The following is a 61348-nucleotide window of genomic DNA, read 5'->3' as shown; positions in this document are numbered from 1 at the left end:
CAGCAGCCGTGATAACTCCACTGCTGAATACAAAGGATCAGCAATGAGATGAACGGATTCACAATGTGATTTCATTATCCGCGAAAGTCTCGACGAAGTCTCAAGATTATTGTTTTTTTTCTTTCCACGGGAGTACTGCCGCATTGGGTCGTTTGACCGAATCGAATTTAAAGGAGACTTTTGCTGAAGGTGGCGAGAAACAGGATTCCACTTGAAGGTCTCCACTGCCGAATGTCACGAACCCACTTGCTGAACTGCCATGCAATGGCCACCCATGCAGCCCATCGAGTTTGGAGGTTTCGCACATCTTTGCATCATCCACCAACCCTCGCCTCCAAAGTTCTGGATCACAGGCGTGCGCCACCACAATCTTGATGCTATGTTCTGGATATAGATGAGGAAATACCCGTCTTCATTCCGCTAAGGCATCCTTACTGTGGTTACAGTTGATCAGAGACGCGTCTTTAAACTTGGACTGGTGTGAGACACGTGGTGTGAGACACGTGGTCTGGGAGGCGCGACACGTGGTCTGGGAGACACGACACGTGGTCTGGGAGAGACGACACGTGGTCTGGGGAGAGACGACACGTGGTCTGGGGAGAGACGACACGTGGTCTGGGAGACACGACACGTGGTGATTGTCGCAGGAGCCCTCTGGCTGCCTTGGAGGAGGCGCGGGCACCATGCCTCAGGTGGGGGACGCGTCCCGGCTGCTGAGCCTGGCGAGCAGGTCGGAGTGGCCTGCCGTGGAGAACCTCCTCAGTGCGGTGGAGCGGCCAGACGCGAGTCTCTTCATCCCCGAACAGGTGAGGAGGATGATCATCATCATCATCACTTTACACAGCGTTGCACATCGTCCCCTTTATCACAGAGCATTTGATATCGATCGTCGTCGACAGCGTTGTCATCCATCGTGATTGGCACATCATTGCCAAATCGTTATCGTTGACACTGCATTGTCCATCACTGCCATCGACACTGCCTTGTCTACATTACAATTTGACGCAGTATTGACATCAATCATCACAATTATCGACACATCACAGCATTGCTTGTTTGCCTGCATCCCAACAGAAGTAAGCCTCGGCTATCATCGAGATACATTTTTAGTGTGGGGGTAGAGTGAATGTGTGTGTGTAGAGTGTGTGTGTGTAGAGTGTGTAGAGTGAGTGTGTGTGTGTCGAGTGTGTGTGTAGAGTGTGTGTGTGTAGAGTGTGTTTGTAGAGTGAGTGTGTGTGTAGAGTGAGTATGTGTGTAGAGTGTGTGTGTAGAGTGAGTGTGGGGGTAGAGTGAGTGTGTGTGTAGAGTGTTTGTGTAGAGTGTGTGTGTGTAGAGTGTGTAGAGTGAGTGTGTGTAGAGTGTGTGTGTGTAGAGTGTGTGTGTAGAGTGAGTGTGTGTGTAGAGTGAGTGTGTAGAGTGAGTGTGTGTGTAGAGTGAGTGTGTAGAGTGAGTGTGTGAGTAGAGTGACTGTGTGCGTAGAGTGTGTGTGTAGAGAGAGTGTGTGTAGAGTGTGTGTGTGTAGAGAGAGTGTGTGTGTGTGTGTGTAAAGTGAGTGTGTGTGTAGAGTGAGTGTGTGTAGAGTGTGTGTGTAGAGTGAGTGTGTGTAGAGTGAGTGTGTGTGTAGAGTGAGTGTTGATGTTATCCACAGGGGATCCCCGTGTGTAGGTGCATGAGCTTGTGTGAAGCCTCAGAGCTGTGTCTATGTTGTGTCTATGTTGTGTCTGTGTCGTGTCTGTGTTGTGTCTGTGTTGTGTCTGTGTTGTGTCTGTGTGGTGGCTGCAGGAGTCCGGGCTCACCCTGCTCATGATGGCCGTGAGAGACAACCGCCTGGCGGTGGTTGAACGCCTCTTGGAGCTCGGGGCGAATTTGGGCGACCGTGCACATGTGAGATCACCACCCCAACTCAATAACCCAACAACCTAACAACCTCACACAACAACCCGACAACCTCACTCAACAACCCAACAACCTCACTCAACAACCCAACGTCACACCACAAACCAAACTCAACAACTCAACCTTACTCAACAACTCAAACTCACACAACAACTTTTACATGCAATCATCGACTTACATCTCACCTCACCTCAACACATTTTGAAGGTCACCCCGTCCCCCCCCACCACTCAGTGGCAGCTGTCTCTGTGCGGCAAAAGGTCACTCAGCACCTGGCCTTTAAACGGGCATTAGTCTGCCAGTAGGGGGGCGATGATTGCCTTTATGTGCAAATCATTTTCGAGTAATTTGTAGGGAAATTTGGCAAATTTTGGACCACGACGCTGCTGGCACACGATGGCCTCGTCATTTCGAATTACGTATGGGGGTTGGGTATTTAACATCCACTGTGAGCTCCGCAAGTGGCGTCTGGTATTTTATTGTTGGCGCCCACCGCAGTATTAAGCAGGGCGGCCAAAGTGAACCTCGAACCTCGGCAAACAAGCAGCGGACGCGATGTGCTGCCGCTGGGTCGAGTCACGGACCCAGTGTTCGCAATCGCAGCGAGGACACCACGTGGGCCACTCTAAACTAAAACTACTAGACAAAACTATTCTTGTTGTTTTACCAGGTAAAGGCCCACTGAGATGTACAGTTCTTTTTCAGAAGTGGCTTATCGCGTGGAAATGTATAGCAGCCAAATAATCGAAACGCACGAATCTAAATGCGGAGGGAAAAACCGGAGGACCCGGAGACAAATCCACACGGCCACATGGGAGAGAGATTTAATTTATTTATTTTCATTAATTATTATTTCATTTTATTATAATTGTTTTTACCTACGTGACTTTACCGAAGGAACCCAAGAGTATGAATCCTTGCAGTCACGAAAGCTTCAAATCTAGAAAGAACATGAGAACTCCAATTATACAGCAGGCGTCAGGGTTGGGATCGAACCCGCGACCTCCTGCACACCAGGCGAGGTAATTAACATCTCCTAGCCACCGTGGCACCGCACGTGTTCCTCCCCTGACCTCTCCTGGGGCGCCCGCGTGCCGTTCCCCGTTCCCCGAGCAGGACGGGCGCACGGCGCTGCACGTCGCAGCCGCACAGTCCAGGGACGAGATGGTGAAGTGTCTGCTGCTCAAGAAAGCCGACCCCAATCTCACTGGAGGGGTAATCACTCAACCGCGATGCGTCCCTTCATCGATGATGGGGGGGAGGGGACACACACCCATGCAGTATTGGGGGCCCTTAGCGAAAACCATTTTTGGGTGCGTCGCATGAAAACATGATTGTGGATAAGCTACGTAACTTACTCGTCTTCACAGGTAGTAGGTGTTCGCGGCCACTGTTTGATTCGTAATAGATTTTTGGGTTCGGCATCTTTGTGTTCTCAACGTTGGCGATCATGGTCTTCCATAATAGAGGTTTTTTTGGGTCAGATCGCGTAAATATGAATGTGTCGTTAAACCCGCCACCACCAGACACCGCCAATTAGTAAACAGAACAGCCAGATTTAAATCTGGCTGTCGCCTGATGATGCTAGTTGTAATTACTGGCGAAACGTCGTACTGTGATTGGAAATTGCGTGGATTTACTCTCCAAGACACCGGTGCACTGTACTAGTAACGAATTGGCACGTTCTTTTATTTTGGATGATATTGGTTTTCGAAAGCCTACGTGTTGACCTGATCATGGTTTTCCTTCCATTCATCTCTGTCCGTGATATTACTCAAGAACATTGCATTGGACACTCCCAGTTGCATTCAAATTGTTCAAATCCCGTATGTGCTTCACTCGCTGTCTTCCCCGGCTTATTGTGGTACCCCTAATTTCGAAACAATTATATTGGATGAGGCCACGCCATGCCATTAAGTTACCGATTGCCACGTGGCCCTTTTGTCTTGTTTGCTCTTGGAACCTGCTGACCCGCCCCATACTGGGCATCTGTAAAACAAAGAGCTTCATAGCTTATCGGATTCCTCTTCCAGTCTAAATAAAGATTCTCATTGTTTCGATTTAAAGCTTTCGTGACTGCAGGGATTCATCTTCTTGGTTCTTTCGGTAAAGTCACGTAGAAGGGAAATAATGAAAGAATAAAAAATAAACATAATAAAATACAATTCTCACGACGTTTCGGCCACAACGCAGTCATTCGGACGCTGTCTTTCCGACAGCCCTGTTCTTCACCTGAGGACGGCTGCTTGCGTTGTGGCCGAAACGTCGTGAGAATTGTATTTTATTATGTTCAAATTTTATTATTTTATTATTTCCCTTCTACGTGACTTTACCCAAAGAACCAAGAAGATTCTCATTGTTGTTGTTGTTGTGAATACCCCCACCCCCACCAGCCCAGCGAGCAGCTGCCCCTGCACATGGCGGCCTCCAGACCCTCGGGTGCCATCGCCATCGTGCAGATGCTGCTCAAGTCGATGGGCAGGGACGCGCGCCTCGCTCACGACGAGGTGACGCCAGCTACCAGTCGCCCCCCGGTGCTGGCCGAGGCTGCACCACTGCATGCACCCCCCCTCCCACCACCATCCCATCTTGGAGGGGCGCGTGCAGTAGTGCAGCGCTCCTCCCGACGTGTTTTCAATGCGTTCGCTCGCGCCTTGCGCTACTACTTTTTGTATTCCTGCTGCTGCTCGAGTTGGGAGCGGAGCGTCAAGTCGGGTGCTGCGGCAGTGACGCGGCCCAGCGGGAGAGAGACTCGCGGTTCGGCACCGGGCAGGCCGCCCCGGTTAATACCGCGGCGTGTATTTATTGTTAAAATGCTACGCACAGGGGTGAGCGTTCAACACCCAGTGGACTTCATTCGGAAACGAGGCAGGCCATCGTGCGCCGGCGTCACGGTGCCAAACTTTGCCAAATTTTGACCGACGAGGGCCAGGTGTCGCGTGAGCGTCACATCACCACGTGCGCTGGTGATGTGACGCTCACGAGTGAATGAAGAGGCGAATCGTGTTCTACTGATAAGGGAACGATGCCACAGTGGTGTGACGGTGCGAGCGTGCCGGACTTGCAATTCAGAGGTTCGCTGGCTGCATTCGATCTGCAGCAGTTGAAACGACGGTCCAAGTCTTTTAAATACCTCACCCCTCTCACACGACAGCATCGATGGATTCGCAGCAGTTCGTCGATGGGCAGGTCAGTGTGGTGGGGTAAATTGTGGGCTGTCTCCCACCTCTTCCAAGACGTCTGGCCAGCGTTGATGGAATAAACCCCAAAATATCTTCTCGTAAGGCTCTCTTGAGATTTCTGTCACGGAGGCCCTTCCGTCAGCAGTGGTGTGAGTAAGCAATTGCGGGGCTGCGCCGTTGCCTATTATCTTAATAATTGGCGAAACGTCACGCGAATTGCGGTCATCCTCGTAGCAGCGGCTCTTGGCTGGCCATCGAACAAAGACGGTCACCGCATCGCGTGCTTTCTGCGGCCGTCTGGAACGCTCTTCCTTCTGATATCAGGAAGCCACTGCAGCTCTGCACTTTTAAATCATCACCTCGATTGAAAACTAATTTATTTCGAACTGCTTTGTGTATCTTAGTTTCGTTGTCTTTCGCCCGCACCTACGATTAGCACCGCGGGCTACGTACGACGCGAAAGAAGTTCAACACACGTTGAGTTAGAGTGATCCGGTACGGTCCCGTGCGGGGTGTGGGGTGTGGGGTGCGTGCGCTCAGGAGGGGCGACTGCCGCTGCTGCTCGCGGTGGAGGTCGGCAACCTGGCCGTGTGCAGGGAGCTGCTCGCCCTGGCGCCCGACGTGCAGGTCACAGCCTGCTGGAAGGTACACGGCGTCAGCGGCGCTGCTGGTGACGACGACGACGACGACGATGATGATTATGACGGCAATGGTGATTATGGAGATGATGATGATGAGGGCAATGATGATGTTGATGACGACCTTGATGATGATTATTATGATCACGGCAATGGTGATTATGGAGATGATGACGATGACAATGAGGGCAATGATGACGATGATGACGACCTTGACGATGATTATTATCACCACAGCAATGGTGATTATGGAGATGATGATGATGACAATGAGGGCAATAATGATGTTGATGACGACCTTGACGATGATTAATATTCACATCACAGCAATGGTGATTATGGAGATGATGACGATGACAATGAGGGCAATGATGACGATGATGACGACCTTGACGATGATTATTATCACCACGGCAATGGTGATTATGGAGATGATGACGATGAGGACAATGATGACGATGATGTTTATTTGCAATGATGATGATAACAAGGTACAATGCACTCATCATCATCATCCTCAGCAATGAGCAATCTACTGCTGGATGAAGACCTTCCCAAGCCATCGACATTTCTTATGATCCTGCGGCCTGCACATCCCAAACCCCCCAATGTGGTTTTAATGTATACTTTATCTGTTTTGTCTTATCCTTCATATATTTTGTTTTATCCTTCATATATTTTGTTTTATCTTTTATATATTTGGTTTTATCCTTTATATATTAACACTGCCCTTGAGTGGTGGCGCAGTGGTTCGGGCACTGCCCTACGAACGCAGTAAGGGACCGTCCATAAATGATGTCACGCACCTCGGGGGAGGGGGTCAGACATTTGTGACGATGTGTGACGAGGGGGGGGTGGGGTTTGAGAAATGTGACGTCACATCAAAATGCGCAACTTTAAATATATATAGACAACACGTTCTACTTAATAAGATATACTTTTAAATAAATAACAACACTCCTACAACATCAGAGTGCAGCGCCACATTAAATACGCACTACAATGACAATAGTTTAAAGCGATGTGAAGCATGTTTTATTTTCAAAATGGAAATATGGTTTTGGGGGGGGGGGCAGAGCTTTGTGACGTCATATTTGAGGGGGGGGGGGTCTGACTTTTTGTGACGCCGTGTGACGAGGGGGGGGGGGTCAAAAATCGTCCAAAATCGCGTGACGTCATTTATGGACGGCCCCTAACTTTAGTTCGATTCCCAGTGACGGCTATGACCAGTGACACGTGATATCCGACAACCAGACCCCAGGCCGATGCAGCCTTCACCCAACAGTGGACGTTGCCAGGGCGCTGTAAATCAATTCACAACGACGTTGAACATTGCAAATGGGAAACAAACCCGTGCATCGCCAACCGTGAGAATGTCTCCCGCGCAGGCGAGCGGAGACACTGCCCTGCACGTCGCGTGCAAGAGGAGGGATCACGAGGTGGCGCGGCTCCTCGTCGAAGCAGGCGCCCAGACCGACGTCCAGAACGTACGGGAGCCCCGTGGCACCGCCGTAACCCCTGAACCGAATCCGTACACAAACCATGGCGTCAGCAGCAGACGCGGTGATAATTGACGACGATGATGTTGACGATGTTGACGATGATGACGATGATGATGCGGCAAATGGAAAACTAAACTCCCTGGCAGTGTGCGGCGACTCTGGTCGCCACCCAGAATAGAACCATGGAACGTAGGACGACTCGCTGTCCGATTCGCATACACGAAGAAGGAGGCATCATCACAACGATGCACCACCCAGCCACTCCTGACGCAATCGCTCGGCTCAATCACCGCGGTGTAAAATCATAGCTGTTGCTCGACATCAACATCAGCCGTACGAAGGAGAGTGATGTCATTGATGGCAAACACGTGGCCAGATGAGAATCGTTATCTCGTTGTTTCTTGGCAGGACGAGGGCTTCACTCCCTTGCACGTCTCTGCCTGGGAGGGCGATGAGGCAATGCTCAAGTTGTTCTACAACATCACCAGCGCTGACCCCAACATCACCGACAAGGTTGGGGACACGTTGCGCCGGTGCAGGAATCTCACAGAGTGAAACGCGGGGGGGCGGGGGGGGTGGAGCGTTACGTCTCAGGCATCGCACACGTGTCGGGCACGTTTCATTGGTGTCATTGGCCTGCAGATGTTGTCGAATTCATGTGTTCCTCCGTCTCTCAACGTAATTCCATTAACGTTGGTGACGTCCAGTCGAAATAATCACTGTAAATAATATGCCGACTTCCCACAATGCTCCCTGCCTACATACACATCCCATCAGCCTCACAGGGCCTTCCGGCACGTGCATCATTTCAGCAGCGTTGGACAAACACGAGACAGTGCACTGGTTTTCGACATGCGGTGCCTCATCAGCAGAGTCATGACCACGTCCTGACGCTGAGTGCGGGTCCCTGCCCCGTGTGGTGGTGCTCAGCTGGACCGCTCACCGCTGCACATCGCCGCCGAGCGTGGCCACACAAGCGTGGTGGAGGTGCTGACTGACAAATTCAAATCGGACGTCATGGCCAGGACCAAGGTATCTTTTGATTTAAAGCTTTCGTGACTGCAGGGATTCATCTTCTTGGTTCTTTCGGTAAAGTCACGTAGAAGGGAAATAATAAAATAATAAAAATTTACGTCGTGAGAATTATTTTATTATGTTGTATTTTTATTATTGTATTATTTCCCTTCTACATTACTTTACCGAAATAACCAAGAAGAGGACCAAGGTACTGGCAGGGACTGGGCAGACTCGGTCGAAGCCGGACGAAGCCGATCGAATCGGGAGAAGGGTCTCTCCGGCTGTTGGAGATGTCCAGCATGCCATCAATAATGAGATGATTGAGAAAAGATTAAACAAATAATGACACGTGTATGTCCTTAACATCTGAGATATGTGATCAATGGTTAACAGCAATTGTTATTGCTGTTAGATAAGCGACTGATTTCCATAAGGGCAACAGACGGTATGAACTGATGTCTGGGGAGTTCTTTAGCCGTTCAGCCTCCATGGTTGTTCGCTGATGAATAACAATTAGCGAAGTATTTACGATTTAATATTTACAATCTAATGACAAAAGATCATGGCCGTAAGTTGTGCCCGTCCCGCTAAACAGCATTCCATTCAGAGTTTGGTTTTATCCGTAAGAAGATGTATAGAAATTTCGATTTAAAGCTTTCATGACTGCAGGGATTCATCTTCTTGGTTCTTTCGGTAAAGTCACGTAGAAGGGAAGTAATACAATAATAAAAATTATTTTATTACTTCCCTTAATAATAAAAAAAATGTTATTACTTCCCTTCTATGTGACTTTACCGAAAGAACCAAGAAGATGTATAGAAATATATATTTTTTAATTTTCTTTGGGAAGCATCCTGGCTTACCCCACAAAATTCCTGCTTACTCGCGTCCGGCTTCGAGAGGTTTCGACGGCGACGTTTAACACGAGACGCGTGCGGCACCTCCACAACAAAACCGCGCGTCGCATCGTCTGCCGCAGGACGGCAGCACCCTGATGCACATCGCCTCGCAGTGCGGCCACCCCGACACGGCGCTCGCCTTCCTCAAGAAGGGGGTCCCCCTGCAGATGCCCAACAAGGTGAGGCAGGCGGCAGTCCCGACGGTTAGAGAAGGGGCTGCTCCGGCTGTCCCCCGTGAAGCGTTTGCCAACGATCGGGAACGTGGTCCGGTGGTCATCGTCTTTCTGGCCTCGTGCTCAACCTCGTGCTGCGGGAAAAGGGCTGCGCTACCTGAGTAGTGGGCGGGGCTACCTGAGCAGTGGGCGGGGCTACCTGAGTAGTGGGCGGGGCTACCTGAGCAGTGGGCGGGGTTACCTGAGTAGTGGGCGGGGCTACCTGAGTAGTGGGCGGGGCTACTTGAGTAGTGGGCTGTGCTACCCGAGCAGTGGGTGGGGCTACCCGAGTAGCGGGCGGGGCTACCCGAGTAGTGGGCGGGGCTAACTGAGTAGTGGGCGGGGCTACCCGAGTAGTGGGCGGGGCTACCTGCACAGTGGGAGGGGCTACTTGAGCAGTAGGCAGGGCTAACTGGGTAGTGGTCCCGGCTCAGGCGTGCAGTGGAAAAGGGGTGGCAGCGAGCACGTGCTGAGGCGTGCCTCCAGGCCAAAGGGAGCCAAGCATCTTCCATCTCTGTCACGTTTCCCAGAATCAGCATCAGTATTTATACTGGAGGAGGAATCCGATGAGCTATAAAGCTCTTCTCCACAGAGAACGTTACGACAACAAACGATGTTAAGACACGATTGTAGTGCAAAGTACAAGAAAAACAAATCACCCAAAACGTACAAATAAAACTAAGCCATATTCTATGGGTCTTTCGGTAAAGTCACGTAGATAGGTTCAAAGTAACCTATCTCCGTGACTTTACCGAAAGACCCATAGAATATGAATTCCTGCGGTCAGGAAAACTAAACCATCCCCATCCTAGCAGGCAAATCCCTCTGACGTATCAACTTCCTTTTCAGAAGCGACCTGGCCACCACGAATGACAGCTCAACAAAGTGGCTTGTCGCTTGGACATTTATAGCGGACGTGTCGCTGGGCTCAAGTGTCCCCCACGTGTGTCCCCCGCATGTGTCTCCCCCGAGGCCGGTGCTCTGTGCCTGCACGTGGCGGCGCGGAGAGGCCACGCGGCCGTGGTGCGGGCCCTCCTGCAGAAGGGCGCCCCGCCGGACGCTCGTGCCAAGGACGGCCACACGGCGCTGCACGCCGCCACGCTCCACTGCCGCCCCCTCGCCGTGCAGGCGCTGCTCGGGTTCGGGGCACAGGTGCAGCTCACGGGGGGGCCGGTGAGTCCCACGCGGCCCGCAGAAACGGGCACTGCATCGCTCGCGCTCTCGGATGCGCTTCTGCGGCCGTCTGGAACGCTCTTTCTTACGATACGAGGAAGCCACTCGAGTCGTGCACTTTTAAATCGTGTAGATCTGTAACTTTCTTTAGAACTTATTCTTAGGTTTTTTCGGTAAAGTCACGTAGGTAAAAAATTGTAATTAATAAAAGTAAAAAAAAAATCACGACGTTTCGGAGGCAACACAAGCTTCCGTCTTCAGGTGGAACCGTCACAGCACGATAGCTGTATCAAGTGAGAGAAATTCCTATAAACAGTCTTTGTATATATACTGTTTGAGGGTGGGAGGAGCCAAGGTAGGCCCTGAATATTATTTTTGTGAGGTTCGGTGCGGCTGAAGCACGCTGTTAGGAATGAGCCTTTGTTGTGTAAACTAGGCGCGGATGATGTAAAGGTGCGTGTAAATGGGACTGAGCCTTTTTGTTATGTAGAGATGATGTGGCTGAAATCACTGCCAGGAAATGAGTCTTTGTTGTGTAGAATGGTTGACTGAGCCTATTATTATGTAGAGGTGGTGCGGCTTAAATCGTGACTTTACCGAAAAAACCAAAGAATATGAATCCTTGCAGTCACGAAAGCTTCAAATCTAGAATTTCTTTAGAACTGCTTTTTTTTCAGTTGTCCCCCTCCAGCACCTCCGATTAGCACGGTTGGCTTCGTACGGCTGCGTGAGAAGTTCAACGTAGGCACGCGTGGGTCCGCGCAGGCGCAGGAGACGCCGCTGCACATCGCCGCCCGGGTGCCCGAGGGGGAGAAGGTGGCCGAGATGCTGCTCAAGAGCGGCGCCAACGTCAACGCCGTTCAGAAGGTGTGGGGGAGCCACAGGCGAATGGGAATAAACGCGAGTCGGCATTTTGTTTAGAAGCGCATTCATAGATGACCGTGGTTCTGCATGAGAAGGTGAGAGACTGAACCACAAGAAGCAGGGGGAGACAGCGAGTGAAGTTACGTGAGCAATGCGAACGATTTGGATGCAACTGGGAATGTTCAACGCAAGGTTCGTGAGTGAATTTATAGCAGTCAAATACTCTAAAGCGCGTGTTGTTCTAAATGTGGAGGGGACACCCGGAGGACCCGGAGAAAAATCAACGCGACCACGTGGAGAGAGAGACACGCAAACTCCAAATATGCAGCAGCAGGCGTCAGAGTTGGGATGGAACCTACAACCTCCTGCATACCAGGCGAGGTAGCTAACGTCTCGTCACCGTGTCACCCCGGGGCAGGACGGGCAGACGGCTTTGCACGTGTCCGCCCGGCACGGACACCTCAAGATGCTGCAGGCTCTGCTGGAGGAGGGAGGAGACCTCACCTGCCTCTCGGAGGTGCTCGCCGGTGGTATCATCACGCCGCGATTAATGCCCAATCAGTTCTTTAACGCTTCCTTCCCACTCACGGCTGGTGAAGGCCACCGGGCATCCGGGAAATTGCACTTCGGTCATTACGATTAGCCAGTAAACGTGCAACATTGCTTCGACGTTGGCCCAACGTTTACCCTTCGGTGGCCCAACCTGTCACGTGTATAAGGATACTTGCTGCGTATATCTTGTAAAGCTCATGGCAGTCCTTTAAAACCACGACGTGACGGAAAAGGCCCAAGCAAGCGTGGACCTGGTGACAGCTCGATCAACGATCTCTGTCGACCGATCGTGGTGTTTAGTCTAGCGTCTTACACAAGCTAAACAGATGTTTATGTTAACGTAAAAAAGTCAAGTCAAAGTGATTTCCTGTTGAAGTGAGCGTTAAGGTGGTGCTCATTGCCAGATTACAGCTGTGGGCAAGTGGTGGAAATTCCACCGTTCTATGGCAGGGGCGAGGATTTCTAGCGGACAGCCACTGTTGACTTCTCCACAAAATGATGCTCATTTTATTGACCTCTGAGGAATGATGAGCGGTTTAATCAACCCCCGAACGAGAATGAGAATTTGCATCCCTCCGCTTGTAAGGCGCTCGCCTTAATTTCTACACCATAAGTAATGCCAACATTTTACAAAATATTAAACTCGTCTTTTTTAAAAAGCACTTTTTATTTCAAAAAATGTGTACTAACATATTTTTTTACTAAAATATTTTTTTCACATATAGAGTAAAACCTTGGATTGCGAGTAACTTGGTCTGCGAGTGTTTTACAAGACGAGCAAACATTTTAAATAAATATAAATTTGATGACTGTCTTTCAAAATCGGTACGCAAGTTTTATTGACTCGGGCTTGAAGTCTTATCGGAGGCTATCCGGGGGATCTTTGTCTTTGTCCGTGGCGAGGCCGGTGAGGGGGTGCTCCACGTGGCGGTGCGTCACGGCCACGTGTCCCTGGTGCGCGAGATCCTGCGAGTCTTCTCCGCCGATCCGCGCCGATTCCAAGCCACGGCGCTCGTCAACCAGGCCAACGAGGTGGGCCTGCCTCGCGATTTAAGAAGCCCTCGCCGTCGTTTCAACAGCCGCATCGTGACATCGACTGCCAACCGTTATACTCCTTTTTAACTGTCCACGCGTGCTCCAATTTCACCTTTTATGCCATCGGAACAGCAAACACAAACACACACGCGCTTGATATTGGCCGTTTGAAGTGGAGCGAGAATTGAGTCGCCAATAAATCGAGGTTGTTGCTGACCCGGCTGTTGACTTATGAGAGCAAACTCGGCAATAGCCGCCTCTCACTCGAGCACACACACACATGCGTTGGTGGGAGCCACCCGCGACGGACGAGTGATGGCGGTGGTCACGCTCTCGCTGTCCACGCAGGAAATTGGATGTTTGTCCACCTGGGCAGCACACCAAGTTTGTGACTTTTATTCGGCAGTAAAGAGTAATACAAAAAATCAATACACGGTTTAGGTCTCTCTCTAGATGTGTTTTCGGGTTGCGCCACAAAGCGTGTGTTGTTCGGCCTGGTGTCCGACGTTCCGCACCCTATGCTGGGAACTCCAAATCAATCTTCCATTTAAAATTCGGCACAAAATCCACACCCTGCTAGTGGTATCAGGTGAATTTAAGGTTATCATTTGACCTTAACTTTATGTTATTGTAATTACAGGGTGCTTAAAAAGAATGTCAGCACTTACATGGGAGTATCGTTTTTAATGGAAAAAGAACGGATAACACACCGTAACATAATAGCTCCGAAGAGTCTCCACTTGTTCGCCATTATTATCAACACACGCCTGGAATCTTCTCCAGTTGGTCTCCAGAGCCTGGAGGCACATTTCTTGTGGTTTTGTTGCAAATTGTCAAAAAAAATTAAGCACCCTGTATCATGCAGCCGGGCCAGTGGTGGCACGCCCGTAATTCAGCGGTGGAGGCAGTGAGAGATGGTGGATCGCACAAATCCCGCGAAGCTCCCTTCCCATGGGCGTAGAGGAGGAGCCATAACCTGGCTCACCAGGAGAACAACGAGGGGACTAATCTCCATCTGTTTCCCATCTGTACGGGGACACAGCGTGGGCCCCTTTCGCGCGTGTGCGTTTGCTCAGTAACTGGCTGAAGGCATCTTCGTCAAGTAAATATCCCGTGTAGCAGGACCCTCCTGAAAAGAGAGACATTCGAATCATTATGGCTTTCCCGAATAAATAAGTATACATTATGTATTTTATACACTAGGAATGTGCGTAATTACGCGATCTAACCCCCCAAAAAAAACCTCTATTATGGATGATATTGGTCGCGAACGCCTCCGTGTTAAACTAGAAATGTACATATTCTTGGTTCTTTTGGTAAAGTCACGTAGACGGGAAATAATAAAGTAATATAAATATATTTATATTATAATATAAATATATTTATATTATTTTATTATTATTATTTCCCTTCTACGTGACTTGACCAAAAGAACCAAGAATATGAATCCCTGCAGTCACGAAAGCTTTAAATACAAATTTAGAAATGTACAATTATCCAATAAAAATCAGGATGCGTACTGAAAGCGCTGTGGGATGTCCTGGCGTGAAAGGCAACTCTATCAGCCACGAATGACCGTATTTGTATCACTATTATATCACTAGGCATGGAATGATGCACGGGATTCATTGATTTAAACCGATCCCGACGCTTGCGACACCACGCGCCGAACCCCGCGCACGATCTCGCAGAGCCGCTGTTGCGTTTCGTCAAACGCAACGAGACGCAAACCGTGCAGACAAACAACCAGAAAACTCATTTGAGAAAACGACACCGATGAGAGGGAAAAAACGCGAGGCGACAAATCACAAATCGACGTCTTTAAATCGTCGCCGGTGCCCGCCAGGAGGGAGAGACGCCGCTGCACTTCGCCGTTGAGCTGCCGGGGCCGGCGGGTGGCGGGGAGGTCGCGGAGGTCGTGGAGGTCACACGCCTCCTCCTGCAGCACGGCGCAGACCCCGCCGCACACACGTACCTGGTACGCGCTTACTCACTCACTCACTCGTTCGCTCGCTCACCCGCTCGCTCGCTCACCCGCTCGCTCGCTCACCCGCTCGCTCGCTCACCCGCTCGCTCGCTCACCCGCTCGCTCGCTCACTCGCCCACTCGCTCGCTCACTCGCTCGCTCACTCACTCACTCACTCGCTCACTCACCTGCTCACTTACTCACCCGCTCGTTCACTCTCTTGCTCACCCGCTCACTCACTCGCTCACTCGCCCACTCGCTCGCTCACTCACTCGCTCGCTCGCTCACTCACTCACTCGCTCGCCCGCTCACTCACTCACCCCCTCACTTACTCGCCCACTCGCTCGCTCACTCACTCGCTCGCTCACTCGCTCTCTCACTCACTCACTCACTCACTCGCTCACTCACCTGCTCACTTACTCACCTGCTCGCTCACTCTCTTGCTCACCCGCTCACTCACTCGCTCACTCGCCCACTCGCTCGCTCACTCACTCGCTCACTCGCCCACTCACTCGCTCACTCGCTCGCTCGCTCACTCACTCACTCGCTCGCTCACTCGCCCACTCGCTCACTCACTCGCGGTGGAGCGCTCGCAGGCCGTGACTTTGGCTGGTCGCTCCGAGCGACCTCCTCCTCCTCGGTGTCTCCCCCCTCCAGACTGGAGAGACGCCGACGCACTACAGCGCTCGAGCCGGCGGCGTGGCCGCTCTGACGGAGATCCTGAACCACGTCGGTCCAAACGGCGCCCAGAGGGCCCTCAACCGGCAGGCCAAGGTGACCGTGGCCGAACGGGAATCCGCAGGAAGTTGAGGGAATCGATCCCGGTTCGCGACTGCGGTCCGAATGATCGCTTCAGTTGAATTTTGGGTTGGGCCACGGAATTATCCGGCCAACTTTGCGTCATCATCAGTCCCTCCACCACCCGACGCAGCCAAACAAATGGGATTGCCACTTGTGCACGCGTTTAACGACGCACCGCCAATTTTTGTTGCAGCTCACCGAGCAAGTTGGAGAACGGATCTCGCAGCAACATTTTTGCGATGCTTAACGACACAGATTTGTCCAGATCTAATGGCTGATTCAATTGTGAACCATAATATTGGTTGTAAAAGCCCACACTTTGTGCTGCCTGAATGTTGAGAAGTCCTAACATTATTTCCCTCATTGAGACTCGCGAACCGTGCGTTGGTTTTCGCGGTCGTGCTGTTGCGTGTCGGTGCTGGGAGCTTCTTCAGGAACTGATTCCTAGCCACCGTCTTGCAGCCTGGTGGGATTGACAGCTCAGTTCCTGAAGAAGCTCCCAACACGTGGAGCGGAACGTCGGACGTCATGCCGAACAACACGCGGTACAGCCCGAAAACACCATCGGAAGCTATACTCTGCACTTGTCCGAGTTTATAGATGCTTAATTGCTCTCCTTGTTCTAGATAAGGCAATGCCTTATCTAGTGAATATTTAGTTTTTGAAAGCTATGCAGCATGCTGGGGCATTGGTGAAATAAACCAATACCGATACACGCCGTTTCCCACGAAGTGAGGGTGACGTCACCACGGCTCCGGTGCCAGGCCAGGTGCACTTTGAAATTAAACACACGCGTGACCGCAACCCTGCAGAACGGATGGACACCTCTCATGGTGGCGGTCGAGGAGGGGCGCCTGGAGGTCGTGAATCTTCTGCTGGAGAACCACGCGAGAGTGGACGTCTTCGACGAGGTCTGGACTCCAGGGAGGAGCCGCCACCGGCTGCTCCGGTCTCCCGGCCATCGCTTTTCTCGGGGAGGGGTGGGGGGGGGGTCGGGGAGGGGTCTTTATTTTTTTCTTCAGGAGGTCGCTGGGTTCACGAAACTCCAGTGGTGGCAGTAACAGTGTCCTCCCATCATCATTCATCATCGTCGTCGTCATCATAATTTCCCATCTGCTGTGTCAGTCCCCTCTCCTCTCCAGCGCCTCTTCCTGCACTCCATCATCAGTCCGTCGTGTTGCCACTCGCGCTGACACTCATTTTTCTGGATTCCTGTTTGGTGGCATTTTTATGACGTGACCACGGCAAAGTTTGCGTTCGTTCATTCATTCTTTCCGCTACGGTTCATCAAGATGAGACGCTCTGGAAATTAAGACGTACTCCAAAGTTGTGCCTGGTGTTGCTTCACTTATTTGATAGGCTTTTTTATTTGTCCAGGAAAGTCACACTGAGTCGTAGGACTCCGTTTCAGGAGGGTCCTGCTACAGTGGGTTTTTATTTCAAGAGATGTTTTCAGCCGATTCATTATTTTACAAGTGGGAGGAAACCGGAGCACCCGGAGGAAACGTGAGGGGGAAACACTCCATCCCCGTACAGATGGAAACATATGGCGATTAGTCCCCTTGCTGTACCGCCTTCTCCTGGTGAGCCAGGGCATGACCCCTCAACAGCGCCGGATTACGGCCCACGTGGCATCGTAGCCACCAGCGCCCAGCTAAAGTTATTCAACTGTGGCCACACACACACACACATCCGCTGGATTAAAACACAGTATGCACCCTTACCATGTGCTTTTAAGTACAGTCTGTGCCCCTATAACGCTGTAGTTGCCTTCCTGAAGAACACCGCGTTACAGACAAATCGCGTTTAAAGAAATAATATATCATGTAGGGTAGAGCACAGTCCGCGATATCACGTGAGATGCGTACGCAGGCTGAACAAACGCCGAGGCGTGTGGGTAGCATCTAGAAGCATCCAGCAGCATCCCAGTGCCTTGCGTGACGATGCTGCGCCGAGGCAGCCGTACAACCGCTCATTCCTACTCGCGCTGCGACGTGGTTTTGTTCGCTCAATCGCCGTTACATCATGAAAATAACAACAACAACACGCGGCGTTACAGGAGTAGAGGCTGTCTGGGGGGAAACAAAACGACACGCGTCTTGATCCAGCGTACGCAGCGTCGCCCGTTGTCACGGCGTGCACAGCGGCGCTATGCCGGATCTGAACCCCCCCCCCCCTCCCCCGCTGCCACCCCTGAGCGCCGAGGAGCGTCCCCGCGTTTGTCTTTCTGCCGCAGCACGGCAAGGCGGCGCTGCACCTGGCGGCGGAGTCGGGCCGCGCCGGCGTGGCGGGCGAGCTGCTGCGGCGCGGCGCCTTCGCCAACGCCAAGAGCAAGCTGGGCCACACGCCGCTGCACGCGGCCGCGGGAGCGGGCCACGCGGCCCTCGTGCTGCTGCTCGCGCGGACGCACGGCGCCGCCGTGGACGCGCTCACGCTGGTGAGGAGGTGGACGTGGTGACGGAGCCGACTGTCCACGGGTCCAGAACCAAATGTTCGAAATTGCAGAGTTGGCGGAGCTTTTAGCGGTTAGTTTTTTTTTTCACGTGGGCATTGTCGGTGACTTTTGGCGTAACCGCTTGAGGTGAGTGGGTTATCAAATCATTAATGAAAAATATGATTAAAATGAAAAATATAGCCTTGCAAAGTAAATTGGTTCTGTGAATGTTTTGCGACTGTAGGCGGTACCGTTTTCTGCTCTGCCTCACGGGCGACCAGAAGAGCACTAGAAGCAACCCTCTGTAGAGCGACGTCATCGATGGGCCGTGTGAACTGAAGTCAACGGCCAAATGTTCCGCACGCCCTGATCCACGTGACACACCATCCCAGAATCCGAATCTCCGTGTCACAGGCGATAGTAGTCGTGCCCGGCTAACATTGTTGAATCTCGTCGCGCGCTCGTTTCCATCCCCGTGCCGTTGCCTTGGCATCTCCTCTCGGCGCAGCGGAGGAGGACGCCGCTGCACCTGGCCGCGACGGGTGGGCAGCTGGACGTGTGCAGGACCCTGCTGCAGCTGAAGGCCGACGTGAACGCCGCCGACGACGTAGGTCCCTCCGGTTGCGCACGAGGTAGAGAGAAGGGCAGGAGGGGCATAGGGCTTTTTAATGTAGAACTTTAATATCTCTTGTTTAACACGTAGGCTTTCGCGACCAATATTATTCATAATCAACGTTTTTGGGTTTAGATGGCGTTATTTATAAATGTGTCGTAACCCTCCACCACCCGACACGGCCAATCAGTAAAAAAGTGTCACGTTGACAAAAGACAAATAGTTCATTGCTTTAACCCACCGGTGTGTTGAAGCATGAAACCACAACATTTACAATTTTTGAGTACGACGTTTTGCTGGTTATTGCATCCAGCATCATTGGGCAATTCGCCAGAATGGTGAGGCTCTGCTCTGTCTCCCGTTCTTATATAGAGCATATCTCTATTTAAGAATGTATTTTTCTATTTTAAAAAGCAGGTTTTTCGGTGGGGTACTGTCCGTGAACTATCCGGCACTTCGCCAGTGAATGAAGTGACCACAAAATGACTGTGCCAAAAATCGTCACCTTAATCGTGGTTAATTCAAGATGATGACGACGACGACGACGATGGCACACAATGTTCCTCCAGGGTGGGCAGACAGCACTGCACCTTGCCGCTGACAGCGGCCACCCGTCGGTGGTGGCGCTGTTCGTGGAGCGGCACCCCGCGCTGGTGGCCGTGGCCGACGGGCGAGGCCGCACGTGCGCGCACATCGCGGCCGCCAGGGGCAGCGCCCCCGTGCTGCGCCAGCTGCTGCGGCACCACCGCCCCGGAGTGACGGCCGTGCGGAGCCAGGTCAGGGGGTCGCGCCGGGCCGCCCCCTCCCCCACCCCCTTTCCAGTGACTCCTCGTTTATTGAAATTGGTGGAGCGGTCGATCAGAAATCCTCCGGACAAAGAAATGTATATACAGTCAACAGATTTGCAAGTTATTGTATAGATACCTGGCTGGATGGGACTGTGGAAATAAAAAAAAGGTCACGCATCCAACGTCTGGTCAGCAGACTGATTGAGCCGAACATAATTATCATAATGCCCTCGTATTTCTCCCAGAATGTCACGGAGGCTCAAGGGTCCTGCATTGAGACATTTAGCCACTGCTAGCGGAAGGGCCTCAACTGCAGAGAGGGTTTTTTGGCCTACTCTTCCACACTGGCCAGACGTCTTGCAAGAGGCGAGAAACACCCACACTTGACCCCAGCTCGTACGAGCTGCTGATCGACGGGTGCACACTTTTATACTGCCGGGTGGACATGGACACGGAGATTTAACAAACACCTGCGTTCATTGTGTAGTCCTCACGTTACAGCGTAATACAGAGTGCATGTGGATATGCGTACTCACAGATTAGCGGCTGATCAGTACTTCTGTCGGGAGGTCAAACCGTACCGGAGACCTCAAAGATGCCATCGCGGAGTCACGAAGTTGACAAAGTTGGCCGTACCTTTATATTTAAACTAAGCTATATATATATTTTTTTTATCTTACCAGGTAAGGCCCACTGAGCTGTGTAGACCTTTTTTTTCAGAAGCGACCTGGCCACAATGATGGCTCAACGAAGCGGCTCATGACGTGTACATTTATATCAGCCACATACTCTGAATGCAAGTTGATTCTAGATGTGTAGGGAGGACCCAGAGCGAAATTCACGCAACCACGGCGAGAGAGAGAGAGAGAACATGCAAAGTCCAAATATACAACAGGAGTCAGGGTCAGGATCGAACCCACAACCTGCTGTATACCAGGAGATGTAGGTAACATCTTGCCATCGAACCCCGGCGGGTGCTTAAAGTGTCTGTGTGCGTTGTGCTTGAAGTGTCTGTGTGTAAGTTGTGCGTGCAGGCGCTTGAAGTGTCTGTGTGCGTTGTGCGTGCAGGTGCTTGCAGTGTCTGTGTGTGTTGTGCTTGAAGTGTCTGTGTGTGTTGTGCGTGCAGGTGCTTGAAGTGTCTGTGTGCGTTGTGCGTGCAGGTGCTTGAAGTGTCTGTGTGCGTCAAGGCGCTTGAAGTGTCTGTGTGCGTGCAGGTGTTTAAAGTGTCTGTGTGCGTCGTGCGTGCAGGTGCTTGAAGTGTCTGTGTGCGTCGTGCGTGCAGGTGCTTGAAGTGTCTGTGTGCGTCGTGCGTGCAGGCGCTTGAAGTGTCTGTGTGCGTTGTGCTTGAAGTGTCTGTGTGCGTCGTGCGTGCAGGCGAGCGGGTCGACCCCCCTCCAGCTGGCCGCCGCCGGGGGCCACGCCGAGGCCGTGAGAATCCTCCTGGAGGCCGGAGCCTCCCCCGCTGCTGAAGACTCCGTGAGCCGGCGCCCTCCAACCCCCCCCCGCTCCGCACCAACACAAACCCCTCTACCCCTCACACATCACCGTCATGGCAGCGCCAAATCGGATCGCAGCGTTCACCGAGTCAAGTTTTTGTCTCGGGATACCATTTAATCAAATTTCTGGTTGTAAAGTGTGGGTGCTTCCTCGTCATTATCATCATCCTCGCCATCGTCGCCATCCTCATCATCACCATCCTCGCCATCGTCACCATCCTCGTCATCGTCACCATCCTCATCATCATCACCGCCATGAAGACAGGCAGGCTATGCTCGTCTGTGAAACGTGGAGTCTTTGTGGCAGCATCGGGCCGTACGAATGTCACGGACACCAAACCTATTCGGTGACGACGACAGCGACGATGGACGTGCTGCTGCTGCGTACGCTTCTGCAGTGGTATCTGCGACGTCTCTCGTCTGTGCAGGAGGGCATGGCGGCCATTCACCTCGCAGCAAAGCACGGGCACACCGGCGTGCTGGAAGCTCTGAAGCAAAGATTTCCGTTCAATGTGACCAGCACCAAGGTTCCACCGAGACGTTGATTCATTCTTCTTGGGGTTGTCAACCCTTTCAGCAACACACCGCAATTCAGGGCGTGTCTCGCACTAAGTTGATCGATTACTTCATTGGGAAAACGACAAATGAACATGCTGCATGAAGGTGCTGCATTCACGTTGTGCCGCACAGGGACAGCTGCCATAAGGGGGCTAAATAAAAAATAAACCTTCACCCTGGAATTAGTATAATAGAGATGAGATCTGATGAAAGATTGTTTTGAGTTGCTGTGGCATTTAGGAGCCCCATAAATTTAAATCCTTTATACTGTGTGCGCTATGGATCTCTGTGGAAGTCTATGGAGCTGTATGTGAGTCTATGGGTCTCACTATGGGTCTTTACCCATTTAAATTCCGGCGCTCTGTCCACTTCGTGCCACGTACGAGATGGCTAGCACTGGAAGATACCCCTCGACTGGACTGCTTGCAGTGCATTGGGATGTTTGGGATGAGATGCGATATAAGCCACTTGGAGTTGCCGAGGCATTTAAGCAAGCACCACCGCGCCTGCAAATCCTCGCCATCGCCCAGCTTGCACGCCGCTTGCGTCGGTAAAGAAATCCTCGCTCGTTTGCCCCCAGACCGGCTTCACGGCGCTCCACGTCGCCGCGCGCTTTGGGCAGGTCGACTTTGCTCGGGAGATGCTGGCGAGCGTCCCGGCCGCCGCTGAGAGCGCGCGCCCGAACCCCGTCAACGTCGCCGCCGGCAGAGACGCAGCTCAGGAGGTGCGGGCAGGGGCAGCCGGAGCGTCGGTCATTTGTGTCTCAACCAAGTCGCGGAACTAGCGTCGGGGGCAGGGAGCGCCTTGCCTCCCCCCACCCCTGGTGGCCAAAGCTACGAGTTGGGGCCCCTCTTGACAACCACCACGTGATATGTTCTCAGCGGCATTGGGACCCCCACCTGACCGATTGCCGCACCCCCTTGCTCCGTGACCGGCTCTGCCTATGGCCTGGGTCCCATGTCGCAATGGCAGTGATATGTGAAAGAGAGAAATTTCGTCTCGCAGTTCACAGCCCTTTGTGAGTTTACTGCCAGATGAAGGCCTCGCCACGCCGTGTCGGGAGTGGTGGGGGGGGGGTTGTTTGACTATACTTCACCATGCCGGTCAGTGCAGGTTTTTGTTCTGCTAAACACAGTCGTCGAGCAAAGGCCTAAACGCCCTTTGGCCAGCAATAAAATCCCAGCACCATTGAAGGTGTACAAGATAAGGGTTCGCGTTTCTTGCGTTGTGCAAGGTAGCAATAACTTGGGAATCGAGACGATGTGGAGGCAATTCCAAAGTTGGACAGTGTAAGGGAAGAGGCACAGTCATTGTTGTGACTTGCAGTGTGGTGTGGTTGGACAGTGCGGATGAGACGGAACAGCCTGGCAGACAAGTGTCCTAAATTAGCACGGTTGCCTACGTACAGTGCTAAACAAGTTCCACATTCATGAATAAATGTTGGTGGAGGAATGAACGAGTGAAGTTCACGGAAACAGTAACCACGGTAGGAGAGACTGAAGAGTGATAAGGAGGCAACTGACTGGTCAAGATGAGGAGGATAGCTATACGGGAGCAGGACAGCAGTGGATTTTTCTGCAGTGCACTCTGCTGCCCGCGACGTAACCCCACAACAGCTTGTAACGACCTGTGCGGGTCATGTGGGCTGTTTGACCATACTTCACTCTGTGGGCGGGTAACCAGCTCCAAGGGGTGGGGTTTGTTATCAGTGCCCGTGAGCTAGCGGATGACGTTCAGCCGGTGCTGCGTGCCCTGTCCTCCGTGTGTCTGTGGTGAGCTAAACGTAAAAACTAGAGCCGGGATGAGATGTGACGAGGCATTAAGTGCCCCATAAATGCTTATCTTTAGCTCTGAGTGTAAGTCTACGCGTCTCGATACGAGTGTATGGGTCACCATACACTTGCTCTCAATGTGAGTTTACGTGTCTCCGCATGGGGCTTTCCCCAATTGCAAGCCGGCGCTGCGTGCAGGTTGCGCCACATAGGGGCGGCTGCCACTGGGAGTCCCCTTGGCAAGACTGCCACAGGACATTGGAATGGCCGAGACGAGATGTGATGAGGGTTTCGCTTTGGGTTTCCGAGGCGTGCGAGGGAGGCTGCCAACGTTCTTACGCTCTCTTCCTGTGCGACAGAGCGGCCTCACTCCGCTTCACCTGGCGGCTCAGGCCGGCCACGAGGGCCTCGTGCGGCTCCTCCTCAACCACCCGAGCACGCCGGAGGACTTGCAGGTCGGCCCGCAGGCAGGTCCCGCCGCAACAGCGCTCACGACAACGACGAAGGCAACAGCGGTTCCCTCTGGCCAGCTCTCCGTGTTGTCGACTACCTGCTGCTGTCCAGGCTTGGGGCGTTTCTCTTTTACTCTGCCTGTGACCACCGACTGCCCCTCTCTGTAAAATAACCTTGCCCACTGTTGAGATCCGGTCGCGTTAAGATGCTATATGAATCCAAATTGTATCATATCGTACATAGGTCTATATACATTTATCGGGTTTCTATGTAATTCTGTGGGCCTCTGTGTGAGTCTTATGATCTCTCCATAAATCTTTAGATATCTATATCGATGTAAGTGTATGGATTTCCAATTATATCGGTCTTTATGTGAGTCTACGTACGTCTTTGTATGTAAGTCCAGGCTTAATAACCTCAAACTTGCCCACCGGTTCTGTACAGCATCTTGTGATGCAGCCCCGTTCAATCCCCCCGCATGCGTGCGTCTTCTCCGGGCGCTCTACTTGCCTCCCACATGTAAACACTCATACTGGTAGGAACCTCCTGGTTACACCAGCCCACAGGGGATTATTGTGTCCGTCCGTCGTGCATCAAAAAATGGGAGGGGTGGGGCTGGGTGGAGAGGGGAGGGTGGGGAGGGGCTGGGTGGGGAGGGGCTGGGTGGGGAGGGGAGGGTGGGGAGGGGCTGGGTGGGGAGGGTGGGGAGGGGCTGGGTGGGGAGGGTGGGGCTGGGTGGGGGGTGGGAGGAGTGGGGCGGGGTGGGGAGGGGCTGGTCACCCCGTGGTGCCCTTAAACGTTTAACCTACTCACGCCGGCTTGTGCCCGCCCTCACAGTCGGCCATATTTGCGGAATACACCACGCCACCGTTGACCCTGGCCATTGACCAAGCAACCCAACATTCCTATCAGCTCCCTCTGCAGGAATGTGTTTAATCGGCTGAAAAGATCTTAATATATAGAGGACCGGAGAGCTTGGGAAATTGTTGATTGTTTCGGTTCAGTGCCCAGCTGCTGCCTTCCTGGTTGTCTGTGGTTCCTTGTGCCTTTGAGTTGTTCTCTCTCTCTTTGAGTGCGAGTGAAAACTGTGCACGTTACAAGTTGGCACCCTGATGCAATACACTCATGTGCACGAATTGCTTTGTTAAAAAATATTGGCATACAAATATTTCGGAATTTGAAACCAAGGTTCCTAAATATTCGTTCTTGGGAAATCATGCAAGGTGAGCGTGTACGTTCCATATTCTCTTTCACTGGCTCAGCGCTGTGACCCTTTAGTCACCCAACCACCTCATATCTCCCGGGTTTCAACGGCAAGCCGGCGATTTCGTTAATCAGATGGTAAGGCCCCATTGTGCTTAGCAGCGCTGTTACGAGGATGACCACTGCCCAGGACCGCCGGCAGTGATGACAGCTACAAGACATTGAAAACGTATTTCTTTAGAACTGCTTTTTGTGTTTAGTCCTTCCCCCGCAACTCTGATTAGTACGGTTAGCTATTGATCGTGTGAAAGAAGTTCAACGCACACATCGCAGGGTATAAATGTGCCAACTAACCAGAGCCAAAAAAAAAAATAATTGACGCAAACTCGCCACGCCAGAATTCTAACGCGTAGCGTGTGCCGGTCGTGCTTCCCGATGGGGCCACGCGTGCCACGTCGCAGGCCACGACGCCGCTGCACCTCGCCTGCCAGGGCGGCCACGCGGCCGTTGCGGGGCTGCTGCTGAGCCGCGCCGCGTTGCCGCTGTTGCGCACGCCCGACCAGCGCGGACACTCGTGCCTGCACCTCGCCGCCACCGCCGGCCACGTGGAGACGCTGAGGCTCCTGCTGGGCCAGGGCGCCGACATCAATGCCACCGACAAGGTGCGCCCGAATGACGGTGCGGTGGTCGTCTACGTTGAACTATCGGACTTGTTTCGCACCGTACGTAGTCAACCGCGCTAATTGGTACACATATATTGAAGGAAATAGGCGTGGTGTTGCCGCCCGTGCGGCCGTGTCTTTGCCCACGCACTTCGCCACAGTAGCGAGATGTTATCTACCTCTCCTGGTATACAGCTCGTGGGTTTGATCCTGACGTGACCAGTCTCCTAGCGATTGAGAGCTTAGTTCGTGGGAAGACGACTGCCACTTCTGTTTGGACACGTCGCCCCTTCTTGACGAGCAAACTCCTGCAGCAAATTGGGCTCAGTTCAGTTGGCGGTCGACGTTCGAAGTGGACTGCGACCCTCAAAGGAATGGCGCCGCCCCCGTGGTCGCCCCCCTACGCGATCCGTGGATCAAACAAATCACTCGAGACGCCGGCGTATGGCAGCAAGAGCGGTTTAAGCGAATGCTGTCGCAACACGTCACGCGCAATGCTCCTTCGCTGACTCCGCGTGATGAACGAATGAATCTCCGTCTCTCGCTCTCCCCCGCCGGTGTCGGCAGAGCGGCTGCACCCCGCTGCACGTGGCCGCCCGAGCCGGCCGCCTCCCCGCGGTGCGCGCGCTGCTGGAGAGCGGCGCGGCCGGCTCGGCCGAGTGTCGTGACGGCCGCACGGCCCTCGAGCACGCGGCCGGCGGGGGCCACCGCCATGTGCTGGCGTTTCTGCTGCGCCACTCGACCCCCGCCACCCAGCGCCTCATCCACAACCGCAGGGTGAGCGCCGTGTCCGGTCGCTGTTCGCCGAGCTGCGTTGGCTTCCGGTTGACGAACGAATACGTTTTGAGGTCGTGCTCCTCCACAAATGAGCCACAATACCTTGCTGATCTCATATTCTTAGGTTTTTTCGGTAAAGTCACGTAGGTAAAAAATTTAAATTTATAAAAGTAAAATTAAATAAAAGTAAAATAAAAATCACGACGTTTCGGAGGCAACACAAGCTTCCGTCTTCAGGTGGAACCGTCACAGCACGCTTGCGTTTTTTTTACTTGATACAGCTATCGTGCTGTGACGGTTCCACCTGAAGACGGAAGCTTGTGTTGCCTCCGAAACGTCGTGATTTTTATTTTATTTTACTTTTATAAAAACAAATTTTTACCTACGTGACTTTACCGAAAAAACCTAAGAATATGAATCCTTGCAGTCACGAAAGCTTCAAATCTAGAAATACTTGCTGATCTCGTCAAGGAGCATAAACCATCATCGCGTGAACTCCGGTCATCCTCGCAGCGGCGACTTTTAGTTGACCATCGAACGCTTTCATATGTGCTTCTGCAGCCGTGTGGAACTCTCCTCCATCCGATATTAGGAAGCCACTCAAGCTATGCACTTTTAAATCTCGATTGAAAACTAATTTCTTTATAACTACTTTTTGTGTTTAGTTTGTTGTCCTTCCCCCGTACCTCCGATTAGCACAGTCGGCTACGTACGGTGCAAAAGAAGTTCAGCACACATCGTCTATAACACAATCAGTGACGGGAAATATCTGTCGACAAAGAATTTCTTATTTTAGTCGACGGTGACCGTGAATGGCCACGCCGCTCCCCCGCGTGCCTTGCCAGCCTTAGTCGGTGCCCGCTAACAGCACTCGACCTGAACAACCCGTGTGGGCAATACGGAGGACGTTTGTCTTCATCCGTGTGCGCGTGTGTGCGTGTGTGCGTGTGTGCGCGAGGCTCCTGCAGTTCGTGTACGACCTGGTAGTGTGCGGGCAGCAGTGCGAGTTCCGCGTGATCGACGACTTCGTGCTGCTGGCGCCCGCGCCCCTGGAGGCGGCGGTGAAGCTGACGCGGGCGCTCGGCGCGGCCGCCCTGCGCGAGAAGGAGCGCTCCGTCGACCTCGAGCTGGCAGCGCGCCACTGCCAGGTGGGCACCCCGAAGTGGACACTGCCAGGTGGTGCGAGCCAAGGGCATCGTAGCGCAGTGGAACAGCCAATGTACTATCGCTCCAGCAGAAGTTAAACACTGGTGATCATCATTACCCTTGTCACCATTGATGATGATAAGGATCGTGGTGACTGCAGGATATTGGACCTAACGTTCCTTATTCACACTGGCCAGACTTTGTGGAAGAGGCGCGAGTAGCCACGCTGTCCGACGACACTAAGACTCGCGACTAAACGAAATCCACCGCCTTAGTTGAAACGACAAAAATAGTTATCGGCTAGATCAAGACTAAGACTAAAACAAATAGATGAACGCCGGCTGCCACCCCGTGCCCGTGCGCTCCCCGCTCTCCGTCCAGGCACTGGCCACGGACCTGCTGTCTCTTGCCGTGGGCTCGCAAAGCGCCGGCGCCGCCCATCTGCTGCGAGCCGTGGACGAGCGCGGCCTCTCGCTGCTCGACGTGCTCATCGAGTGCCACCAGCGCGAGGTGGCGGCGCACCCCGCCGTGCAGCACCACCTGAGCGACGTGTGGCGGGGAGGCCTCCGCTGGCCCTCCTGGTGCCTCGCGCTGCTCCTGCTCGGATTCCTCGTCTGCCCACCCCTCTGGGTCGCCTTCTCGCTTCCTCTCGGCCACAGGTACGTGGGGGGGGGGGGGGGGCAGGGGCAGAGGGCAACTTCTAGCAGAGACGCCACGGAGAGTGAGATGCAGAGGTCGCAACCGGGTACCCGATACCTGTACCCTACCTGATACCCGGCAACCCGTACCCGGCCGGGTACGGGTACGGGTACCCGTTTGCGACCCTGGTGCGGCCGGGTACGGGTAAGGGTAAGGAATCAAAACCCGTTTGCGACCTCTGGTGAGATGTTAACTACCTCGCCTGGTATGCAGGATGTCGTAGGTTCGATCCCGTCTCTGACGCCTGGATATTTAGAGTTTGCGTGTCTCTCTCCCCGTGGTCGCGTGGGTCCTCAGGTTTTTCTCTCCACAATTTAGAATCAACGTGCACTTAGAGTAGTTGGCTGTTAGAAATGTCCACGTGATAAGCCACTTTGTTGAGCTATCATATGTGGCCAGGTCGCTTCTGAAATAGAGCTATATAGCTCAGTGGGCCTTAACTAGTAAAATAAAAATAGATTATAGTTTATTAAACGTCCTAGCGGTTGTTAGTGGCGTTGTACATACTCATAATAACACACTATATTTACATATAATCTTCCACTCTTCTGGTATTGTGGGATATTTGTATCCCCATTGATCTGTCCCGGTCTAACTCAGGGGTGGTTTAATCCACGTGCATCTTGCAGTTTCGTTGATTTATTGATAGGGTAGAGCGGCGGCGCCGTGGATATCACAAACCTGGCGACCTGAGTTGAGCAAAAAAAATCCTAAACATTCCAATGGTGACAATAACATGTGAGCATCCGGGAAAATTGACGGTTACGCCACGCAACGCACTGGGTGAAGGCGGTTCATAAATACGTGAGACAGTCCGACATGCGACGTACTCGCCTTAGAGCAACTGCCCCAGACGCTCACGACGACTTTGCAGGTTTACTCGGATCCCGATCATCAAGTTCCTGTGCCACCTTGCGTCGCACCTGTTCCTGCTGTCGCTGTTCGTGCTCACGGTGGTGTGGCCTCCTGTGACGCCCATCGCCGAGGGCCACCTGCTGCCCTCGTGGAACGAGTGGCTCCTGCTCACCTGGCTGCTGGGCCTGCTGCTCGCCGAGTTGCGTCAGGGCCGGCTCGTCGGCCGAGGCAGCGGTGAGACGCACCAAGTGGGGCGGTCGCACGGCCTGGCGGTAGCGCGTTCGCGACGCTTGGCTGTGGAGGTTCACGGTTTTTAATGCGGCGCCTGCCCCGGTTTATTACTGCGGGGGTATCAACCGTAAATTGAAAACAAATTTTTTTCGATTGAAAATTCATTTCTTCGATTAGCACGGTTGGCTACGTCCGGCACGAAGGAACTTCAACATCCATACGTACGTATGTACGTACGTATGTACGTACAGTATGTACGTACGGCCGACGCTGACAAGCAGCGTTTGCTGCGTGCTTGTCGTTGCCAGGAGGGTCGCGGTTCGGCCTCGCCTGGATCCGGCTGCTGGTGCTCGGCTTGTCGGGCTTGGCCCTGCTGTGCCACCTGTCGGCGCTCGCCTTCCCGGCGGGCTCGCACGCCCTGCTCGAGTGCCTCTGCGCACGCAACGTCCTGCTGGCCAAGGCGCTGGCCTTCTGCTGCGTGCAGCTGCTCGACTTCCTCTCCTTCCACCACCTCTTCGGTCCGTGGGCCATCATCATCAGCGACCTCATGAAGGACCTCGCCAGGTATCGCTTCACGCAGAGAAGAAACAAACGCAAATATCCCACGTGCAACCGTTGACAGACTGTCGGGGCGGGTGCGGTTAGCGAGCACCTATGAAGGCCGGCACGGCACATCGGGGGGTGGGTGGCCAATACCGTGCCAACACCAATGCTACCTTGCCACAGTTTGGGGAGGCCTTCATCCGGCAGTGGACTGATCAGCATTATAACGCTGCGCCCAAATGCTGCCGCAGCTGGAGACGCTTCGCAAAACTTCGCTTAAAACGAAAATTTACAGTCGTAGCGAAAGAGAAAATGCTGCCGGGGTGACTGCGCGAGTGCGCGTTCCGCTCCTGTGTTCCCACTCTTCCCCAGGTTCGGCATGGTGCTGGGGATCTTCCACGTGGCGTTCACGCTGCACCTCACGGCGCTGTGCCAGCCCGTGTACCCGCAGGGCGACCCGGTGGGAAACTCGTCGACGGCGGCGGCGGCGTGGGACGCGACCACGGCGGCGCAGACGACCCTGGACGTCACCGTGCTGCTCTTCTTTTCCCTCTTCGGCATGGGCGACCAAAACTCCCTGCCGGACGTGAGCCGCTCGCCGTCCATCGTGTCCACCCTCGTCAACGCCACGTTCGGGGTCTACCTCATCGTCACGCTCATCGTGCTCATCAACCTGCTCATCGCCATGATGAGCGACACGTACCAGCGCATCCAGGCGCAGTCCGACACGCAGTGGAAGTTCGGCCGCGCCGTCCTCGTGAGGGAGGCGACGCGTCGCACGTCGCCGCCGGCTCCCCTCAACGTCGTCACGCAGCTGCTGCAGCAGCTCCAGCGCTGCGCATGCAGGAAGGGTACGAACCACGTGGTCCAAACAAACAAGAGGCAAAGATCCCCCGTGTTAGCCTGGAAAGGCTCTTGGTGTGGCAAGTGCTATTAGCGAGTAGCACTTATGAAGGCCGCCGCGGCACACGAGGGGGGTGGATGTTTACATTTCGCGCCGGGTACTCATTTGAGGCTGAGTCGAGCTAGGGGAGGCCTGTGACCGGTTCAGATAATTGTCACTGGTGTTGGCTGTGAGCGGGGATCGAACTCGAGTTGCGGGGTTCGCAGCGCAGCGCGCTACCACTCCCCACTACCGCCAAATGGTCCACACACATAAATATGCACATGTTATGGAAAAACTGAAAAATATTGCCTGCTACTGTGAAAAAAAATACAGCAAGCCTGTAGCGTGACCTTGTTTAAAGTGGGGCAGACAATAACTCAAGGGGGGGCACGACGCACTAATGTTAAACAAACGTTATACGAACGATAAACGCTGAACAGAATAAGTAACAATGCGATCTGCTTGTGCCTATTGTGCATTCTGCATGAGCTCTCACCCCCCGCGCAGAAGAAGAAAGGTCATGACCGCCATCACTGAATTGTACTATATTTTTGCATATTTTTGTTTACTAATCTTCAGGGGCAGCACGTAAATCATTGTGTTGAATGCAGCACTCACCACACTAAGAGAGTCCCGAAAGGGGCAGTGCTCAGCCCTATTCAGTCCCCCTGGTACTATGGTTTTCCCCTGAAATCTTAATTTGGAGCTTTTGTGACTGCAGGAATTATAAAGATAAAATAATTTATTATTTTATCTTTATAATTTATTAAAATAATTTATAATTTTATCTTTATACGTGACTTTACCGAAAGAACCAGAGAGTATTTCCCCTGAAATGTTTATCCTCGCTCTTCCGCAGGCGCTGTCGACTTGCCGAGTGAGTCCCTGGCAGACGGGGGGGAGGAGGTGGACCGACTGTCCAACTCGCACTCCATCGACATCCCCGTGCACTCCACCGCCAGCTGGCTCCACTGCTTCGCCCGCCGCAGGCCCAAAGTCTCCCCTGCGGGTACCGTACCTGTGACACGCACCACGTTCACAGCGCGAACCCAGGCAGGATGGCAAGTAGCACGTGACTTGGCACGGCGACTTCACGCAGTGCTGGTGCTGGAACATTGGGGGATCTGCAGCAGAAGTGATTTTCCGGGGCCTCTCTTGTACCGTGTACACTACCAGTAATAGAACTGAAGAGCAATAGATAATTCACTGGTCAACAACAAAAAAACATTTTTTTCTGGCCTGGACTTTTGCAGCTGTTTTAGACTAATTTCAGGGTGCTGATTCCAAATCTGATCTCAGATTTGCTTTATCACATCTCATTTTATGCTATCGGCATACCCCATTTTCATTGATTTTACCCGAGATTAACTCTGTCACTTATGATTGCAAGTTGTTGCGAGTCAGTGACTGCTTTAGTGTTAAAATATGGTGCTGTATTTTTAGGATAGTGTGTTTATAATATCATTTTATGTAGATATCCACATTTATTTAATACATTTTTTCTGCAGTTTTTATTGAAAATGCAATATTTTATATCTCAAAAACTGATGCCAGAATCAGCACCCCAAAATTACCTTAAAACCGTTGGAATACCTTATGCCAGAAAAAGTGTGTTGACCAGTGTAATAGATAGAGCCTGGATAGTGCTTGGATCGGCAGCCACTTGGGTGGTAATATGGCCTCATTGGAAGTGTGTTCACCACTTTTTGCAGAGGTCCGTGGTTCGAATCCGGCAGGCCGCCCTGTTTATTACTGTGGTGTATTAACCACAACATACTACGATCAAGAACGGCGTGTGGAGACCCTCATCTAGCAGTGGATTGACAAACGGGCTGTACGTATACACAATAATGTTTCATCCCAGAGTCGTGACCGGTATAACGGCGTCTCCTTTTCTATCCACCTGGTCGTTCTGGCAGAATCTCAGCGTGTCGGGGAACGCGTCCGTCCATGCCGAATCGAGGATGTGCTGGACTGGAGAGCGGTGGCGCAGCGGTACCGTGCCATGAAGGGCACCCTGGAAGAATCCCAGCACAGGAACGTTGAGGACTCGCTACTGCCTACAGCTGCACCACTGTTGTAGAACTAGCAGGGAATTCGAGTGTAAAAGTAGGATCTAGAAGGGGGCGTGGCCGAGGGCGGAGCCAGGCCACGCCCAGGAGCATCAAGGGGCAGACCCGAGAGGGCTCTTGGCTCTGTTGGAATGGAACCCGTCGGTGCGACGTCTCTTCGATCCTCGGTCTTCGGTGTTACGCTCGGCATCGTGGGTCAGGCAGTGTGTCACTGACTGACCCGGTTATGTAGTTACCCCGTTGTGGTCCAGTTCACCGTGTAGTTATCACCTAGGTGGAGATCCAGTGTACGTGTATGTACTTAGCCCTGTTGGGGTGTTGTAATAAACGTGTTGCCTCCAAGAACAAGCGTGTGTCTCCGTAGAACCCACTACACATGCGTTATTGTTATTTGAACTTGTGCTCCACTGCCACCAACGCAATATTACACTTTACTCTCCAAAGGGGCCGTCCATAAATGACGATTTTGGACGATTTTTGACCCCCCCCCCCCCTTTCGTCACACGGCGTCACAAAAAGTCAGACCCCCCCTCAAATATGACGTCACAAAGCTCTGCCCCCCCCCCCCATAAATAAAACATGCTTCAAATCGCTTTAAACTATTGTCATTGTAGTGCGTATTTAATGTGGCGCTGCACTCTGATGTTGTAGGAGAAAATATTTATTAAAAAGTCTATTTAATTAAGTAGAACGTGTTGTCTACATTGATTTAAAGTTGCGCACTTTGATGTGACGTCACATTTCTCAAACCCCCCCCCCACGTCACACATCGTCACAAATGTCTGACCCCCAACCCCCCAGGTACGTGACGTCATTTATGGACGGCCCCAAACTTCACTCGAATTTAAACAAAAAACCTCGAAAACGCGAGGCGAAAACCTCTGACGTGGCAAGCGGTCACCAAGCCATGAAGGTTACAAAAGAAAACCTCTGAATTGACGAGCAACAACCCAACCACAAAGGTTAAAAAACCCTCTGAACTGACAAACAATAGCCCAACCACAAAGGTTAAAAAACCTCTGAACCGACAACCAACACCCTAACCACAAAGGTTAAAAAACCTCTGAACTGACAACTAACAGCACAACCACAGAGGATTAAAAACCTCTGAACCGACAACCAACAGCCCAACCACAGAGGTTGAAAAACCTCTGAACTAACAAGCAGAAGCCCAACCACAAAGGCGTAAAAAAACCTCTGAATTGACAAGCAGAAGCCCAACCACAAAGGTTAAAAAACCTCTGAACCGATAACCAACAGCCCAACCACAAAGGTTAAAAAACCTCTGAACTGACAAGCAACAGCCCAACCACAAAGGTAAAAAAACCTCTGAACTGACAAGCAACAACCCAACCACAAAGGTTAAAAAACCTCTGAACTGACAAGCAACAACCCAACCACAAAGGTTAAAAAAACCTCTGAACTCATAATTTGGAGCTTTCGTGACTGCAGGAATTACTCTTTGGTTCTTTCGGTAAAGTCACGTCTAAAGATAAAATAATAAAGTAAATACTAGCATACGACGTTTCGATTGCAACACAAGCAATCATCATCAGGTATAAATGAAATAGCAACAAAAATCTAACCAGAAAACTATAGACAGACATATAAGCAGACAGATATCACAGAGATACATAGAGAGAGAACACACATAGGCACCTCTGAACTCACAACCAACAGCCCAACCACAAAGGTTAAAAAACCTCTGAACTGACAACCAACAGCCAAACCACAAAGGTTAAAAAACCTCTGAACTGACAACCAACAGCCAAACCACAAAGGTTAAAAAACCTCTGAACTGACAAGCAGCAGCCCAACCACAGGTTAAAAAAACCTCTGAACTGACAAGCAGCAGCCCAACCACAGAGGTTAAAAAAACCTCTGAACTGACAAGCAGAAGCCCAACACATAGGTTAAAAAAACCTCTGAACTGACAAGCAGCAGCCCAACAACAGAGGTTAAAAAACCTCTGAACTGACAAACAAAAGCCCAACCACAGAGGTTAAAAAAACCTCTGAACTGACAAACAAAAGCCCAACCACGGAGGTTAAAAAACCTCTGAACTGACAAACAAAAGCCCAAGTACAGAGGTTGAAAAACCTCTGAACTGACACCCAACAGCCCAACCACAGAGGTTAAAAAAACCTCTGAACCGACAAGCAGCAGCCCAACCACGGAGGTTAAAACCAAAAAAACCTCCCTCTGATCTGGCAAAGCCGCCGGGCAGCCTGGCTCAATGGACGTCAGGCAGCTGCCGTGTGTGGTCGGCACAGCGCAGTGATGTGCGCGCCGTGTCCGGCAGCAGCAGCAGCATGCTGGCGCTGTCGCTGCTGGCGGGCTGCCTGTCCCTCTACATGCTGCAGTATTTTCTCAGAGTCGTCAAGGTATGCACCCCGCTCCCCCCAACCCTATCATCTTTACAGGAGAAACTCTCCACCCACCCACCCCCCCCCATGCTCGGCCTACACGGCGTGCCGGAGGAGGCGCGCCCTTTCCCGCAGGTCGGCTAGGAGAGACGCGGTGGCTCGGCAGCACGTGTAACTATGTCACAGTGTCATTGACCGTGTTTACGAACGCGTTATCGGCCAGGATCAATCAACTGCTGGATGAAGGCCTCGCCCAAGCCGCTGCCATCTCTTACGATTGTGTGGTGATGCTATTATATATTTGTGTACGTAACACCTGCACATTTGATGATTTCATCGCTGCAGATCCGTAGGCGACGATTTATGGGACGCGTTCCATCACTCGGCTGCCAGTGGTTCCCTCCTTTAACGTCGAACTTCAGTCAGTCGCCTCTTGACAGAACGATTCCTCCATGAACCTTCGTGTGTTTCTCTCATGCGCCTCAATCTTCGTTCTGTCACAAGCGAAACTGCCAGGCTTGCTGTGCGTACGTTGTTGGTTCACACAGGGTGATGTTCGTGGGGGTGTGTGGACGATAACAAAATATTGATCACGCTGGTAACGGCGATGTTTTTGGTTCGGGTGTGTTGACCCATGGGTGTTATGATAACACTGTGTAACAACATTTTTTTTGCAGCTGGGTGGTAAGTGTTATTTCCTAATTGCTTATGCCTCAAAAGTACAGAAATTGGCTATTATTATTCCCCACGAACTTTTCTTTTGTGACCAGGACACAAAAGGAAAGATAATAATCCACTCCATTAATAACACTGTGTAACACATTTATTTATTTTTGTTCCTGGGTACTAAGTGTTATTTTCTAATTGATTATGCCTCAAAAGTATAGAAATTGCTATTATTCCCCATAAATTTTGCTTTGGTGACCAGGACAGCGATATTTAGAAATGTACTTATTTTCTATGACAAAACGTGTGCATTTGTGTCATTCATTCACGTAGTCCTGGTCACAAAAGCAAAGTTTGTGGGGAATAATAGCCATTTTCTATACTTTTGATGCATAAGCAATTAGGAAATAACACTATCCTAGAACAAAAATCGTGTTACATTGGAGCATCGATGTTTTTTACTTTCGAAGTTATGCTTTCGATGTTTTTTTTATGCCGAATACATTGTTCAGCATTTGGTTTTCCCCCTTATTCAAACGTCGTTGACAGGTCTGTGTGTGTGTGTGCGCCGTAGACGGATTTACAGTTAAAGTTCTGGACGGTGGACGTTAAGTTCTTGTTTGAGTGCTTACCTGCAACTACAAGCCTTGTTACTTTTATCAGAATCCGAATATGTATTTAAACTGCAGGAGGAATCTGATGAGTTATGCAACTCTTTTGTAACATGTCAAGTATGGGCGGGTGAGCAATCTGTTTTGTTGCATAATGATAATAATATCCCGCCTTCCCCCCCAGCCTAATAGACACAACTTTAATAACATGATTTATATTTTTATTTATAGCTTTCGTGTCTGCAGGGATTCATATTGGTTCTTTCGGTAAAGTCACGTAGAAGGGAGGTAATAAAATAATACAATAATTTTCAAAATTTCTTGCTGTGGATTTCACACCTGATGATGATTGCTTGTGTTGCAGTCGAAACGTCGTGAGAATTTGTATTGTTTTATATTTGTATTATTTTATTATTTCCCTTGTACGTGACTTTACCGAAAGAACCAAGAATATGATTTATATTATGTATAATTGCAGTACTGTATCTAGAAAATTGAAGTTCCCTGAATTACAGAAAAAAGCCTTGCATTATATCATTAACATGCCTATGTTTGCAATCATTGTGTCCCGCAATCCACTCCATTGTATATCTTAATGCAAGATCATTGTTTTTGTTGTTTCGTATGTTCTCATGAACGCGTACACACACACACACGGACACACCAGAAACCAATCCTAGTTGGCGGGCAGGGCTTTTGCCACTTCCTTGAGAGCCACTGCCCCATCGTCAACAAGCCATACTACCCGACCTTCTGGTGCTATGGAGGTCGCATCATGACACTGATGAGGCCACTACTCAAGCGGCACATTCACATCTCCTACCGCAGGTAACTTGCACTCGAGGCCACACAACAACGGGGTGGAAACACGGATGGCTACGTACGGTGGGAAATAAGTTCAGCATACGTACATACCAGAGCAGTGTTGCCAGCTCCTTGAAGTGGAAAGTCGCCAAACGAACCTCGAAGGGTCACTAGATGTCACCAGATATCTCCAGATAGACCTCAAGTCATCAAAAATGTTACTTGGCAAATTGCATATACAGTGCAATCTTAAACACATTGTTTCAATACAGATAGTCCCCGAGTTACGATGGTCCGACTTACGATATTTCGATCTTACGATGGCGATAGCGATACGACAAAATTGTAAAATATTTTAAATTTCGCGTGGCAGGCAAACGCAGCAGCGTACGAGGTACTATACTGTATGTTGGGACGCTGCCGGGATGTACGCATCTCCCGCCTTGTGTGATGCAGATAGGATTGTTTCCTGAAAAAACTTTCTACTAAATTGCAGTTCATATAGGTAGGCTAACTTGTTTTTTTTACTTTACATTTTACTGTGCAATACAGTATTGTAATTAATAAATACATACAGTATATAGTTTATGCAGTACGGTACTTTAAATTGCTCTGTTTTTCTAAATTATCACCATTCTTTAAGACTCCTGGGTAGGCTAGGCCATCTTCGACTTACGATATTTTTGACTTACGATAGGGTCATCGTAACGCATCTCCATCGTAAGTAGAGGACTACCTGTATAGTGATCTGATACTGGATCCTGAATACACATTTGGAATCGCACCTAAATGCGCGTAATGTCATCGTCCTAGAAAGATGTTAAACAGAAATATGTTGCTACATCTCGTGACAAAATTGCTGAGTTGGCAACACTGCACGAGAGTGCAGAGGAACTTTCAACAAAGTTGGAGGGTGCATTTCTGTTCAAAGCGAAACTTGACAAATCCGATCTCGTTTCAGATTAAAGTTACATATTGATGATAAAAATGTAAACTAATCATGTTGATCTAGTGAAAGTAAATATGTGGATATTGTGACCTTGCAAAAGTAAATATTATGTGTGGATGTTCTGGTTGAGACTGTCGGGTGAACATGGAACGGTTTTGGCATTTCACGCTACCAAATTAAATGTTTTATCTTCGACGGAGACTAATTCTGTGGCAAAGTATGACATTTTTATTGTCGGCAGGTTGCGTGCATTAGATTACAGCACATTGCACCTGATTTGCTGTAGAGAAAAGAGTAGCTGTGTGCTTCAGCATAAATTGATAAAAATGGAATTTGGAGGCAATACAAAAAAATAGCATTATGAATGAAACTAGATATTTGGAAAAAAAGAAATTCTTCAAATTTACCAGCTTGGCCATAGTTGTGACTTTCAAAACATTGTCATCTCAGCATTCAGCCATGTGTAAGCCAAGTCATTCTAAGTGACTGGCTGCACATTTAAAATTCCTGTAGTTATGAGTGGCACCCATTGCTGGGCAATTACCCACATATCACACGGGTGAATACTCTTGTTAAGTTGTGGGTGCCACAAAAACGAATTCCTTTGAACAAAATTTACTTGACCCATATTCTTTTAACCCTTGGTTCACATTTGGTTTTGGACTAGACCACGTGGTGTTTTTATGCCAACATTCTTGTCAGTGACCTTCCACTGCTCCGACAAGGATGTCTCATTTGCAAATATCTTATTTATTCTTGCCAATGTATTGATCAAATTGTGACCAATCAAGCTCACCAGTGGCTTTAGACTTTTTGTGACTGAATTTGGCGTCATTAAATCGTATAAATAATATATTGCACATAAATAATATATTTGTGTGACAATCGTGTAGGGTGGTGCAGGGTTAATGACAAGGACTTTGGCATGATAGTACGTGGCCCAAAAACAAAGATTGATCATTGTATTGGCTTCGAAAACCTACTCTTTAAGTTCTTTAACTCTTGATGACTTTAAACTCTCCGATGTATTTTTCAGGTTGTATTGCATACTGTTCGAGGTGATGTCTTGACATTTCGCTCCACTAGCTGGGAGCTTGATCAGGAACCAAAGTACTAAATTATTCAGTTCCCCAAGAAGTTCCAAGAATGTGGAGCGAAACGTCGTACACCATGCCGAACAAGACGCGGCACAACCTTAAAACACATTGGAGAACTACCCTAGTACCGTGCAAAACATACGCAGGCATACTTTGGATGACTTGTGTTTTTGAAATCTCTCAGCAATGAGTTTTTAAGTTCCACCACGGCAGCCCATGTACATGTGATTGACTTTGTCTCTTTCGTTTTGCAGTGAGTTAATAAATACCCCAGATGGCGGAGAGTTATCGCTGCACTGGCTGGACAACAATAAAGCCACTGTCTACCCTGATCCCCTGTTGCGTCCCACGGTAGTTTTTCTGCCGGGGTTGACAGGTGGCAGCGAAGAGAACTATATAGTATCGCTGGTGCGGAAAGCTGAGATTCGGGGTTACAGGTATGCTCATGGCCCACTACAGGGCGTCCCACAAAGGGCCTCCATTCTCAGCACACTGCTGGATTTGTGCCCAAGTTTTTGACAGATTTTTCCAAGTTGATGATGGCTGCATACTGTTAAAGCAGTTCTGGACAGTTGTTTTGAGTTCTCCTCAATCTTTGTCAATCTTAAGTGTGAAGTATTCTATTGGATAATTCCCCCGAAGGGAATTATTATCGCGTGTTGTCTGGTGTGGGCTTTGGGGCAGCCATATCAGATTAGATCCTCTCTCTATCCATCAAGGATTTAATGCACCATCACCCCATCATGCAAAGGTGTGTCTACCCTACAGAATGCCACCTGCTGTAAACCAATCTAATCACATTTAAGAAACATTTATAAAATTCACAATTGCACTTACAATGACAAATATCATCATCAGTTTGAACATTTTTGTAACATGTAACTTTAACAAATGTTTTTTTTTCGTAGGTGCATCATATTTCATAACAGAGGACTCGGAGGAACAAGGCTTCTGGTAATTTCGTTCTTATTCTGCCATTTGATTTATTGGTATTCAAAGAATTACCAAGTTAATATACTACAAAGTATATATTAAAAAAAAATATGATGCTTTTTTTTATACAGACCCCAAGAACTTATTGTGGTGCAAATACAGAAGATTTGGAAACTGTGATACAACATTTTAAATCCCTCTACCCAGCGTCACCACTGATCGCTGCTGGAATATCACTCGGAGGGTAACCAGACTTTTTCACCATTGTTTAAATTTCTTGAATTACTGCACCATATATTTTATTGATTGACTTCAGTACTTAATTTTGTATGTCCATCCTACTCCTGCTCCCTCCCCCACCCCCCAGCTACGACTAAGCTTACCCCTATCACTACCCCATCACTACCCCAACCCCCATCACTACCCCAACCCCTCCAACACCACTCTCACCTCTTCTCCTATCACCGTAACTACACCACCAATTTTAATAACCCCAATCCTTATTTCAATCACTGTCATGTTTTGTACAACTTTATAATTGTTTTCAAGCGCCTTGGGATAAGGCGCTGTATAAATCTATATAAAATAAGACAATATATACTTACAAATAATTTAGCTGCGTAAATGTTTGCGGTTGCGTGCTGTATTATCTCTCCCACGTGTGTTTGAGTTGTACCACACGTTGCTCAGCATGATAATGACGATAATAACTACTACAACGTTTCCCTCTACGTGCTGGGAGCTTCAGTAACTTGGAGCGATATGTAAAACATCGTGCCGAACAGCGTACAGCGGCAACCAAAAGCACACACATCTTGAGAAAATAAAATTTGTAGCCTTTTCGATTTAAAGCTTTCGTGACTGCAGGGATTCATCTTCTTGGTTCTTTCGGTAAAGTCACGTAGAAGGGAAATAATAAAATAATAAAAATAAAACATAATAAAATAATTATCACGACGTGTGGCCGAAACATCGTGAGAATTATTTTATTATGTTTTATTTTTATTATTTTATTATTTCCCTTCTACGTGACTTTACCGAAAGAACCAAGAAGAAGAACATTTGTAGCTGTTTTATAATGTACAGCACTGCAATGTTTGTTTCTTTGTGACGTGAAAATCGTAACGCCTAAAGATTGTGTCCGTGCAGTAACATCGTACTCAACTACGCTGGGAAGTCGGGAGACAACAGTGAGCTCGTGGCGGCGTTCGCAGTTTCGCCATCCTGGAACGCCGAGCTGTCCATTTCCTACCGCTGGCTGGACTGGCTTATTTTTAACCACTACGTGATGAAACACTACCTGAGATACGTGCGCCGGTAAATTAACCGCTCAATTTTCATGTTGCACTACCATTTGACAAAAATAAGGCATTCGCTCGCAGGGAAACCCGTTGCTCTTCAACGGAAAATAAGGGGCGGCTGTCATTTTCACACACTTCTCACAATCATCCTGTACTCAGAGCACTCAAAGTGCTCTCTTGTCGAATAAAATGGCAGGATATTATGTACGGTGAGGGTTTTTTAGAATTACGTTAATAGCAGCGCAAAGTGAAACGAGCAATTTGTTGTTTCTGGGGTGAAGAAGAGCCCGGCTAGCAGCTAGCCAGGAAACTCGAGGCATAAATTATGTTAATAGTAGTTTAATATGAACAGAGCATTACCTCTTCTTAGTAGCAGTGAAGGAACATTGCTGTAAGAGTGTTCACAACACCGTGAATGTTGTCTTGCAGCCATAGAGAGGTCTTGGAGAAGAGGTTCGATGTGGACCACATTTTGAAGGTAAGCATTCATTCTAGATTTGAAGTTTTCGTGACCGCAAGGAACCATAACTCTTTGGTTCTTTCGGTAAAGTCACGTAGGTAAAAAAATATATAGAAATAAAAAAAATGTAAGTAAATGAAATCACGACGTTTCGATTGCAACACAAGCAATCATCATCAGGTGTGAAAATCACAGCTAGAAAATTACTTCAGTAAAATTACTTAAGTAAATTTTTTCTAGCTGTGATTCTCACACCTGATGACGATTGCTTGTGTTGCAATCGAAACGTGATTTAATAAGGCTGTATTTATTATTTATATATTTCTATTTTTGCTTATTTTTTTACTTACGTGACTTTACCGAAAGAACCAAAGAGTAAGGTAAGCATTGTTCTGCAGATACATTTGAATGTTCACGTCGGCTGTAATGAGACTGCTCCGTTGCAGTCAAGTTGTCAGTTGGGTTGGAGCTCTGGGATACCGTGCGTCGTAGCAGCGTGATGTCCAACATTTCATTTAATATGCCGGGGGAGCTCCTTCAAGAACCGATTACAATTCGGTCGAAGCTCCCGACAAGTGGAGCGAAACGTCGGACGTCGTGGCAAACGACACACGGTACAATCTGACAACGTATCGGAGAGCTGTACGTGAATAACTGCGAAACGCTACGCCGTGGTAAGCGGCCATCCATTGAGTACGTACGCATGGAGGGGGGAGGGGGGGTTAACCCAAATGCGTAGCTTGCGTATGGGGGGTCTACTAACAATGTTCGTACGGGGGGGGGGGGGGTGAAGCCTCGATAATAATTTGTCTACATTGGCCGTCAAATGAGTTAGATAGTCCGGCGGTGGACTATCTGTTTGCTTAAACACGTTAATATTATTAATCCTTGATTCGGGGGGGGGGGGGGGTGCGTCACACGTACGTACGCAGTTGGGAGGGGGGGTAGTGTAAAAAGTCCGCGTGCGTACAGGAACGGGGGGGGGGGGGGTCAACTTTTTGACAGATTTTTGCGTACCTACTAAATGGATGGCCCCTAATGTTGGGTTGTACCCGTTTGCATTAGGCCAAGTCTGTCTGGGATTTCGATGACCGGTTAACGGCGCCAATGTTTAATTACGAGACGACGCAGCAGTACCACCACGACGCCAGCCCTTGCTACCGAATAATGGATATGCGAGTGCCAGTGGTGGTGCTCAGCTCGGAGGATGACCCCTTCAATCCCAAGTGCTGTAAGTAGTTGTGCTGCCACACACCAGTCTGTCTCTTGAGTTACTGATTAGTCATATTTTGGGTAGTGCCAAACCATCCCCAGAGTGATCAGGGAAGGCTTGTCCACGTTAAAGACCCTTGACGCACAAGGCAGCAGTAGGCAATGATGACTATACGGCACCGATATTGCTAGCAAGGATGAATCTAGAATATAGTCGTACGATTGTCCTGCTGCCGTCTAAAAGAATATGGCGAAAATTTTGGCTGTTGATTTTTTAAACAAGGCTCCTGTGCAGTATACACGCGGTATGGTGATGTGTTTTGACAAACATATGATTGGAGGGATGAGTCCGTGGTCACGATTGGGCGTTTGGTTGTCCAGAAATAACCTTTTGCTTGTATAATAACTAATATCTGTGTTTTGTCACCTCTGTGACATTTAAACTGCATTTTTTCGTGTGTTAATAAGAGGGTATCGCACAATGTGAGCAGTTACCACAATGCGGTTTATATAATCAAGGTAGGCCGTGAAAGTTCCTGAAGACGCTCCTGGCAGTTGGAAGCCGGACAAAATGCAGTAACAACTCGAACGCACATCGGAGAGCGCTAAAGATTTGAACGATCATAATAGAGCTTTTGTTGGGTTAGATCGCGTAAATATATAAATGTGTCGTTAAAACCCGCCACCACCCGACACAGCCAACTAGTAAGGGTTGTCACGTAAACAGAACGTGCCAATTCGTCACTAGTACAGCACTAGTGTGTAGTGTATAGTGTAGAGTAATGTAGTGTATAGTGTAGAGTAATGTAGTGTATAGTGTAGTGTACTAGTACAGCACTAGTGTGTAGTGTAGTGTATAGTGTAGTATACTAGTACAGCACACCGGTGTGTTGGAGAGCCAAGCCACAACATTTACAATCTGAGTACGACGTCTCGCCAGTGTATTAAAATAGCCGTACCAACGGTAATCCCTATTGAAGTATGGTGCCTCGTATAGGCATGCATTTAAACAATGTATTATTTGATGATTTGCTTGGACGCAGCACTAAGTCGTTAGCTATCCGAACGGTTAAAATTATTTTTATCTATTTAAATTTCGATAGATTCTCTATTAGTGTTGACCAGTAGTAGCTAGTTTTGCACAGAACTTCAACTTTATCAAAATCAATTGAGTGTCCTTGTTGGCACGCTTAAACTGTGCTACCCATGTTGTTCTTAGCATTGCCACTAGAGGATGCCAAAGGATCTTCCAACCTGGCCTTGTTGGTGACCACACACGGGGGCCACATCGCCTTTCTGGAGCATCTCGTTCCTCGGGATGACAACTACATGGATCGTCTCTTCGACGAGTTTATCTCGGCGGTGTTTGAAAACTCGGAACAACTGAGAGCAGCAATTGATCGGCCTCAGCAGTGAGACATTTGTGCGTGTCCGGTGGCAGTTTTTACATCACGGCTAATATTGCCACGTTCTATTGCCACGTTCCAAATATAGCTACTTCCCCCCCCCCACCCCCTCGAAAATTGGCAATGATATGATCTGACAGATCCCAACACTACAAATGTTTATTTGCTTGAACATTGCAATGTGCCTTTGGTAACTGAGGTTCATCTTAAAGGGAGAGGGAGTGAACGGAGAGATCGATCATTGGGAAATCTGTTCTTGTGACCAAATCGCGTCGGAGCCACAGTCTGCTCAACAGATTGGAATGGGAGTGCGTGCACAAGCGACGTTTTTGGCGCTGTGCTAGAGAGCGTTTAAATTCTCAGAACAACCGATTATGTTTACTGTAATTAGTCGAACGGACCGAATTTTGGAAAGAATGTTGATGTGGTGTCGGCAACTGGATGCTCGTGATCCATCTGGAATTGCTCCTAATTCTTAATCAACCCCTCACATCTTCTGAAATGCCAATTGGTGCCCCGCACAATTTTGGTGCCCTACAAAAACCTAATAATTCAACCTAATTTGTGTATTGAAAAGTTGATAGTTTGTGTTTTAACCATAGCTTGCCAAATACTAACCATGCTCAGTATTGTTATGATGGTGCATGCAGTTGTAATCGGCATTAGGGCAGAGCTTCATGGGAAAGTACTTAAATACTTCAGTGCATGAGTGGTACAGTTGATTAAAGTGTTAAGCACATGGTTTTTTATTGTGATCATGGGTGGAGGAGTTAACTTATTACATTTTAAAGGTGTATTTCGCAGCATGGGTGTACTGTCTAAAACGTTCTCGTAATATATTGCCTACGTGTGCGTCAAACTATTTTTGAAAATGTGGTTGCTTAAACAACAGGGTTTGATATGCAGTGAACGCCTCTTGTTTACCCTGATTTTAAATCGGCAAAAAATAATCCGTGTGGAATTGAAAGATAGCCAATGCAATGTTAAAGATGTTGCATCTGACTTTTCTTCATGAACACACATCACAAAGTGGAACCCATGCTAAATGAATATATTCTCAAATGGGTTTTAAATGGAAAGTATTACCATATTGATTGTCAATGCCTTGGCTTAATTATTGTGTTGCATCAATATGCATCTCTGTAGTAAAAAAAAGTGGTGCCATGCAATTTGCCTGGTGAGGTATTTGCTATCACAGTAGTACATTTACGTGTGGTGTAATTCTATATCGTGTGTGAATGTTGGTCATGTGCGACTACGAATTTTCTTGTGAAAAGTGGTATAATTCACTCCTTTCGTGTCCATTCCTTGGGTTGCTTTCCCATTTTACCGTCTTCTCGCCCGTGTCTTGTGTTACCGGTGCTTCGTGTTTTGATCACGGTATGGAAATACACAATCAAACAAAAATATAACATCACGTTTTATTGTCTCCGCGTCGCGAGAGATCAAAATTTACAACTTCCACCTCTCCCCCCATTTTTTGACCTCCACAATCCTCGGTGTTGTGGGTTGTCGTGTTTTGTACACTCGTGATTTTACTCTTAATTCTCGTAGAGCAGACCGGTGGAGAAGGTGTCTCTTCCCCCTCCCCCCCCGAGTCGTTTTTAACGTGGCACACCGTAAAGTGAGTGAGACGCTTATGGTGGCGCTGTTCTGTCGATGTTTTTTTTATTATTTCGCCAAAGTTGCGCAATCGCAAATAAAATTGGCCACCAGGCCCCGAGTCGTGTTTCTTTGTGTGTCCATGCACCGGTGTTGCACAAGTAGTGAGGCAGTGTGTAGCCCGACTTCAGGATAAACGGTGGATTTCTTCTTGAATTTCTTCGGTGTTTAAATGCCGCAGACTCTCAAAGCAAAGACCTTAATTCATGTATGGACGGTCCTGTATATCGCCATTTAGACTCGTCAGTTTCAAAAATGACAAGGTATGCTGCGACTGCTCTATGTGCACATTAATATTATGCTACTTGGAGTAATAGCAATTATAAAATGAGATTTTGTTCATGGTCTGTGATAGGAGTTTTAGATAAGCCACCTTGTTTTAAAATCGTGTTGCAGCTATGGGCATGCGCTTTGATCTGGTGAGTCTCAGCCCTTACTAGGTGCAGAATAAAATGATAAACCACGCACTCAGTGTCAAATTTGAACGATAAAAGTGCAGCTCTGCAACCCTCTTCTCGATGGTACTTGGCCTACTCTTACACGCTGTGCCTGCACTTGACCTCACCCACCACGCGACCTGTAGCTAGACCAGCTGGTGTACCCAGCAGTGTCAATGGGTACACCAGAGGTGGGGGGGGGCATTTAAAAAACTTCCCCCGTTCCCGATGCCGCACCGGGAGCACAACCAAACCGGTGACCTCTGGATTGGTTCAAGTTCAGAGTGTGCAAACCAATCCACCGCAGCAGCATGCACCCACAGTGTACGCCGTACAAATGGACTCCAGTGTATTATTACCATCATCTACGAATAACTTTACTGGACCGACTTGGGAGTGTTCGGGAGTTTGTGGTGTGTGCGCCCACCCAAGGGCCCCGACAACTTTTACTGCCATGGGCAAGCCTCCAAATCGGAAGCGGAGTCCCCACCCAACAGGCGTACGCGGGGGGGGGGAAACTCCGGGTCCTGTCTTATCTTGACGACATTCAAGACTCGCTGTCTGCCGCACCAGTCTCGAGTCGAGGGCATCGACAGGTAGCGAGCGCAGTGGGGTCATGCCGCTGATTTATGTTGCCGTACGCTCGGCGAAAAACACGAGTGGGTTTTTTTTTTTGCGCAGCGGTGTGACCCTTATCGCAGTCGTAAAAAACTATCTCGCTGTCCTTACAAAATTGTGCAAATCTGGCCCAGGAAAAACAAAGCCACCTTTGTGTCGCTTGTACAAATAGGTGTTTTAAAAGCGTGGCCTTTGAACCCCCCCCCCCCCCCCGTTCAAGTGAAACTTGTCGAAGTGTAGCTTGTGACACGATGTGTTGATATATAAACAAAAATGTTCTCCACGGAGTAAACTCCAGAGGTGGGACAAAGTCATTGTTATGCAAGTCCAAGTCGAGTCGCAAGTCATCAAATTCATGACTCGAGTCTGACTCGAGTCCAAGTCACATGACTCGAGTCCACACCTCTGGTAAACTCCCAATACTTGACAACCTTGGGTGTATCATGGGACCTCCTTTGCCAGTACCAAAATATACTAATAGGGTTTTTCCCCTTTTCTGGCAAAAAACAATTGTTTGCATTTGACTGCAAGTATTGTGGTTAATGTGAACATGATTCCTTGCAAAAGGTGTCAGTTTTGTTGCCAGAAAAAAGGGGAAAAACCCTATTAGTAACCTTGGGTGCAGTCAGGGTTACTCCATGAGGAGGGGAGTCGGAGTCGGAATCGGCCCGCAGCTTTTACCAAGACAACGGAGGGACCGAGGGAGAGTTGCCAACTTTTCCACGTAAACAATCCCCCCCCAGTGCATTTGTCAGCCATCCTATGTCCATTAAAACTGTGGCAGTATACTGCGGGTGAAATGCAACAATACCACAATGCGTACATCCACCGGATTGACATCGCGAACCCCTGCGGCGAGCACGCTACCACACGGCGGCACCCCCTGAAACATCCATCCCAGCTCCTCCCGTAGCTGCGTTTGACAATCGAGTAAATCAGCGCGCTTTCATTGTCTTGCAGGTATGCGCAAGTGTTTTTGGGCAGATATCCATCCCTAAACAAGCCCCCCACTCCTCACTGCCTGCCCAAGAATGTGGACCTGGGTCTCAAACCCATTCACTCTGCACGGCTTCTCGTCACGGTGGCATTGGGGGGAGATGGTAGACGGGGATGGCCGGTCACTGACCTCTCTGCGTTTGCTTCAACAGTGCGGGGCCTGTAGCATGTGATGTTATAAAGGGGCCCCCAATAAAAAAAAATATTAAAACACAAATTTTTAACTTGCATAGTAGATTTTATTGTATTTTTTCATTTGCTATACAGCCAGATAATACGACAAATCGCTAACCTTAAACACCCAGTCGTTCATACAAGTCGAAGGCGGTATAGTACTATAGTTATAGAGCAAGTGCAGAATCACTGAACCGGAATTGATAGCTGGAAAGCATTTAGCGTGAGGCCCTTGAAAGTGCGGGGCCCGTAGCTACGTCATATATGTAGCTACTTTTGCTGCTCGGATAATCCGGCACTGGTCACTGACCCCCTCTGCGGTTGCTTCAACAGGCAGAGGAGAGTTGTCGCTCAGCTCGCAGGCGAGAGAGAGGGGGGGGGGAGTTCTCTAACTGCGCTCCTATTCGGGGGCCTGCCCGCATTTGACATTTACACAAAGCCGATTTAACAACAGCAAAAAACCCAACAGCTGTTGATGTGTCTTCGTTATTTGTTTTTGTTTACGTCACGGTTGCTGAACACAGTAGGCCCAATGGTCCAAAATGCCAAGCGGCCAGCAACGAACAGCAACAATTGAAGGTGTAATCGATAAGGGTGAACGCATTTCTTGAATCGAGTGAGGTTATGAGCTAGGAAACAAGAGGCGATGGGAGGGAATTCCGAAGTTGAGCAGCAGTGCGAGGAAAGAAGCAGAAACGGATGTGTGAGTGGGAGGGTGTGAGTGTGTGAGTGGGTGAGTGTGTGAGTGGGTGAGTGTGTGAGTGGGTGAGTGTGTGTGTGAGTGGGTGAGTGTGTGAGTGGGTGAGGGTGTGAGTGGGTGATTGTGTGAGTGGGTGAGTGTGTGAGTGGGTGGGTGAGGGTGTGAGTGGGTGAGTGTGTGAGTGGGTGAGTGTGTGAGTGGGTGAGTGTGTGAGTGGGTGAGGGTGTGAGTGGGTGAGTGTGTGAGTGGGTGAGTGTGTGTGTGAGTGGGTGAGTGTGTGAGTGGGTGAGGGTGTGAGTGGGTGATTGTGTGAGTGGGTGAGTGTGTGAGTGGGTGGGTGAGGGTGTGAGTAGGTGAGTGTGTGAGTGGGTGAGTGTGTGAGTGGGTGAGTGTGTGAGTGGGTGAGGGTGTGAGTGGGTGAGTGTGTGAGTGGGTGAGTGTGTGTGTGAGTGGGTGAGTGTGTGAGTGGGTGAGGGTGTGAGTGGGTGAGTGTGGGAGTGTGTGAGTGGGTGAGGGTGTGAGTGAGTGAGTGGGTGAAGGTGTGAGTGGGTGAGGGTGTGAGTGGGTGGGTGAGGGTGTGAGTGGGTCAGTGTGTGAGTGGGTGAGAGTGTAGGCGAAAGCCGACGTGTTCTTCTGATAATTCTGTTTCCAGTTCGCCAATGTTTGGAATTACACCGATAGACGAAAACAATAACACAGGGGTAGGATAATGAACGTAGGTTAATGTATGTATGTCGAACTTCTTTCGCGCCGTACGTAGCCAGCCGTACCAATCGGGGTTTGGACAGAGCACGTCGTGGCGAGAAGAGACGATGGCTCATGGTCGAGAATCCTGACGGAGTGGCAGCCGAGGAATGGAACGCATTCGAGAGGGGGCCATCAATCCGAGGAGACGGAGCGATTAAATGGGTTCGTGTGCAGGTGCTAGCAAATTATTACATCGTAGGAAAGTCAGAGATGGTAATCGGCCTGGGCAGGCCTTCATCCAGCGGTGGATTGATCATGTCGACGATGAGTAAAACAAACAACAAAAATCCTCGACTGGTTATTGGTGTTTCGTGCACGGGCCATGCGGCGCTGCTTGTTGAGTTTAAAAACAGACCACACCAGGCGGAGCGACTGCTCAAGTTGATATCTTATTGATGTTGGCCGAGTGATTGGCCCAGATGTGTCCCGTTATTATTCAAAGTTTATACGCGGCTCAGCGCCCGCTGCCATGCCGCAGATAACGCCCCGCTCAAGCCGGACCACACTGGGCCCGCCACAAGATAAAAGGCAACATCATAAAGAAAGAGTCGACAGAATTCGGGCGCCTACCGCTAACCTCCTCCTCGTCGTCGTCCTCCTCCCCCATCAACGAACGCTTCGTGATGTTTTGAAACCGAAGTTCATCGTCGGCTTCGCGACATGCGACCCGTGTGTGCGTTGCGTCGCGTGTGTTGTTCAGTGTCCGACGCTGCTCACAACAACAGTCCAAAACCCTGTCTGTCGTGACACTGAGCAGTCTGGCAGGATTTATATTGACCGCGAAGCCGGTATGTGGGGGGGGGATGCCCACACAAACTACAGTCGTGGTGGATGGAGCCTTGTAGCTGAGACGTTTACGCGAGTGGAGAAGCATTAATGGGGGATCGTGCACGACGCTCTTGTCAAAACCACGAGCGGCCGCGCGGTTTGCCGTCGGTTTATAGGATTTTTGTTGTGGACAATCGCATTCAGCGTTCGCAGGTTGGGTTCATGCCAGCAGAAAATGCCAGAGGAGCAAAGAGGGTGCGCGACACTGCAGAGCACGGGGAACGAAACGCTTCAAGGAAGGGGGTCGCGATGAGACTCGGAGTCTGCAAAAGCGAAATGCTGAACTTTCGTAAACTTTACGGACTTGTGCAGCGATCCCGATAGCTGTTGTTTACTTTGGAATAAAACGACAGCATTGGATTTGAAATATATATCTCTATCTTTTTGGGGGGGGTTACGGTTACATTTTTCGATAGCTTTGTGACGTCGATCCAGAATGCACAATCTCATGTTCAACACGACGAAGCGGCTCTCTAGCTTCTACACAAGTAAGTAAGAACAAATATAGAGCAGAACTCAGTTCCGTCACTCCGTACATGATAATACAAAAAAAACCCCACATTGTTTTGAGTTCATCAGCCCATCGGACGCTCTAGACCAAAGCTCGTCTAGCATAATTTTTGGACTTAAAATTTTGATTTAAAGCTTTCGTGACTGCAGGGATTCATATTCTTGGATTTTTCGGTAAAGTCACGTGACTTTACCGAAAGATACAAGACTATAAGTGTACTTTTTGGGCCTCATCAGCAGGATCTCCAAACATACCGCTGGATTACCAGATGTTATTGGTTAGAGCACTCCATATAAACTAGGATGCCCCCTCCCCCCAATTCAATGCCATAGCGCGATAATAATAATGATGATGATGTCGCTCGAATACTCGGTGTTGCCGAGCAGCATTATGGGTGAAAGCAATAGAAAATCACGTGTCTCCAGACGTAAATAAAATGTTTATTCCATCAGGCCATTGGCTCTCCATGGGAATTGAGGGACACTAACGTGAAACACAAAGTGAAAATTACAATTTGGTTCTTTCGGTTAAGTCACGTCTAAAGATAAAATAATAAATTAAATTAAATAATAGAATACGACGTTTCGATTGCAATCGAAACGTCGTATTCTATTATTTAATTTAATTTATTATTTTATCTTTAGACGTGACTTAACCGAAAGAACCAAATAATAATTCCTGCAGTCACGAAAGTTCTAAAATTAAGATTGAAAATTACAAGTTTGCTCATGTTTAGCAAAAAATAAATCATTCATCAAAGCTGAAATAACATAACATGTCGTGGTGTAACAATACATCGATTAATATAAAGTGTTTAACTCGCGAATCGTGCGCCCAATCACATGCGTAAGAATCCTTTTTCGATATTTCGAAAAGTGTCACCCACCGACAAGAAATAGTTGTGAGGACAAACGCACGTTGGAAAGCGTCCCAAAATATATTTGTACGCATGATTTTTCTCATTAATAACAACAATAATCTCAACTTGTAATGGGCCGGATATATTTCAATCGTATTGTAAGTTGCTGTTTCGACTACGCGCTCACCATCAGATATGCAGCAATCCTCGTGGCGCGGCAATTCACGCGCGCGCCCGTGTGTGTGTGTGCCTATGTACGTAAACACACGATACGTTGTGAACACTGTAGCATCACCAATGTATCACACCGAAGATGTCACACTTTGTATTGTTTTCATGCGAAATTCCTCCGAAGATCAGATCAGATAACATCACAGCTGAAATGTATTACTGGGCTGCGCTAACCCCACACACACGCACGCGCACACACGCGCGCGCGCGCACGCACTCTGATCGTTGCCATTGTTTTCGGAGGGAGGAGATGAGTCCGATGTGTAGCACCTTGGCAGATACATGTGCTCATCTGTTCTACAAATCTAGGGAGGGAGGAGGCCAGCATATGGCGAGGGCCCCCCCTGCATTGGCATCGCCTTCGGCTGCACGCGCCTTTCATCGGGAGCCAACGAGTACAACAACCTCTGCTGAAAGTAACTAACCATTTACAATCGCCATTCGGAAAAGCCACTTCGACGCTCGCTCTTCCCTGGTTCGTCGATGGATGCGAACGCAGGTCGGAGAAATCATCAGAGTCGGGAGGATTTTAGGGCAGCGAGCGTTGATCATTCTTTTGTGATGCAGTGCGTTTTTTTAAAAAAAAGTCGTTGTTGTTGTTGTTTAGCGAGGCTCGAAAGGAGAACAGCTGTGGTTGTCCGCCAAACGTTTATCACGTAACCTCATTACCGTCAAATTAGGCACGTGTTCGACATCACGCGGATACTTTACGGCATCTGCGGTTTTCTGCAGAATTTATCAGATACATGTTAAAGTTATCGCCATGGTAACGCCAAATAAACCTTGGCCCGCAAGGAGCGTTACATTAATCACTCTGGTTAACTAAAACACACACAGGTCAAGTCTGCTCTTGCCATTCTTGGCATTATCAGGGCCATTATCACAATTTAGCGAACAGAGTTGCATTTCAAAATAGAAATGTCTCTTGACGTCACAGCAGAAAGTAATCAATTAATATGGCCTTCTCATTGGGCCTTCACTACACGTTCTAAGAAGACCGTAGCACAGGGAACGCGTCCAAGAATCCGTCCAACAGGGAGACCGAAGCATCTCCGGTGCGGTGTACTTGGCAGATTAAGAGGTCGTGGCAGCGTGGGGAAGATCTTCGTCCAGCAGTGGATTGACCATAGTTGACGATGATGATGATGATGACTGGAGTGCAACGGTATCCTTCTTGGTTAATACTGGTAGGAACCACCTGGTTCCACCAGCCCACAGGGGATTATTGTGTCCGTCCGTCCGTCCGTCGTGCATCCAAAAATGGGAGGGGTGGGGCTGGGTGGAGAGGGGAGGGTGGGGAGGGGCTGCTCACCCCGTGGTGCTCTTATAAAACTCAACGTTTAACCTACTCACGCCGGCTTGTGCACGCCCTCACAGTCGGCCATATTTGCGGAATACACCACGCCGCCGTTGACCCTGGCCATTGACCGAGCAACCCAATGTTCCTACCAGCTCCCTCCGCAGGAATGTGTTGTGTATGTGGGGGTGGCTCTATACATTTCGGAGAGAAACTTTAACCGGAGAAGGCACATTTTTTTTTTCACTTCTTAAATCACAATAATTCCGAAACCCAATTTTTTCCCCCCACAAAATATACAAAAACAAAAAAGGAATGCGCACGCGGTTCAGATGAAGAGAACTGCCTCTCTATTCCTGTTCAGCCATTCGAGACACACTGTGGACGAGGGGGCTTGGCACGTGGGGGGCCCGCGGTGCTAAAAGTTTACGCACTCTGTGGGATGGCATTGCTCCATGGTCATCAGTTCCAAAACCGCTTTAACCAAACCTATCTACTGCTATGCCGCGTGTGTGCAGTCCACTTTCCGCTGCTGACATAGCAGCTGTGTTTGCCTTATCCGGGCTTAGTGTACCAAGTTGTTCCATCTATCGTGTAATCCTATTCTTATTTTCAGTCCCCGCAGGGAAAAAAAACAACAACTCTTGACTCAGCAAAGGCTGCGATGATATTGCATTCCTCTGTGGAATTCAACTGTTGCCCGGTCTCTGGAGAGGTCAGATTATGAGTCTTTTGTGTGGTCTTGTTTTATACGCCGAGCTCGGTTTGCTTAAAAAAACACACAAGCGCCTGTGCCAGTGTTCATGTTGGAGGGGGCTTACCTGTTGCCCTGGATGCGATCCACCTGGCCTGCACGGTTACCACTCCCTGTTGTGGCCACGTGCCAATGCCGCAGGGTTGCAGATGCAATCACCACCATCACTGAGCCGGTATTTTGTTGCCAACGTGCAGCCTGACCGTGCGAGGTGCTGTGCGTTAGCGTAAGCATTATCCTGACGTGGAGACGCATTGGCTTCAACACGTTACAAAGGTAAAAGCGCAGCCCTGCAATATCTTTGATCGCGTCACTGCTGGCCAGTGGCCTCGGAAGAGGTGGAAGTACCCACACTTCACCCCAACCGCACGCAACTTGCCGATAGGATAATCGTGATGTTACGATGTGTAGTAGCTACATGTGTAGTAGCTACATGTGTAGTAGCTACATGTGTAGTAGCTACATGTGTAGTAGCTACATGTGTAGTAGCTACATGTGTAGTAGCTACATGTGTAGTAGCTACATATGTAGTAGCTACGGGGCCCCGCACTTTCAAAGGCCCCGCGCTAAATGATTTCAAGCTATCAATTCCGGTTCAGTGATTCTGCACTTGCTCTATTATTATAGTACTATACTGCCTTCAACTTTTACGAACGACTGGGTGTTTAAGGTTAGCAATTTGTCGTATTATCTGGCTGTATAGCAAATGAAAAAAATAGAATGACTTTACACATGGAGGATGGTGTCAAACTGAAAATAACATTGCAACGTGAGCTTTATATATAGAAAGAAGATAACATGAAAGGTTGTGTGATTTCAAACTGTTTATCTTGGACACTTAAAAATCCGTTTCAATGCAGTCGTGTGCATGAGGGCGTACGCGGCTTTCCAGATAAGTTTCGTCAGTCCTTCCTTCAACCTCCGATGAGTGGCGACAGGGACTTGAGAATGGTACAGCTTTCGACCGATGTCATCATTTGCCGTAACAGTTTAACCATTACGGTAGCAGCTGCTCGTTGCGATCTTTACATCTTTAGTGCGAGAGATGACCTTGGGGGCTTGTCCTGCTCGTGCAACGTTCGGTTGCCTCGGATTAACCCGTCTACCTAATCGCGATAGCTTCCGTGACTTTTGCCCACCCCCCTCCTCCCCCCAAACTAAGCTTGAATTTTTATTTTATATTAAAAGTCACTTTATCCATGTGTTGTTGGAGAACGCCTTTCAGTGGCCACAGCTGCCGCTGGGTCATAGTCGGTCTCAAGAGAGACCCACCGCGCTTTTGTGAACGCGAGGATATATATTTTTTGTGTTGTTGCTGCCGCTGCGTTCTTTCTCTTGGGCACGGCGAGTCTTTGTGAACACGGGTCAAGTAATTCTCATCTCTGTTGGGTTTTTTTTTGTATGTCGCACTCGTAGGGAATTCCATTGACGTTTCGACTCCAAAAAAAAGGCGAGCACCGCAGGTCTGTGTTTGCTCGCGGTCTAATTCTTCCCAATTAGCCCACATTCCCCGGAATCTTTGTGCCATCGTACCGACTCCGAACAATGAGGTGCTAAGACGCGCGGCTTGCAAGAGAGTTGAGTCGCGGTGCCAAATGTTCGCGTTCACCAGGGCACGCCGCGCGTGGCGTACCAGAGGCTCCGCTCAGCACCCCCCTCCACCCCCTCCACCCTCCTCCACTCGAGCTGCAGTTTGCCGAGCGAAATCTGTGCGGCTCAACATCTTCAAATCTCCTTCGTTCCCACTCTACGAGAAACCCCGCTTATATTACATAATAAAAAAATATATATTACAAAAATGTGTAAAGGGTGGATTTCCATGTACGGAATTCACTCCGGGTTGTAAGACGTTCTGGAAAGCAAGACGCACACCGCAAACTTGTGCCCGGTGTCAATACATTGGAGAATACGGTGGTGTAATTGATGTATATACACGCATGCTACTCGGGTTCTCGTCGAGGTGGAGCAGTGGTGCACGCACTGGTTTGCGCACTGCGCTGTGAGCCCGGCGATCTGAGTTCAATTCCTGTCCAAGGTTAACGTCAGTGCCGAGTGATATCTAAACCGCTCCAGGGCTTCTCTCTACTCCATCATGCGCTGAGGGACAGGCGTGGTCAAGTCTGGCCACGTAACCTCTGCGGCAGACACGGCGACGTGTCGCTGTGCGTTGTGTTGGATACACATTTATTTTGTGTGGATAAATAGGTTCGAGGACGAGTTTGTCCACCATCCATCCATCGTTGTCAGCTCCAGGTTCAAAGGTCGACGGTCAATGCATGCCGGCACTTCCACACGCTGTCGTGATGTTTCCCCACTATGTCTTCCTCATGTCCCTCCTGTCACCTTCCCCTGTCCGACTAAATCCAGCATCACGTTTTGACATCCCGTTATGCTTCACGCTTCTTTGTTCATCACTTTCCTTGTGCATCAGAGTCTCAAATCAAAAAAGTCTAAAGTTAGTTCCTGCCCAAATGGACATCGAGGCGATGCTCTTCTCCCGTTTACAGCTCTGAGCCAGTAGTGGAAATTCCACATTCCTGGGGCGAGTCTACCCCACAGGACAACCACCGATGACGTCCCCGCAAACCGCTGCTCGTGTTATTGCCCACGGGAGGGATGATGGACTATTTCTAAGATCTTCTCAAAATAATAAAATCTCAACGCTGTTATATATTCATTCTAGATTTGAAGTTTTCGTGACTGCAAAGATCCATACTCTTTGGTTCTTTCGGTAAAGTCACGTAGGTTGAAAAAAAAAGATTATTTATATTTTTATTCTGTTATATATTATAGTTACATGCCACCAAACTGATGTTAATTGAATTGAACCGATGTTAATGTTCATTTTTTTTATTTTGCCCTAAACGTCGCCTATTATATACATTTTTCCTGTTGAGGCCACACTGACATTGACGAATGCGTTGAGTTTTTTGGGTCACCGATACGAACGCGCACCGTCTCTAGGATTTGAACAGCTGCAGCATAATGACACCGAACCCTACGGCAGTGTACTTGAGACTCCAGCGAGGAAATCAACCGCACGCTGAGCTGCCTGATTGTTTGCCTGTGTTTGGGCCGTGTTAGATACAGCTGTGGCGGGGGGGGGTTACGAGGCCAAGCTGAATGCGAATCTCTTGAGGACCGTGGTGAGAAACATCGTCTTCTTGCCGATTTAGTAACAGCTGACAGAGTTGTTTTGTATACGGTACACGTATATATATGTGTGCGCGTGTGTCTAAATATATACTATGTGTCAAAAACGGTTATTGTCCTGGGCAACGAAAAACAGCGATCCCGAGTTTGATTCCTGCTCATGGCCAACACCAATGGCGATTCTCTGAGCCGGTCTTGCGTCTCCCTTGGGTGGCTGAGCGTGGTGCTGGCCACCCCACCCCCTCGTGTGCCGTGGTGGGTCTTCAGATGTGCTCGCGGACAGCACTTGCCCAAAAAGTAATTACAGTTACATGGGGGATCTTTGTTATACTGTGTGTAAGGGGACGTCTAAATATTTCGCGAACTTGTCTTTGGCTAATTGAATCCACATCCTTATGGGGTGATCGTCCGGTTGAATATGTACAGTGCGAAAGAAAGTTCAACGTACGTATGTGCTCATCAGAGGATAATATATTACTGGGTGTGCACTCAACATAGTCAGATTGTAATGCTTTTGAGTGTGCCATATATTGCAATATGCTAAAGAAGATAAGTTATTGATTTGTCGATCCACTACAGCTCCTTGTCCTTACACCGCTTTCATGAAATCTAGCGTGGGACGACTTAATTTGTATTTGAATGGGGAGTAGATTGGTAAATTCGGAAAGACGTGGCGTAGTGAGTCACACGGACCGCAGTTTGGGAAATCCTGAATTGGGGAATTATGTGTGTGGCAGTCAAAGGAATATCATCAAGAGTGATATTATTGGATATGAATGCTTTGTTTGTAGGAGCATAACTCATGGAGTACAACCTTGGGAGACGTGCTATATATATATTTACAAATGGGTTTATTTTTTTTTAAACATCTGTTTCAACGTCACATTTCCAAGCTATGTTGACGCATTTTATTATAACTCGTAATGCATTAAAAAAAAAACGCACTCGACCATGAAAACTTCAAACTTTCATATTTCAAACACGCATCTTTTAGCGAGGCGCGGCCAAAACAAATACACCGACTGACATTCGAGGGGCCTCGGGTGTTGCCGCGTTGCAGCGCGCGCGAGTCCGTGCAGGAAGGAACAGGTGCCGCGCATTGCGAAGTTTCTTCACATCGGCTTCGTTCATTTTCCTAAATCAAGTGCAACGTCTCTCTTAGCTGTCGGCGGAGAGGGGCGGGGGGGGGGGGTAGGAGACGACCATCGAGACAGGGTGAAGATGTGAGGGAAGGAGGGAGGGAGGGCATTGGGGGGGGGGGGGCCTTTGCTGGTGCGATCCAACTTCGATGTCATGGGCCCCTGCAGACATGTGCTCGAGCAGGCTGTGTAATGGAAGGGGGAGCGACGCTGATGAATTGCTAGCGACGGCAGCAGCAGCAGCAGAGCTGACGGGGCCAGTTCCCATGCGCTTGGCCACTGCCGTGCACGTGCACATTCCTTCTGGGCGTCGTCCCCTCTCCTGGTTTCACAGCAGCGCTGAAAGAAATCTGCCTGACTCCCTTCACCTGCACGCAGCTCTGCGGGGGGCAGTGGGGGTGGGGGGCAGGGGTCTGGTAGGGGAGGGGGTGGTTCACTCATTCATACTCATAAGGCTTCTTGAGTTATCCTGCAACGCCGTCGTTCTGCTTTGGATAAGTTCCATCCTCCTCGCTCTATACCCGTCTTGTCTGACGTTACGTTTCCGTTGTTGTTATTTTGGTGACCCAGGTTCGCTCTTGCAACAACAAAAGAACGCGACTCGTCTCGGATCTCTTGAGGTGTCACCCCAGGTTTAACAAAATAATAATAACAACGATCTAAAACAACGATACAGTCAACAATCGGCGCTACGTTTTGAGGAAGGCCTTTGCGGTAAACCTCGGCGACGGAAGTGTGCGCCGGAGGCCCCTTTGCGTTTCCGTCAAATGCTGACCGGTCTGCTGCCTGCCTCCCCCCGCCGAGAGGGGGCCGTGGCTCATCCTCCTATTTGAGGTCAGAAAATAAATAAATAAACCCCAGCCGGCTCCTTTAAAGCGAAGCGTTTACACGGCCGCTCTTGCTCGAGACGGGGATGGGCGGACGGACGGAGGAACGCGAAAGGGCCCCACACCCCCCCACCGTTTTGGACGAAGCGCGCGCGAGAGAAGCCGACTTGTTGAAGTCAATTACCGGCGGCAGGTGGAAGATCAACACGCGGGGTGTCCCGCAGCCGACGTCGAGCGTGAAAAACAGGAGACGATTGACTCGGACGGCGCGTCGCGGGGAATTAAGACCCCCGCCGTTGAGGCACGCGGCCTGAACGCCGTTCGTCCTCGCGCGCGCGGGGAGATGCTGAGTGGCGTTCCGTGGGCCAGGTGGCTCGCACGCGGCTCTCGTTCGGGACGACCGCGGGTTCAAATCTTGGTCGGGGGAGTTTACTCAACCCGTCGTCTCTCCGGGGTCAATAGAATAACAACCGCTCCGTCTGGGGGGGGGGGGCATCAACGGCGGTCGTGCCGTGGTGAGATTCACCTGCGCCAAGGGAATCTGCGATTTCCACCGATGAACGAGGTCCGCGACGGGGAGATGGACAACTGCCTCGATGCTCATTTGAACGCGACATAATTTTGGCTGGACGCTCGTGGACACAGATATACAGATGTGCTCAGATTTTGTAAAACAAAAAACTCCTGAAATCACGTGGCGATCGTTGGCCGTATTGTTGAATGGGTCGTCGGTGTGAATCAGGTCCACGCTTGGACCATTTCTGTCACATTGCGGGTTTTAAAGGAATGCCTTGAACAGGCAAGCCCTCGACAGTGGTCAGGTTCTTCACACCCTCCGGGAGCATCCAAAGATTGAAACAGGCAGGGGAGATGCAGCAGAACACACGCTATCTGATTGATGCTCTTGCAAGGCAAGAACTGTGAGCTGTTGTGATCAATGCCCCGTGAAATGTCGCATTCATCAGAGGGGGCGCGCTGTCTGTACCGTCACCGGTGCCAGTAGCCGAGATGACTCTTCCGTCGTCGAGAGAATACCGGACATGTATCCAACTGCAGGATGGTACAACACTCTCAGACAATGGCGGTTGGTGTTCTACATGATTCACTCTCTCACACACTCCTCACGGTTAGACCCGTGGTTCACAGCCCTCTGCTTATCACGTAACCCTATCAGTAAACAATGGCAGTAACTAAATGTCGCACATTTTTATTACGTTTACAATGTTCTTATCCGGCCAGGTGGTCCAGAGGCAGAGGGAGAGTGGCTCGCAATCGGAAGGTCGCGAATTCAAATCCTGGTTGGGCGTCGACGCAGCCCATCATCCTTCCGGTGTCGATAAAATTAGTACAACTTTGTGGAGAGGTCAACAGCTGTTGTGCTCTGGAGAGACTCACTCCCCACCATGGGAATGTGGAATTTCCACCACTGGCTCAGAGCTGTAAGCAGGAGATGAGCACCACCCCCGATGCTCATTTGAACGGCAAATCACTAACACGTGACTCTGACGTTTTAATAACATTTACACGTGATGACACCACTGCGCACATATTTAGTTAACACTTAATGACCCAATGGCAATTCAATGATAATTTACAATTGAACATTTACAATTTACTAAAACTTGTTTTAAAAATCGGCTTGTCGATTGGCTGGTTGCATGTGGTGGGGTAAAGTGTGGGTGCTT

The 61348-nt window shown here is 49.6% G+C and overlaps 2 protein-coding genes across 2 annotated transcripts; both read left to right on the top strand.

The window, feature by feature from the left end:
- Positions 1 to 683: 683 nt before the first annotated feature.
- On the top strand, positions 684 to 31377 carry LOC144938721 (uncharacterized). Its single transcript, XM_078866640.1, has 31 exons — positions 684 to 806; positions 1783 to 1884; positions 3013 to 3111; positions 4290 to 4403; positions 5619 to 5723; positions 7105 to 7203; positions 7627 to 7731; positions 8149 to 8250; positions 9215 to 9313; positions 10319 to 10519; positions 11285 to 11386; positions 11802 to 11900; positions 12839 to 12967; positions 14817 to 14948; positions 15594 to 15710; positions 16550 to 16648; positions 17974 to 18174; positions 18680 to 18844; positions 19363 to 19560; positions 20947 to 21048; positions 21497 to 21595; positions 22207 to 22350; positions 23611 to 23865; positions 25516 to 25716; positions 26284 to 26493; positions 27462 to 27641; positions 28021 to 28298; positions 29213 to 29427; positions 29706 to 29988; positions 30340 to 30818; positions 31361 to 31377. The coding sequence occupies exons 1-31, from the start codon at positions 684 to 686 to the stop codon at positions 31375 to 31377; spliced, it is 4854 nt and encodes a 1617-aa protein (XP_078722766.1).
- A 3694-nt stretch (positions 31378 to 35071) lies between these two features.
- LOC144946207 (phospholipase ABHD3-like) lies at positions 35072 to 46453 on the top strand. Its single transcript, XM_078875057.1, has 9 exons — positions 35072 to 35309; positions 37236 to 37396; positions 39673 to 39855; positions 40327 to 40372; positions 40483 to 40595; positions 41501 to 41668; positions 42082 to 42130; positions 43178 to 43343; positions 44544 to 46453. The coding sequence occupies exons 1-9, from the start codon at positions 35238 to 35240 to the stop codon at positions 44738 to 44740; spliced, it is 1155 nt and encodes a 384-aa protein (XP_078731183.1). The 5' UTR covers positions 35072 to 35237; the 3' UTR covers positions 44741 to 46453.
- The last annotated feature ends 14895 nt before the right edge of the window (positions 46454 to 61348 follow it).

Source organism: Lampetra fluviatilis, chromosome 2, assembly GCF_964198595.1.
Source record: "Lampetra fluviatilis chromosome 2, kcLamFluv1.1, whole genome shotgun sequence".
Lineage (NCBI taxonomy): Eukaryota > Metazoa > Chordata > Hyperoartia > Petromyzontiformes > Petromyzontidae > Lampetra > Lampetra fluviatilis.
This window is presented reverse-complemented; position numbering and strand designations above follow the sequence as displayed.

What these genes read in the sequence shown, in the direction of transcription:
- LOC144946207 (XM_078875057.1), top strand. Translation starts at nt 35,238, where the DNA reads ATGCTGGCGCTGTCGCTGCTGGCGGGCTGCCTGTCCCTCTACATGCTG. An exon ending in ATTTTCTCAGAGTCGTCAAG is followed by an intron (nt 35,310 to 37,235) that starts GTATGCACCCCG and finishes CGGACACACCAG; the next exon opens with AAACCAATCCTAGTTGGCGG. An exon ending in GCTGAGATTCGGGGTTACAG is followed by an intron (nt 39,856 to 40,326) that starts GTATGCTCATGG and finishes TTTTTTTCGTAG; the next exon opens with GTGCATCATATTTCATAACA.
- LOC144938721 (XM_078866640.1), top strand. Translation starts at nt 684, where the DNA reads ATGCCTCAGGTGGGGGACGCGTCCCGGCTGCTGAGCCTGGCGAGCAGG. An exon ending in CGCGCCTCGCTCACGACGAG is followed by an intron (nt 4,404 to 5,618) that starts GTGACGCCAGCT and finishes GCGTGCGCTCAG; the next exon opens with GAGGGGCGACTGCCGCTGCT. An exon ending in GCAGAGACGCAGCTCAGGAG is followed by an intron (nt 22,351 to 23,610) that starts GTGCGGGCAGGG and finishes TGCGCCACATAG; the next exon opens with GGGCGGCTGCCACTGGGAGT.